At 39.6% G+C, this 62,486-nt stretch overlaps 2 protein-coding genes across 4 annotated transcripts; one reads left to right on the top strand and one right to left on the bottom strand.

The window, feature by feature from the left end:
• Positions 1 to 16,272: 16,272 nt before the first annotated feature.
• RAD51AP1 (RAD51 associated protein 1) lies at positions 16,273 to 25,155 on the bottom strand (the record flags this gene model as incomplete). The annotated part of the gene is made up of 9 exons (XM_080627241.1): positions 16,273 to 16,400; positions 17,239 to 17,385; positions 18,268 to 18,420; positions 19,673 to 19,825; positions 20,483 to 20,560; positions 20,885 to 20,991; positions 23,333 to 23,471; positions 24,338 to 24,387; positions 25,136 to 25,155. The coding sequence occupies 9 exons, from the start codon at positions 25,153 to 25,155 to the stop codon at positions 16,273 to 16,275; spliced, it is 975 nt and encodes a 324-aa protein (XP_080483367.1).
• Positions 25,156 to 27,069: 1,914 nt separating this feature from the next.
• FERRY3 (FERRY endosomal RAB5 effector complex subunit 3) lies at positions 27,070 to 47,002 on the top strand (the record flags this gene model as incomplete). Of its 3 annotated transcripts, none has more annotated exons than XM_080624300.1 (13): positions 27,070 to 27,247; positions 27,512 to 27,657; positions 29,064 to 29,245; positions 31,092 to 31,191; positions 31,289 to 31,410; positions 32,147 to 32,253; positions 32,943 to 33,140; positions 36,230 to 36,358; positions 37,455 to 37,523; positions 38,997 to 39,199; positions 44,597 to 44,654; positions 45,858 to 45,925; positions 46,910 to 47,002. In XM_080624300.1, 13 exons carry the CDS (start codon positions 27,070 to 27,072, stop codon positions 47,000 to 47,002), a joined length of 1,653 nt encoding a protein of 550 aa, XP_080480426.1. The 3 variants fall into 3 exon arrangements, with proteins under 3 accessions (XP_080480426.1, XP_080480425.1, XP_080480427.1); XM_080624299.1 differs by having other exon boundaries at positions 36,230 to 36,362; positions 37,453 to 37,523; XM_080624301.1 differs by lacking the exons at positions 27,070 to 27,247; positions 27,512 to 27,657; positions 29,064 to 29,245; positions 36,230 to 36,358 and having other exon boundaries at positions 30,841 to 31,191; positions 32,943 to 33,159; positions 37,468 to 37,523.
• Between the last annotated feature and the right edge of the window lie 15,484 nt (positions 47,003 to 62,486).

Below are 62,486 nucleotides of genomic sequence, written 5' to 3'. Positions count from 1 at the left end.
AGGCTCAGCATGATTGCAGAACTGTCCCTCGAGGCACCACAAGGTGCATAATTTGCTTTCCTTTTCTTTCTTCCTTTTTTTTTTTTTTTCCAAAGACAGGACCATAGCTTTAGCTCTATCGCTATAAACTGTCTCATTAATTAATTCAAAAGTAATTTAGAGTTTCACAGAGAATCCAAGGGGTGCCCCCAAGCATTTCACTCGAAGCTTCCTCTTAGCCCTCAAAACTACTTGCAGTCTTAGAATTACTGTTTCTAGGTAGTCCTGTCTCTGCTTAAATTTTAACATTTTATGTGCCCTGACAACCTTTTAGATACTCCTTCAGCAAAACAAATGTTTGCAGATGAAGCAGCCTTAGCGTAGAATGTTAAGGGAATAGTCTTCAGTGATCTTTTATTCAGCACGCTGTAATCTATTCTTGTACTTCTGACAGACTCCATGGGGTATAACTAATACTCAGTCTCAATTCATTATTTTCTTTACTTTTCTTCTGAGAACAAAAAAGCAATTCACGATTCATAAAGAGCAGAAAAATGCAGACACGCTCTTTGCCAAAGAGAAAGACTTAAAAAAAGCAGAACAGCAACACAACCTTTATGAAAAAAAGGCCATAGTGAGTTTGGAATAATAACAAAAAAGAAATTTCCAAATCTGCTTTTTGGAAAAGACTGGAATTAATATACTCTCATTATTTATTTTTTTAATTGCTTTGTAAAATTGAAAAACAAAGGGGAGGGAATAAAAGACAATTGGATGACAGAACATAAATGCCAAAAAGTTGGAACGCAAAACTGTTTTTTTAACTAAGAAAAACCAAAGCCACAACCAATAAAATCTGAGGACCATAACTTTTCTTAGAAAAGAAATAGAATCTCAAAGCTTGAGAAAGAATTTAGAAAACCAGCAATGAGTTTGTCCCATGTGGCATTAGATACAGCAATAAAATAATAAAGGGAAGCACTTGCATGATAAAGTCTATAACAAACAAATTCTGCTTTTGCCTTCATATTCTGCTCCAATTCACAACACTGAAGTGTTCTTCTGAGAGTCAAATTCAGAGCTTGAACAAAGACAAGGAAAGTGATGGAAAACAGAGAAACTGTATAAAGTCAAATAGCTTTGCGTGAAGTCTAGTGGAAAATGGATCATTCCCCAGCTCCTGAACCATAGTCACTATGAACTGAGCAAGTCATCATGAGACATATGAACTTTCATTCAAGCACTGATAAACCTGTCACGACTCCCTCAGTTTTCACAAACACAATACTTATGAACCTGAAAATCAAAAGGTGCCAAATAACTCTGATCATTTTAGAGTAGGTTATGATACATGCCAGATTAATTAGAGGTGCTGGGAGGGGTCAAATGGACTCTGTTTTCAGCTACTTGAAAAAGCTAAGTTTATTTGGGAGGAAAGGAAACGAATCTGCATCAGCTCCTTTGACAGCTCAACAAGTGCCTGTGCGTGGCAGTGCTTTGACATCAGTATACTGTTAGAGCAAGTATTATTGACATTTGGAAAATAACAGATATTAAAAAGTGCCAAGCTTGTGTGTAAATTTAACTTGTTATATCCTGTAAGGGTATAATTTGATCTGCACTTGTGAAAAAATGAATGGGTTTGTACTGCCAATGGGAGTCTAAGCAAAGCATGGCTGAGGGAACTGGGGTTGTTTAGTCTGGAGAAAAGAAGGCTTTATGGGGACCTTATCAGTCTCTACAACTTATTGCTTATTCCAAGCTCAAGAGCTGAGCATCCCGACACATAGGAAGTCAAGGAAGAGGGCCAGGAGACCTGCGTGGCTGAATAAGGAACTGCTGGATATGCTCAAGTGGAAGAGCAGAGTTTATAGGTCATGGAAGGAGGGGCTGGCCACTCGGGAGGAATATAAGGCTGCTGCTAGAGGATGTAGGAAGGCAGCTAGGATGGCTAAGGCCTCCTTAGAATTAAATCTGGCCAGAGGGGTCAAGGACAACAGAAAGAGCTTTTTCAAATACATAGCTGATAAAACTAACACCAGAGGCAAGGTTGGCCCACTGGTGAATGGGATGGGTGCCCTGGTGACAGAAGATACAGAGATGGCAGAGTTATTGAATGCCTTCTTTGTCTCTGTCTACTCTGCCGGAGGCAGTCCTGAAGAGCCCTGTACTCCTGAGACCTCAGATGAAGTCAGGTCACTGGAGCAGTTTGCCTTAGTCGATGAGGAATGGGTTAGAGACCAGTTGAGCAATCTGGACATCCATAAATCCATGGGTCCAGATGGGATGCACCCGCGGGTGCTGAGGGAACTGGCGGAAGTCATTGCTAGACCACTCTCCATCATCTTTACCAAGTCTTGGGAAACGGGTGAGGTGCCTGAGGACTGGAGGAAAGCAAATGTCACTCCGGTCTTCAAAAAGGGCAAGAAGGAGGACCCGGGTAACTATAGACCGGTCAGCCTCACCTCCATCCCTGGGAAAGTGATGGAACACCTTATCCTTGATGCCATCTTAAGGCATGTCAAGGATAAGAGGGTTATGAGGGGCAGTCAACATGGCTTTACCAAGGGGAAGGCATGCTTGACCAACCTCATAGCCTTTTATGAGGAAATAACATTGTGGATGGATGATGGCAGAGCGGTGGATGTGGTCTACCTTGACTTCAGCAAAGCATTTGACACAGTCTCCCACAGCATCCTCATAGCTAAATTGAGGAAGTGTGGCCTGGATGATCAGGTAGTGAGATGGACTGCGAACTGGCTGAAGGACAGAAGCCAGAGAGTTGTAGTCTATGGGGCGGAGTCCAGTTGGAGGCCTGTATCTAGTGGAGTGCCTCAAGGGTCAGTATTGGGACCAGTATTATTTAATATATTCATCAATGATTTAGATGAGGGAATTGAGTGTACTGTCAGCAAGTTTGCTGATGACACTAAGCTGGGAGGAGTGGCTGACACGCCAGAAGGCTGTGCTGCCATCCAGCGAGACCTGGACAGGCTGGAGAGTTGGGCAGGGAGAAACTTGATGAAATATAACAAGGGAAAGTGTAGAGTCCTGCATCTGGGCAGGAACAACCCCAGGTTCCAGTATAGGTTGGGGAACGACCTGTTAGAGAGTAGTGTAGGGGAGAGGGACCTGGGGGTCCTAGTGGATGGCAGGATGACCATGAGCCAACACTGTGCCCTTGTGGCCAAGAAGGCCAATGGCATCCTGGGGTGTATTAGAAGGGGGGTGGTCAGTAGGTCGAGAGAGGTCCTCCTTCCCCTCTACTCTGCCCTGGTGAGACCGCATCTGGAATATTGTGTCCAGTTCTGGGCCCCTCAGTTCAAGAAGGACAGGGACCCGCTGGAGAGAGTCCAGCGCAGGGCGACAAAGATGATTAAGGGAGTGGAGCATCTCCCTTATGAGGAGAGGCTGAGGGAGCTGGGTCTCTATAGTTTGGAGAAGAGGAGACTGCGGGGGGACCTTATTAGTGTATATAAATATATAAAGGGGGAGTGTCGTGAGGATGGAGCCAGGCTCTTCTCAATGGCAAACAATGGTAAGACAAGGGGTAATGGGTATAAACTGGAACACAAGAGGTTCCACTTAAACTTGAGAAGAAACTTCTTCTCAGTGAGGGTGACAGAACACTGGAACAGGCTGCCCAGGGAGGTTGTGGAGTCTCCTTCTCTGGAGACATTCAAAACCCGCCTGGATACATTCCTATGTAACCTTATCTAGGTGTTCCTGCTCCGGCAGGGGGATTGGACTAGATGATCTTTTGAGGTCCCTTCCAATCTCTAACATACTGTGATACTGTGATACTGTAACTACGTGAAAGGAGGATGGAGTGAGGTAGGTGTTGGTCTCCTCTCCTAAGTAACAAGCAGTAGGACAAGAGGAAATGGCCACAAGCTGCACAAGGGGAGGCTTAGACTGGATATTAGGAAACATTTCTTCACCAAAAGGGTTGTCAAATATTGGAACAGGGTGCCCAGGGAAGTGGTTGAGTCACCAGTCCTGGAGGTATTTAAAAGACATGTAGATGTGGTGCTTAGGGATGTAGTTTAGTGGTGGAGTTGGTACTGCAAGGTTAACAGGCTCCATGATCTTAAGGGTCTTTTCTAACCTAAATAATTCTATGACTCCCAGTTTCTTAGCGTGGATCTGCCACCCAGGCACTTGCCAGACCCTTGAGAGCTGAACCACCTTTCTGCAAGTTAAAACTCACAGAGCTCTCTGCCATTGGAGCACCTACTTCAGTGTTTAAATGTTACACAGATATCTGACTCTTTACTAAACAGACCACAGGCCTACTCAAGCAACAATGCTACTGATATTAAGTGTCTTCCCATACTTCTCCCATTTACATTATATTAAAATTTTCATGTTGGTCTTGCACATCATTTACTGTATTTACCTTGAAGTTTCTACGGACCTGCTGCTAATCATAGGCCACATCTCTTCTACAGTCGTCATAGAATCATAGAATCATAGAATAGTTAGGGTTGGAAAGGACCTTAAGATCACCAAGTTCCAACCCCTCTGCCATGAGCAGGGATACCTCACACTAAACCATGTCGCCCAAGACTCCTGGCCTTGAACACTGCCAGGGATGGAGAATTCACAACTTCCCTGGGCAACCCATTCCAGTGCCTCACCACCCTCACAGTAAAGAATTTCTTCCTTATATCTAACCTGAACTTCCCCTTCATTTCTTCATCTAGGGTGCTCAAAGCAAAATAAAATCATTGGTTAATTAAAACCATACATGTAACAGTTCAAGACCCTCCTCTATGCTTGGACATTGCTTCACTACACCTCTTGCAGCTATCTGCATGGAGCAAAACTCTTTGCTATATACAACAAACCTATATGTAAAAATGACAAAAAAACCCCTAATGCATACTAATCAACATAGATGCATGTAATGAATTACATTTGTTTGCTGTCCAGGTTTGGGGTTCCTTGAGGAATTTTTATATAAGGAATCTTCTTGGTTAGTATTTTTGTACATTATTTAACTGGAATTATCAGTCAGGTGTCAGGATAATTTTGTGCTGTTAATGATATAAAGGTAGAGGCTGACCCAGAAAATGTGGTTTCACATAAAGCTGACATCAGTAGTCACAGCAACGAGAAGGTAGAAAAGGAGGGAGAAGAGAAGAGCACTGCAGAACAGTGAATTGTTACACAAAAGAGGCAGTTACAGGTTTTTTGCAGCTAAGCAGCAGAGGTTGATAGTTGGTAACCTGGGAAAAATGTTGGAAGAAGGGAAAATTAAAGAAAAAACATTTCCAAAACTGGACAATCCACTTCTGAATGCAAAATACAAGTAAAGCAGATAACTTTTTTTATTATTATTTTTTTAAAGGCAGCTGTATTGCTGTATATGCAATCATCTGAAAATGTGAAATCTTCTATGACTCCTAAACTAAGAGAAATCAAATCCCAGTCAACAAAACAGATGGCACAGTTTTTCTGGGCAACTGCAGCATGACTGCCAGACATGGCAAATGTAATCTGAATGAGTGGATAAGTACAGGAAGAAACTTCAGTTCTGCAGATGAATAAATTATTATCAGAAAACAGAATCCAGATTAAGAAAAAAACCCCCAAAATCACAAAACCAAACAATAAAACCCAAACAAGAAAAACAGAACAAAACAAACAACAAGCAAAGAGACGTCTGACTTTCCAGCAGTTTGAATTAGGCTGATGAAGGAAATTACCTCTCTTTCCAAGCCTTACTTCACTTGCATCCTTAGTCATCACAATTGCAATTACATGGCTTCTACTAAAACATACAGACAGCTCATTCCGTATATTTTTGATTAGGAATAAAATCAGATCTAATGATTAGGTGGAAGTATATAACGGCAGGATGCAAATTCCAGGCACATCCCTTCAACTACATTTTGCTTTTGATTTGTTCTAAGTGACTCCCTTTGTGTGTTTTGAATGGTTCTCTCTTCCTGAAAGGGCTTTATGTGAAGTCCAGGGACCTTATTTGTGGAGGCTGGATTGTCTGCTTCTGCCTACTTTTAGATACTGCAAGATATCTGCACTTAGCTGCACAGGTTCTAGTGGCCAAAAGCCAATTTTCAGAAACGCTTTAGGCAGTTAAGAATGTCAGAAACACAGGTTCATGATTAGTGCAGTGGTTCACTGCTGTCCACTTCATCTTGTTCTCACCTGGTGCCGTATTTAGGAGTCCATGTTCACCTCCTTCCCCAGACCTGCAGCACCACTGAGCTTCTGTAGAGGCACAGGACTACAGCTGCAGTGAGAGATACAGAGGTGCTATATCATGAGGAGGAACGGGCAACAGGTGTGAGAAGGGTCCAAACTGCTTCACATACTAGCAGCACTCCCATCCCCACTGCAGCCTCCTTGGGGAGTTAACAGCTCATGGCAGCAGTGTGTTTGGCAAAGGGGTCAAGTAAGCAAGCCTGGCAGACATCCTTGCTTCACCTCCGCTGTTGATCTGTGGCAACCACTGGCCTAGCGAGGTATTTCTCAGTGCCTAGACACCATGGGAAACCCCTGGGATCCAGCCTGCAGTCTGCATTTCACCTATTGTTACTGAACTGAGCAGTCAACTATGCCTTGAATAACGTGGTTAAGGTAACACCTCTGTGGGGGACACGAGTTGAATAGCAATCTGAGGCACTGATTCAGTAAGGTATTTCAGCGGTTCTATGTACTTCAAAGGTGAGTGCTTACAGTATTTGCGAGATCCAGGCACTTAACACATTCTCAGTACACATGCTGAATTTTAATACATTAATCTCAATGTATTGAAGATAGATGTACCAAAAAGTCCATACCTGTCACATGCGTATTGCTACTGTTCATTCAAATAAAAGATTTTAAATATATATTTTGCCTCACTTCCTCCTTGGAGAGGAGGAATGTATTAGAAATCATGCCCCAGTGGCATTTCAGGAGAAACGTATTTATTAAAGGAGCTTTATTATTTAGGGAAAATATTTTTAATAATACTCTCTTCATGGGCATTATAAATACACAGAATATTAGGGAGATTTCAAAGGAGAACTATTTCCTTAACCATTGCATATTATTGTACAAAGAATAATTGTGTTTGAAGTAGCTTATCTCAAGAGGAGTCTTCCAACCTAAACAGTTCTGTGAGTGTAATAGTGCAGTATCACTGCCTTCCACACATATTAAGGTTGTGCTGAGCTTTCTTTTTACTGGTGTTACTGCAGTCTTGTCTCACACTTTGGACAGTAACACTCATTTTCTTAGCCTGTGTCAGACATCCCTGCATATTCATCTACAGCATGTAAAATAATAATGTCATAACCAGAACAGTAATACACCATATCACATTAACAAAACACAAATTTGCTCATAAATCCCTTCTCACTTACAGGAAGAAGCTCAGAAAGCATATAGAGTGTACAGAGGAGCTACTGCAGTATGTGCTGTGTAACATGTCTCAGGAATGATACGGATCAAAATTTAGCTAGGCACAATTCCCACTTAGGAACAGGCTGGCTGTGATGTGTGGAGGACAGAATGCTTCACATCACTTCAATACGTACTTCCCCACTCTTGCAGGAGCAGCTGGAAAAAATCTGCCTCCAAATTTCTTTGGCAAGAAAGATGAATCAAAGCAAATGAAAAAGGGGAAGCAGGAGCTGATCTCGGTGCAGACAAATTCACTCACGTTCCAAAGTGCACGCAGTTCAGCAGAGAATATACACTCTATTGTCACTATTACAGACTCACTGGGGCTAATAAAGATACAGTGCACAAAGTTGATAAATGAGGAGAACCACACTTGCTATACATAACTGCATAAATTAGAGGTGGAAAACATATCCCATACAGACCATGTTTTTCTTTAAATGCTGATTTCAGAACTATTCAGTGCGGTATCTCTATCTTGCTGATTTAAATGTTCCCAGGAACTTTGGCAGCTCTCCACATTGACAGTTCTTTTGCAGGTAGCCTAAATTCAACCAGCTCTTGGTAAATACATCTCATCTGCCTTTGCTTTATGAGCAGACTTGAGCCTTCCTAGAAAAGGCTTTGGGCCATCGTGTCTGCCCAGTGCTGGCTGCAGGAATCTGTCAGAAGAGCTGATGGAAAGGGTGGGGGGAGCCATACAAGGCACAAATGAATTACGGCCCATCCATGTGGCAGGCAAATGAGCTCAGAAGTGTTCACTTAGGGATCTTTCTCTTAAGTGTAGCAGCTGGCCTGCCTTTCCAAAACCTGCGGGCTGGCAGTGGCTTCACGCTTGCTTCTTCACAGCAGTGTGAACACAGACAGAGGGAACATCTTTTACATGGGAATTCGGTTCTACCCAAAACCACTACAGAACTACCAGCTATTAGTGTGTCCTCTTGCCCTAACCTGATTAAACAAAGATATAGCCAATGCTCAGCCAAAATCTTCTACATTGAAGACAACATGGCTGAGCCACGCTAAAAGGCAACTCTCAGTATCTTGGTTCTCTCCAGTGCCAGGAGAAATTATCCATCCTGTTAAAAAAAAAAAAAAAGGACCAAGTGCAAAAGATCCATGATAAAATTAAGTCCGTTTGTGAAGCAGTCAGCCTACAATGATGCCTTGCTTCAAGTTCTTCCTACAGTACCCATCATAGGTTGACTCAGAATTGCTCTGTTCAGTGAATTGTTTATTAATTTTTTAAAAAAGAAAATAAAAAAAATTTACAATCTTCATTATTACTGGGCATTATTTTCAAAATACCTGACCAAAAGCTTTCTGACAACAAGACTGATCACAACTTCAGATGGCTTTGAAGCAAACGTCAAAGTTCTTGACCTGGACCTGGCCTAAATCGTGTTGCTGTTGTTAAGACTGAAATTCCCAAATTGAGTTGGTTGATACTCAGTGTCACATTCTGCAAGGATAAAATATAGGTAATTGGCAGATATCCCCCACATACCACTTCTTTTCCTACTGGGACATGTTATCACAGTTAAAATGCCATACACAGAAGAAACTATATAGCCAACATTGCCATTGTCTGCTTTCCCCACCACCACGGGTTTAATTAACACACATTTTAAAAGGCTCTTTCATATACCAGACTAATATTTAGAATTAATAACAGTAGTCTGGATGAGTCCAAACTGAGAACAAGGAGATATCCAAGATTTATCTTCTCACCTATGAAACAGATCACAGCAGGACAGAGAACAACATGATAGCTTCATGAGCATTTTAAACCAGCACTGTTGCTAAAAGGGGACTGGGGAGGTGGGAGGAGAAGTCTGCTTCTCCTTTTGCTATTTATTCTTAATCCTCAGGTGTCCCCTTGTTCATGCCAGCACAAATGTTCATGAAATCCTACAATAAATTGGATCAAAAAATAACTCAGGTTAAAATTAAACCAGCAAAGAAAACTCAGCTCAGTTTTAACCTCATCAGTCCTCTTCCACTTCACCCTGCAGTGGCAGAAACGATCCCTGCTGTTAAGGACAAGTGATCCAAGGTCAGGGAGGTACATGGCATGCCTTTCCATGCTGACAGAATCACCCTGTTGGTAGCATCTCTGCTGTGTTTTGACACTGCCATTACTGTCTGACATTTAAAACAGCACAGAAATACCTCAGCAAGCTGTGGCCTCTTTTGCTGGGATTTTTAAAAGTAGAATAATTAATATTTCTTTACTTGTAAGAGCTCATATTCTCAAAGGTAGCTAGATCAGGTAAGAAAGACAGGAGGGAAAAAGAGATACTTTCTTACAGCTTCTGAATAATTCTTAGCCATGAATTCTGTGTCAACCGAAAAACTTGGACCACTGTATTACTTTAAAATGGACTTATATTAAATATTGAAGTGCTATTCTTCTTCTGATTATGTTTGGAAGAAAGTAAAGGTGTGTGTCCCTGTTCTGTAGAGCTGTAAAACATTAGCTGAGGCAGTGTTAACAATCTTCATTCTTACTTGATTTTGAAGTTACTGCACAGCATGTTATATATAGCAGGAACTTGTTTGGCTTCTTGTTTCTTATGTTTTGTTTCTTTCATATTCTGTAACGTGTAGCTATTCAATAGGAAGGTCCACACAAACATTAATATTTCCAACAGTCAGTTCTTTGGATCACTGATTTTCCCTGGTAGCACCAAAATATCAGATTGAAATCTATGCTGAAACATTGATTACAGTTAAAAAAATAATTGTCAACACTCAAGCATAGATTATTTCTATGATGAAAATAATCAGAATTTGAGTAATTAATCAGGACATGACTAATTCAGCAAAAGTGAAAATCACAAGTAGCACCCAACAGAAAGCACAGTATCATGAAATCAGCTATGAATTATTAATGACTTAATACTGAGACTGAATTGACAGCATCACAAGTACTGTGATTACTTGGGTTCATGTAAGAGCAAGGCAGCTATTCTGCAGTCTGAGCATTTTAGACACCTGTGAAACTACTCATGTACAGAAGTCATCCCTTCTGCAAAATTTGATTGGAACAAACATGCAATACAAAGATATCATTTTGAATTTTTTTCTCATTTTTACTCTCTTGCTACCTCCACAAATCTCTCAAGTGACTGATTCTCTCACTTTCATTGTCATTTAAAAATTTTAAAAAGACTACTTTCCACATATTGCATATGCAACATGACTCTGCTCATGATTCTCCAGCAAAACACCATCTTTTCAATCCCCTTTATAATAATCCCAGATGTGTAACACATAGCACGACATGGTTCGTTACTAGCATAGGTTAAAATACATAAATTATAGCGTAGAGCAACAACTTTATTTTTCTGTTATTTCTGCAATCCAGAGTTAGAAAAATCTATCAATTTTGGAAAAGAGAATTATTTGAGAGTCTTGTATTATTACTACTATCAATGTTTTCACCCCAGGAAACCACAGCTAGCAGTTGCCCCAGTCAATGGAGCTCTGGGTCTCCTTCAGTCATGTAGTCATTAATAGATTTTTGACAATTTTGGGCAACAAGGGTGGAAGGTGGTCAAGAATGCATCAGCTGTGTCAGAGAGGAAGCTGGAAGGCGCAATGCACTGAAGAACACAAGGTGCCAGGCTGCAAAGATTCCTGCTATGCTCTTCTGAACATCCTACAGAGGCAAAACAGGAGAGAAGTGCCTTCTTGAGATAGCAATCAAACGCAAAAGGGGAAGGCAGCAAGCCAAGCTAAGATACGGTCTACCCTGCCACCACAGGGGCCTTGGTTCTCTCCAACTCCTTAGAGGAAGGTTTGTCTTAAGGCACAAGACAAGATTTCTCTGCACTGCTTCAAGTGCATAATTGCAACTGGCCTCTGTGAGAGGAGCACAGAGGATGAAGGAGGATTTCAATGACTACATACCATCTGGACCTGGGCAATAACTGCCAACTGTTACTGAATTTCAATTCAGGGAAGCAGACATTCTGAATTTACTCGTAATTTAAATACATGCCTCCAACTTCTGAGATCTGTGCAGTTTTCCTCCTCCTGGTTGTGCTGAATGCATCCCTTTTCCCAACTTAGCTCTACTGTGGAAGATGACAGTCCTGTTTTCTGACTTGTAGGTAACTTTGTTCCTATGAAATGGTGACAAAGAAACTGAACTAGCTCACAAATTATATCCAAATTATTTTTTTACCCAAACAGGGGTTGACTTACTATGCTTTAGAAAAATTACAGCAAACATCCAGATAAGAACTAAATTTTTTAGATTAGAACTGAATGAAATAATGCAGGAAATACCTACTAGCATTACTCATCTATGAAAATGTATTAGATTAAAACTCTGTTGTTGATAAATTTTGACTAAAGTAAGAGGTTAGTACTTATTAAATTTCTATTTCTGTTTTTCTATTCTAGATATTTTGGATTCACAAGAAATAGCTGGGAAATAGATAGTTGGAATACCTTCTGGTTATTTTTTCCCTGTTTGGCAGATCATACTATGTGTCTCAAGCTGCAAGGTACATTAGGACTGTAATATTTTATTTACTAAGTCTTATCTGAATTTTTTATAAAACACTTGTGTTCAAAGAATCATAAACATCAAATATGGAAAAGACTTGTAAGTTAATCCTCATGTCAGTGTGTATCTGTTTTCTGTAGGAATTCGAGTAGAATCTCACTTTTCTAATCAAAAGATAATCAAATGCAGGGCTGCTAATACCTGAAAAGTTACTAATGCAAGCACAGTACAGATATCTGAATACCTTCATTCTTATTTTGCCTTCTGCCAAATACCACATATATTTAAAAAAAAATCTACAGCAGACCTGAGGAACAGCCAACTGCACTGGCAACTACCACCTAACAGTCTCATTGTCCATTTTTAGCTTTTTTTCCTTAATTCTACTCATTATTTCTATTTACATCCTTTGGTGCTCACATATGTCATCCAAGTCTCTGATATGTGTACGCTTTGCAAGTACAAATGTCAAGCATATAGCTCTACTGTATAGGAATAAGTTAATGTACTGGCCTCTACTCTTGATTTCCTACATAGTTACAAACTTCTGTTTGCATTCTGGAAGGTATGCACCTATCTTCCAATTTTTCTGCTGAGATGGGGTTCATAAGGTATTTCTAGAAGAACTACTTGATAACAACTCTTTAGAATCCTTCACTTTAATGAATCCTGCAAAATTAACAAAATGAAAGCAAGATTTACACAGATTGTGAGTTCTCTCATCTGTTTAAGGAGGGACACAGAAAGATAATCTGTCATCTTTGGCTCTACTTCACAAGATGATCTATCTCCAAGCAGAGAGTCTTTCATGTTTGATCAGTTCTATTGTCTCATGTATCAAATGATTTCTTTGTTCATCAGTGTCTTACAATTTTTAATGACATCATAAATATGATTGCCTTGGCCCAAGGACTGTAATTACTAAAAGGAATTTGGTGAGAGGAATTGTGGTGCCTGAGCATTAAACAAAGAGAAGCTTAAATGTATTAAGGAACATGTAGATTCTGTCTTTTACACACAATGCCAATTAGTCAAGCTTTAAGCCTTTTTGTGTTCTTATTCAGTCAAGATTAGGGAAAACTATCTTTAACTTCTAAGAAATTAGAATTATATTCAAAAGCAATTAAATAAAAAATACCAAAACAAAACCAAACAAACCAGAAACAGAAAACCAATAAATGGAGGGGAAGACAGAGGCACACACAAAAAAAACAAACCCAGAAGAAAATGAAATTTCAGATTTTACATATCCCAAATGTATGGGAATAACGCATGCTCAAAGTCTTTGTTTAAAATGTACACAAGCAGTGTGAATATTTGGTGTGAAGACTGAAAGATTCAGCACAGCAGAAATAGTCTCAATACAAGTAAGATGTTTTTCTCAAAGTTTTTTTTGGCTTCTTCTCAAGAGAACGATGCCACACATGAGTGAAGACAGACCAGTTATTCTTTGAAGTAGCAAGACTTAAGTGTAAACACTTCAGCAGTGTTTTAAAATGCAAAGAGCAGGTTTCTGCCCAGAGGAACACAGGAAGTGGTAACATAGGGTTTTAACCTTTGTGGTTTACACTGGTACATTACTAGTCTGTTGTGTAAAAGAAAGTTGAGTTCTTTTACTCAAGTGATCAAACATGGAAGACAGCTCACATTTATCTGCTTAGAGACAGTGCATCTTGTAAATGTGACTATGTGACTTTTCTATGGACTATGAATGCAGACTATACATTGGAGCTTGAGCTTGGATACGAGTCAGTGAATGTAAATGAGGAAACTGGGTCCAAGAGCTTGGTTTTCATTCTCTTGAATTCAACAAGAGGCCTTGCAGAAGGATCAGAATACATTGGAGCACTGGGCAGTCATCAATGGTGTGAAATTTAACAAGAACAAATGCTGGATTCAGTACCTGGGCTGGAGTAATGCTGGGCACAAGTATAAACTGGGAGAGGTGTGGCTGGAGAGCAGCCCTGCGGAGAGGGACCTGGGTGTGCTGGCTGACAGTAGGGTCAAGAGCTGCATTGTACTGAGTCAGTGTTGCCTCACCTCCAGTATTGTGGGCAGTTCTGTGACAATGGTTTAAGAAGGATGCGAAGGTCCTTGAATGTATCCAGAGAAGGGCAACAAAGCTGGTGGAAGGGCTGGAAGGCATGTGCTGTGAAGAATGGCTAAAGGACTCTCGGTCTAGTTCGGAGAAAAGGAGGCTGAGGGAGGACCTCATTGCTCTCTGTGGCTTCCTGAGGACAGAAAGTGGTGAGGGAAGTGCTGGTCTCTTCTCACTGGTATTCAGTGACAGAACTCATGGGAATGGTTCAAATTTTCACTCAGAAAAAAAAAAAAAATAGCAGAGAAATACTGGAAAATCCTCATGAATGGGAAATCCACACAAGGAGGGGCTTAAGGACAGGTGGCAGGCTGAAAATTATGTCAGTTTTGAAAGATGCCAAGCTGGAAACCAGAGGAACACAAATCTCAAACGTATGTTTTGTGGAGAGAAAAAAAGAAAAAAGGATGAAAGTAAGAGTGGGGGAAAAATACGGTTAATAAAACTTCCAGCTGTAGAAGTATTTTCCTGAAGTTGAGAAAATACTTTGCACCATTAGATATATTTCCCTGTAGCAAGAAAATGTGCAACCACATGAAAACTATCTTTATCCCTGAAAAAAACCATAAAAGCAAAACAATTCATGACCATTTACTTTCAACAGAAGGAGACCTGATGCAGTGAAGGAGCTGTTCTTTTGCATGACGATTCCTGTGGAAAGAAAAGGACTGGCTCATGAATGGGGGCCATGGATGAAGTGCTGCAAAAAACCATCCTGGGCCCAAGGCTCCCATTGTGTAGCAGCTACTTATCCATTGTACATCACAGAAAAGTGCTGTGCATGTAAGCACATAGAAAAGGTATGGAGAGGAATAAAGTAACATACATACAACATACTGGTTGTCACAAGCATTGGTTTTGGATACCTACCTTTCCTCCTGTGGGTACTCATGCATCACTCTTGTTTGGAATCAGCTTCAAGCTCATCTGATGGCAACCTGCTATCAACTTCTAGTCTACCAACATGTCATTTTAGCAAGCCAGGACAACTTGTGATAGAGTCAGACAAGCACTAGAGACACCAGGGCTATGCCTCCCCTCCTTAACTCACTTAGCCCAGCTCACGAGATCACACTTCAGTGGGCTATGTGATTCCATGCCAGGAATCCAAAATGTGGAGATTTTATGTCACAATGCCTACGTTTCCTTTTTTTCTGAGAAACAGGTTATCATCCACCGATTTCTTCTCATTCCTTCTATAAGGCAATTCGCACATTGCTCTTAATAAATATCATAAATATGCACGTATCTTATTTTAATAAGTACTATACTGTTAAAAATTTATTTGTCATACCATAATTTTACTGTAGGCAACACCATGCTTTTGTCTGTGTAATTACTCTGAATACAGCTATATATTCCTTTGTTAATGCAATTCACTAAGTCATAACCAGATCCCTTTAGCAATACAGGGGAAATGCATCTGCTATGTCATCTGACACAATCATTATGCTTAGGTGGGAAATCATTTACATTGTGAACAACAAGTTTGAAAGCTCAGTTTCATTATTCAATGCTTTACAAAATCTAACTATGCACAGTATCATGGTCTTCAATGAAAACCAAGGAGCTCAAAGCAAAAGTCTCACTGTCTGAGCCTGGCTAATGCTGTTGACTTCCAGTAACAGTATGCACAGGCAAGAATATCTGCCAGACTGCAGCAAAAATTTAGAAGTGATAAGTGATTTTCAAAATTAATAAAGTCAATTAATATGATTAATTTGGTTATATAATTTTATTTTATTAAAAAATACAACATTCTAAGAAACCTTCCATTTATATCTATAATACATTCAAAATAATTAACATCCACATATAAGATATGCAAACATTAACAGATTTTGAGAGTGGTGATATATTTCCCAAGAAGGGGGTGGAAAGTGGCAACTCTTCCAAGAAATATTTTTTAAACTGTGACTTTCACTGTGTTAAGATATCACATTCTATAACTGACATAGTGCTGTGTAGACTATTTTAATGCCAAGAGTTTAGATATCAGAGAATTAAAATTACCACAAACCCACATCTCAGAATATAATACATGAAAGAGCTGGTGACACAGATGTCACCTTGATTAAATAGTATTATTATTCAGTAGCACTTAAGGATGCCTAGCATTTTGCAGAATAAAAAATCCTTATAAGACACATACATAAATAACAGTCCTCCAGCACAGATGATGCCATGAAGCTTCTGCTTATTTATAAGCAAAACACTTTCCAAAGTCTTTTCTTTCACATGCTACCTTGTCACTGACCACTTAACTGCTGGCAGCACTGGGATGCAGTGGTTTGACTCTTGCTAGTCTGGAGAGGCCGAGTCTAAGACACTGAGTAGGTGACTTAAGAGAAACACATCTCATAGAGTTATTACTGCTTCCTGATGCAGCTGAAAAAAAAACCACAACAAAACAAACCAAAAAGAAAGCTTAAGAGATTTGAGGAGGGGGGGAGGAGGGATATTATATGACTGCTGTCTTTTTATAGTTGTCACAGTAGAACAAAAACAGTATTCTAAAGATACTGCAAAAAGGTCTGGGAATCAATCTGTTTGGGAGCCAACGCAGCAGGCACGGTGTACAATTTAATTAACCAGCAACACACTGGAGCAACACTGGACAAGTGAATACTGTTTCCAGAGTACTATGCATTTTCAGGTGCTCCACAGAGAATCACACAACTGAACACCAGTCCAAGTGGGAAAAAAAGACTTGAGAGAAAGGAGCCAAACAGAAATAAACATGTACAGGAAAGAAGAGCAAATATGAAGGAAAATCAAAGTAAGAGGCAGGAGTCAGCAGAAGCATGCTCAAACACCTTAAGAAAATAAAGCATTCGCTTTACTACAGCAGTTAAAACACTCCAACATTTTGGTAGTATTATTTATTTAGAATAGATAAGAATGTAGCACATACCAGAGATAAAGAAAGCTCTTATTAAGAGAGAAATGGCCACAAAACAATCCTGGATTAAGATTTGATCCACACTTTGGATAACATTTAATTAACCTCCCCACATAAAGGAGTTACGAATAACGCTGTAAGAGGAAAAAGAAGCACAGAGAAAGCCTTTTTTTCCCTTTTCTTTTAAATATAAGTTCAAAAGAATAACTTTCATAGTAAGAGGTCAGTAATTTTTCTGAAATATTGTTTGCTTGCTTTCAGGAGAGATTGCTAAAAACTTAAGTCAACTAACCTATCTGTTTATAATTACAATCTTAAAAGTACCTGGTGGTATCCATTTAGGCTTCTTATCTGTTACAGGACTCGATGTATGTAGAGGCCTTCCAACTGGGCCTGAAGAACTGGACATCATCTTTTGTGTTGGCTCAGATTTTTGTTCTGTTCTCCCAAAAAGAGAAACTACAGATGATACTTCATTGGAAATAAAAACAAAACAACCTTAGAAGAATACTCTTTAGCAGAGAAATCACCACACTGCATAAGATGATTGATCATTGTGCAGCATGAGCTCTGTATTAAGTGAAATAATGTTACTACATTGTCACATCTTTATCAGTATATATTTATAAAGTCAGTCTTGTTATACTCCAGAATTTCAAACCTGGTTTGAAAATAAGCAGTACAACAACTTCTTCTTGAAGACCTGCCAAATGTTGGATTTCTAAGAGGAAAGATTCTTCCATCAACTACACAAAGCAAACCATTCCTTCTAATAGCTAAAACTAATTTTAAACTAAATTACATGTTTTAAATTTAGGCCTGAAACTAAAACACATTACCAAGTCAGACACAAAATTAACACCATGATAAGTATTTTCTTAAGCTACTTAAAATAAATTGTATTAGTGACACAGTGAACAATTAACTCTGAAGAGCATGACTATTTACTAGTTTTTGCCAAGTGGATAGTAGGACTAGCTTTGTTGAGCTATCCTTGAATTAAACATTTATAAATGCAACTGCAATAGGAAGATCTGAGATTATAATTTAAAAAAAAAAACAATCCTCAGATCACTCACGCCTTTTCTTAAAAGCTAGATATAGTTACAAAAATAGAAATGAATTGCCTATTCACTTTTGCCTACTTTTCTTTGTAAGAAGCATTAGTTTACTATAGAATGCTCTTTCTTTCAGGATTTTTTTCTACTCTCCTCTTACCCTGCATATAGTCCTTCATTTTCATCATAACCCTGCACAGTCAGGCTGTCACCCAAATCTATCTACTTCTCCAGTGAACATAAAAGGGACATTCTTTATAAAAAAGTCTATTTCAAATTCATCTTTCAAACTTACCTGTAGTATTAATCTTGGATTTGGGAGTTCTCTTCTCTCTCTCTGCTGGCAGCTTTTGTCTGGTTTTATTTCCTTTGGCTTTTTTCTTTTTCATAGCAAAATCTTCATCATCATCTTCACTATAATCTGAATCTTCTTCTGACTCCTCCTCACCTACAGCAAGAAAAAGGGATGTCATCTCTCTACATGAAATATAATCTATTATATTACGCCAGGGCCTTCTAATCACACTCTGGACATAAAAACCCAGGTTACCTTAAAGATACAATAAACCAAATTTGAACATATTTATATGCTGAACTCAGAAAGAAATAACCTCCATAAAACATTATGTATTTACAGAGTTCTTGCTCTGAACTTTAATAATGGAACACCCTGGTATAAACTGCATACAGTAATAATTGAACAGCAGAATTATCAATATTCCATGTGTGCAAGATGAAAATGTTAAAGTCATTTGGCAGGGCTTCTGATTTTTACATATTCTTAGTCATGACTGAAGTGGAAAAACACTGCCTAATTTCAGCTGCAAGAAAGATTTTATAGATTCACTATTAAAAAAAAAACAACCCAAAACCATTAGCAAATCCTAAAAATAGTTCTCTATCTACAGGAGTATCTGGATGATTTCCCTGATCTATCTTTTCCACTGGCAATTCTGGAAATACTTTGCAATAATCCTTGAAGTAAGGAATAAAAGAATGGATAGACATGTTAACCATCGGGGAATGAGGTGACTGTCATACTCTGCAGGTATTCAATACTAAACTGCTACCAGAAGCAGAGCATACAGCTACCCTGATCTCCAATCGGATGCAGCATTGTCTTCTGAGAGTTGAGAACTGAAGCAAGGAAAGAAGGAAGGCTACTTACTTTTTTTTCAATAAGCTTAAACAAAGCAAATACTAGGAGCACTAATACCACATACTACTCCAGAGTCAATGTTTCGATGCAAACCCCAGACAACAATAGGAAAAATTAACAGAGGCTCTCTAAAGAGATGAAACCTTCCTGGACAAAGATGGTTGAAGAAATTTGTTCTGACATACTTCAGCAAATGCAGAGAATTAGGATAACTTCTGCCAGTTTGGCAAATGTGTAGGAACAAGCTCCAATCATAGAATAGCTAGGGTTGGAAAGGACCTTAAGATCATCTAGTTTCAAGCCCCCTGCCATGGGCAGGGACACCTCTCACTAAACCATTCGGCCCGAATGTTTAGATTTAGTGCAAAGTGCAACTGAGATGTCACTAGTAGTAAAAGATAAGGCTTCAGTAAGGGGTCAAGGGGGAATATACAATAGAAGCAGTATGCATTTCACTGAAAATATTAATCACATTTAAGGCACCACATTCAAGGCACCACATTCAAAACACATCCAAGGGTTTTTATAGAGGAGACCTTACTGGGTACACACTCTGGCTCAGAGTCAGTAGCATGCTCTCTGTCATCACTGTCAACAGTCAGTAGCTTCTTCGGATGTGCAGGAACGTTAGATGCTGTTGTCCTTTGCATACCATTAGCCCTAGGTACATCATCATCCATAACTTGATTGAGACCTAGAAAGCAGATCTTGGTCTAATTCAAATTCACAGTAAAACTATTATTCTTCTCAAAAAATAAGCAGGTATTTCAGCCCCCAGAATTTTTTTTTGTGATTTTGAAGTATACTATACAGGAGTGTATCATTGGCACTTGTTTTCATGTGATTCTCATTTTACTCTCTTAAGTGACCAAATTGTAAATTCTGGTTGTAAAAGTTATCAATATTTATTTGTAATGTAGCTAACAAAAGGACAGCAGACCAAAAACAGAACTGGAAAAATTAAAAATTTTCCAACAGTACAGTGAATGTTTTGGTTATGTTTATCTGACGCTTAGCTACTATGGACCCATTCCAGAGCTGAGGGCAAGTGCAGCTTCTTGAAGAAGTAAATCAACTCAGCATCTAAAACCATCACACGTCTGTTTCTTTTTCCAACAAACGTTTAGTGATCTGTAACAATCTCATTCAGCAATCCACGTCTTCCCATTTTAAGATTGGGACCAAATTTTTCATTAAAAAGTTGCTGCATCCTTCAGTCTTTGTTTAAGATAAAGACTCTTTTTTCCATGTAAGTGAAAACCAGAAACCAATGGAAACAAGAAGACATTAAAATACTTAAATATATCTTAAAATTCTGTATCTGAAAAGACAGAGTATGAGAACAGCTTACCTAAAAGTTCACTGTCTACACTGCAGTTGGAAAAAAGGGGTCTCCCTTGTACATTTTCCGATTCAAAATCCTTACCTGCTTTAGCATCCAGAAAACAAACAAAAAACGAATATAAAACATAAGCACACAACACATTGTAAAAGGTTAAGATATTAAGAAAACTATGTTTGGAAGTTCTTACAGAAAAGTTATTCTTCCACACAGAAAAAAACCTCAACCAAACCAAATCCAAAAAAACCCCCAAACCCCAAAATATAAGAAGAGAGACTACCTAGAAATTCTCATTTCCTAATCATGACATCTTGAAGAAAAACATGACTTTCAACCTATTTCACTGTAAAATAAATTGTCATGTTCAAATTCACTACATATAAATAGTGTTGCAATGAAATGGAAAATAACCTTGTTCTGAATTTTGCACCTCAGGGATATTTGCAGACTTTTGTTTGACGGATAAGGCTAAGGCAACTTCCAAATCTCTTTGATAAAGTTTGTCATCCAAAGATATCCTGAAAAAAACACCAAACCAAACATGCTAAATAATAAAACAATGGCATGAGTATTAGAGATCTATTTCTGATTCACTGAACTTTGTAAAATTCAAATACTTGCAAAGATATTAATATTTCAGCATGTACAGCATATTATGAATATTACTTCTTTAAATAATTTAGACAAAGTACACACTAATATTTAAAGCACACTATATATACAGGTATTATAATCATAAAACATTTTATGTATAGATATATATATAAACTAATAACTGGTATTATCAGAGAAAATGTTATTTTGCTTGAAATACCACACTGAAATGTAATATTTACATACAACTTTACTACCAAAATAATCAGATTTCTTTTTTCATAGACACTGACTTTTTTATATATATCAAGCTTTAAGTATGTTCTCTTTTAAAGAGTAAATTTTTAAGTGACTTTATATTTCGCAGTTTTAGGAGTCCTTAGTTAACTCAGAATTGTTACAGTTATCATGCACTGTAGAAATATCAAAACAAGATCCGCGGGTGCTGAGGGAACTGGCAGAAGTCATTGCTAGACCACTCTCCATCATCTTTACCAAGTCTTGGGAAACAGGAGAGGTGCCTGAGGACTGGAGGAAAGCAAATGTCACTCCAGTCTTCAAAAAGGGCAAGAAGGAGGACCCGGGTAACTATAGACCGGTCAGCCTCACCTCCATCCCTGGGAAAGTGATGGAACACCTTATCCTTGATGCCATCTTAAGGCATGTCAAGGATAAGAGGGTTATGAGGGGCAGTCAACATGGCTTTACCAAGGGGAAGGCATGCTTGACCAACCTCATAGCCTTTTATGAGGAAATAACACGGTGGATGGATGATGGCAGAGCGGTGGACGTGGTCTACCTTGACTTCAGCAAAGCATTTGACACAGTCTCCCACAGCATCCTCATAGCTAAATTGAGGAAGTGTGGCCTGGATGATCAGGTAGTGAGGTGAATTGCGAACTGGCTGAAGGAGAGAAGCCAGAGAGTTGTAGTCTATGGGGCGGAGTCTAGTTGGAGGCCTGTATCTAGTGGAGTGCCTCAAGGGTCAGTATTGGGACCAGTATTATTTAATATATTCATCAATGATTTAGATGAGGGAATTGAGTGTACTGTCAGCAAGTTTGCTGATGACACTAAGCTGGGAGGAGTGGCTGACACGCCAGAAGGCTGTGCTGCCATCCAGCGAGACCTGGATAGGCTGGAGAGTTGGGCAGGGAATAACTTGATGAAATATAACAAGGGAAAGTGTAGAGTCCTGCATCTGGGCAGGAACAACCCCAGGTTCCAATATAGGTTGGGGAACGACCTGTTGGAGAGTAGTGTAGGGGAGAGGGACCTGGGGGTCCTAGTGGACGGCAGGATGACCATGAGCCAACACTGTGCCCTTGTGGCCAAGAAGGCCAATGGCATCCTGGGGTGTATTAGAAGGGGGGTGGTCAGTAGGTCGAGAGAGGTCCTCCTTCCCCTCTACTCTGCCCTGGTGAGACCGCATCTGGAATATTGTGTCCAGTTCTGGGCCCCTCAGTTCAAGAAGGACAGGGACCTGCTGGAGAGAGTCCAGCGCAGGGCGACTAGGATGATTAAGGGAGTGGAGCATCTCCCTTATGAGGAAAGGCTGAGGGAGCTGGGTCTCTATAGTTTGGAGAAGAGGAGACTGTGGGGGGACCTTATTAGTGTATATAAATATATAAAGGGGGAGTGTCATGAGGATGGAGCCAGGCTCTTCTCAGTGGCAAACAATGATAGGACAAGGGGTAATGGGTATAAACTGGAACACAAGAGGTTCCACTTAAACTTGAGAAGAAACTTCTTCTCAGTGAGGGTGACAGAACACTGGAACAGGCTGCCCAGGGAGGTTGTGGAGTCTCCTTCTCTGGAGACATTCAAAACCCGCCTGGACACATTCCTATGTAACCTTATCTAGGTGTTCCTGCTCTGGCAGGGGGATTGGACTAGATGATCTTTTGAGGTCTCTTCCAATCTCTAACATACTGTGATACTGTGATACTCTGTGATACATGCAAACCTGTTTCTGCACCTATGCAGGCTGCTTGCTGGAACTTTTAGAGCTGTAACAGAACAGACACAGCTCACTACTGAACTCAGGCAACTTTTCCCAACTCTATGCATAATTACATTTTCGCTGATTTGCAACTGTATCAATAAAGCTGAAAATCTTTTATTATGCTAATATGCTATTGTGTATTTTCAGCTGCTTAAAAACGAAGGGGGTTGCAGGGGTAGGGGAGTGGGATGCGACATGACACCAAACTATTACTGAAATCCAGCTTTACACAGAGTTGACCATATTTCAGTGTTTCTTACCTTTTACTAGGTGTCTTCTTTGGCGGTGGAGTCAATTCTTTCTGTGGCTTTTTTTGCTTCTCTTTTTTCTCCTTTGGTTCCTTGAGCTGTGTTCTGGATTTTTTGCTTGAAGGTGCACCTATACATGCGAAGTCTTCATCTGTTTGGGAAACAGCAACAAGCTTTAATGAGTTTTCTTATATTCTTCTGTATGGCCAGAAGAAGCCATTCAACTTAATTTCATCGCAGACTGAAAATATACCAAAGGTGACCTTTTTGAAATTAATTCTATTTTTAAAGGATACAACTGGAACTGTAGTATTCTTACTTAAATGAATTTTAAATGAAAACTTAACAAGACCTCTTTTGCACATGCTTGTATTCAAGAGGTAATGATTCCAATTTTTATTACCAATAAGGCAATAAAGCTTAAATATCCAACATGTTACCAGATTTTCAGTAACTAGAAGTTCACCTTTTGATACGCTGAACAGTTATCAATTCTAATAGTAATCACTGTCATTAAACAGTTTTGTATGTAGATCTAAGCTGCAGCTCTGTCTTGGTGGGTTTAGGGTAAGGACATAGCAGTCAAATTTTGAGTTACATTGATAAGAAAAATAGATTATTTGTTTTCAAGACTCCTTTGCTTCTAAGCCCTAATAGGTATCACACTTTTTTTTTTTTTTTAACAGAATTTGTTTGTGTTCATTTAAACCCCTTCGAACTGGTAATCAGGATATGCAGTAACCAATTACCACTGAAAACTGAGGCAGGGAGAGAAATTGATTTTCCTGCAGTAAGACATAGTGTATTCACCAGTTTCCTGACATACTGTTGTTATACTCTGGCTTACAGTTCATACTCTTGTTGAATTAGGATATTCAGCAGCATGCCCAGATCACTTTCAATGAAAACAGTCACAGCCTTCTCAATGAACTAATTCATTAAAGACATTCTCATGACATTTTGGGTGGTTGCATTAGTGTTTGGTATTTTTGTTACATACAAGAATATGTTACTTACCGTCATCTTCTAAATCCCCAAACTGAGAATAATCAACAGTTTTCTTGCTCCTGTGGCAAAAAACCCATACACTATTAAACCTTTCAGACTGAGCATCTTGACTTGCTAACACTTTATTTTTGGGTAGATCACGTTTTACATGAAAAAAAGCAACACACGTTTAAATGTAAGTATTTACCACCAACCACTGCTAGCATATACAATATGGTTATTGGGAATAGCTTCTAGATTTTTAACAGATCTTAAATAACAGTGCTTCTCGTTCGTGTTGTAGGAGCATTACATTCTGCTTACGTACACACCATCTCAGAGCTGCTACTGTGCAATTACTTCTCTCCCAGGTCACTTTTAGGCATTTGAAATGTGTTTTCTGCACACCTTCCAGCCCTTTTCCCGAGTGGCACTGCCGTCGCTGCAGTGAGGCGCTATCCTCTCCAGCGGGAAGCACAAACGGCGCTCCCAAGCCCACCCCTCAGCCCGGGGTTCGCTGCTCTTCGCGAGACAGACGCTCCCGCTGCCCGTCCCAGGGAGAAGCCCCGCGCTTCCCTCCATCTGGAAGGGAAAACGGCGCAGGCCTGACTTTAAGCCCCAACCCTAGAAGGGGCCATGAAGGGGCTCGGTGTGGAGACACAGGGCTGTCGGTAGGGCTGAGGCGACCCGAAACGCCCCCTCAGCGAGAAACGGCTGCCACCGGTGGCGCGCGCGCGCCTCACGCTTTCGAGGAAACGTCACTCAGGGCCCCGCGCGCTTCGTGGCCGGTCGCCCCTCGGTGCCCCCCCGCTCCGCCGCCACCCTCACCTCCTCACCGGCCGCGCCATCCCCGCTCCGGGCCGCGGGACACACCCGCCGCTAAGAACGGTACTGTCCCGCCCCCTCCGTCTCTCCCTTGGCGCCGGCAACGCACTCAACTGTGTGGGAGCGGGCGGTCGCTCGGCACATTCGCTACAAAGCGGGAGGGCAGGCGGCGAATCTGTGGCTCCGGATGCGAAGGGTCCATGGGGAGGCGGGAGCTTGCCCGCCACCGCCTTCCTCAACAGCGGAAGCTTTTCGCTGCACTCCCCGCCCCGGCGCCGCTGTCCGCCGTGCTCCCTGAGCTGCCCGCCAGGCACCCAAGTGAGCGCACAAGGAGGAGGACATCGGCCCCGCCTTCGGCGGCGGGGGAATCGGCTGCAGTCCCCGCGGGCGCTTCCCCATCCGAGCTGTGGGGCTGTGCTTACTCTGGAGTGTCGGAGCCTTCCAGGCCGGGTAAAAGTGGATGGGGTCCTGCAGGCGTTGCCTTTCCGCCGCTGGCTTTGCTTATGTGTTTTCAGCGGTGGGGAGCTGATGTCGTTTCCCTTGGCATGAGCAGCAGATCTGGCGCCTCAGAGCCCGTGGTGTGGCTGGGGGCACAAGCGCCGGGTTTGGGCCTCTCTGCTGGGGCACATCGGCTGCTCAGCTGCACTTTTCTTCCCCAGTACGCCTTGTTTTATTGGGAAGTTGCAGAAAAAAATTCGTAAGTTTTGCATTTCTAAGTGGTGCCGTTTAAATCCCTCTCTCATGGGCCAGGAGACCGTTTTGGGTTACTTTGGGTTCGGAGATTTTGGTATTATAGTGAAGCAATTTGTAACTCATTTGTTTAATCCCCTTTTCAATATATAGTTTTGTTCACACACACGTACAAACCCCAGACAAACAAAAAACCCCAATACAAACGAAAAATGTGAACTGGCGCCATTAATCTTGCCGTGGAAAATACGGTGGAAAATAGGCTTTTTTCTTTTGTATTTTGCTTGGAGCATAGTTTTTAGCATAGGTTTCAGCTGCAGTGATGTGTCTTGCTTTGCTCGTGATGTTCAAGAGGGAGTAAATGAGTAGAGGAAAGAATTAGTGACATAGTTATGTGATCCCATCTGGTATTTTCATTCTGTAAGCAGTTATCTTTCTTTTCTCCTGGCTTATTTTCAATGGTATTATTTAGAAATAATGACTATCCTAAAGTAGGTGAAAAAAATAAGCTTTTTCTAAAACTGATTGCAAATTTCCACAGCCTGCCCCCTGCCAATTCAAACCTACCAGCTGCAGAAAGGAGGAAATAAAATCCTAATGTACAGTGAGGGATTTCAGATTTTGAGATGTGCATGACAGCAGTTACAGTGTCTCAGTTAAAGTCTGCTATTTATTCCTTTTGTCCTGGTTCTGCCTTTAAGTCGGGATGTTTATGCTGTAATTTGTAAGAGTAAGTGCCCAAATTATAGAATCACAGAACCATAGAATGGTGAGGGTTGGAAAGGACCTTAAGATCATCTAGTTCCAATGCGCCTGCCATGGGCAGGGATGCCTCACCTTGGACCATGTCGCCCAGGGTTCTCCACAACATGGCCTTGAACACTGCCAGGGATGGAGCGTTCACCACTTCTTTGGGCAACCTGTTCCGGTGCCTGATCACCCTCACAGGGAAGAACTTCTTCCTTTTATCTAAGTTACATCTTCTGTTATATCTAATTCATAAAATGATGCACTCAGTTACAGTTTAGAAGCATTCAATGTTTTGTAAACTGCTATTTATGTTACAGTTCCAACCCATGTATTTGGAAGTCGAGATGAGCATTAAAAATTTGGGGGTTTATGTTTTCTTGCCAGAAGCTGTTAATAGTTAACAAAGCCATGGTTTTAGTTAGCATTTTTACGTATATTTTTACAAGAATTTAGGTCATGTTATTTTTGTTTCTAACGCAGGAAATCAGCTCAAGAAGATGAAGCCTAATAAAGGAAAGATCTGCAGTAGAGAGAGAGACTATATGTACAAATTCAATGCTGGAAATCAACATTTAGTGCTTACCGTGCCTCTCAAATTCCCTGTGCAAGAGAATATTAGTCATTTGCATGGACGTCTAATGCTTCTGCACAATCTGCCATGCTTTATAGAAAATGGTAAGAATTGATTTCTTAAATTAATGTCATATGTCCATGTCCACAAGTGTCTTACAACATACTTTAAGAAACCCAAAGAAGGGTGTTTGCTAGAACAGTCTTAAAAAAATTGTTTTTAAGACAACAAAACATTAAACTACTGTCAGTAGTAGCAAGTAAGGCGCCTAAGTAAAAGGTTTTCAGAAAAACTTTGTTTCCCGGATGATTACTGATACTTCTACTGGCATGTTTTGTTGATGGAACATTCTTTTCTTGTTATAATAGACCTGAAGCAATCTCTTAGTAAGTTTGTAGAAGAGGAAACTATAAAAGACTATGATAGAGAAGCTGAAATGGCTCTGGAAGCAGTGAAATCAGGAAAAGTAGACATAAACCAGCTGGCAGATACTTGGGCTAAAGCTTATAAAGAGGTAAGATTAAGGCCGAAAAGTTAATATTCAGGACTTGCTTTGTGAGAGTGTGTGTGCATGTACAGACAATCACATCTGTGAAGATGCAAAATTACACTGAAATTTACTGATCAATTCTTATAATTTTCTTTTTTATCTGAAAGTGATCATTAAGTCTTCATTCTGTTAGTCATCAATTAGGTTTTTCTTGAATTTAGTAGATACGGAAAATTGAGAGGTAAATAGCTAGTGATAGTCAAACAAAAATAGGCGTAATGGCTATAATGCATTAGAATCTAAGCAAGAGATAGTAAATTAGTACTCCTGTTCTGGATCTTAGTAATGCCAATCAAGTCTCCAAAGAAATAGTATATGCTTGGGAGAGACTCTTCAGCTCATTTTCTGTGTTCATGTAACTATTTTACATTTTAGCTGGAGTAATGCATCCAGTTTTGCATGTGATCTTCAAAATAGAAGAATGCAAAAGAACTGGGGGAGTTCTAGCAAAGAGGAAAAAAAACCAAAAAAATGACAAACTGCAGCATTTGAGGAAAAGTTTATGGGAATTGAATTTGCTTATCATGCAGTGTTGTGAAAAATTCCAAAAAATTCTTCTGTTACAAAGGTATTTGGAAGCAAATCATCTGCCTTTAAAGAATGTCAACAAAACTAAATTAGCTTAACAAAACTCTGTATTGGGTGAGCATAGGAATGTGATAGAACATTGAAAGAGTTTACAGTCTTCTGTACTAGTGGTCTGTATGAATAGGTTGGCCTGAGTGTGAGGGTTAGGATTAGATCATTCGTTGACATTTCTAGCCTACACATCAATGATATAATCTCAATTTGTCATCTGAATCTGGTGGAAATGATTACAAATTTAAGGAGTTTTCCAGTAAAAAGGAGCTCGAAAAACTGGAATCTTTGGGCCGTTCTTTGTGCAATAAAACCCAGCTTTTCTTAAATCAGTGTTGCTGATCAAATTCTAGTGATGTCAGAGGTTAGTCAGCCTTTCTAGAAAAACATTTTTGTTTGCACAGCTGGTGTTTTGGACCCTATCTGAAATTCATCAACTGCAAATATTTTTGTAGATATTGTTCTTTCCAAGTTGGGGATGACTGAAAATTGGCCATTCCTCATTGTAGTCAAAACCTTAATGTTTCCGTTGTTAGTTGCTTTGAAAGAGAGAGGCTATGGGAAGGGAAAAAACGTTAAAACATTTTTTAAATTTGAGCTTTCTATATTCTAAAACAGAATATTAAAATATAATATCAAAACAAAAATTATCTTTTTTGATAAGATAATTTTTGTATGTTTAAGGTTGAGCAACAGTGTGAATGCCCAGTTGGTTTTGCCCCAACATTGTGAGGGATCCTTATATGTCCTAAAAGGTACATATGCTTTAAAATGCCTTTTATCATTTTTAGACAACCTTAGAATATGCAAAACCTGAAGAAACCAGCTGGGATGAAGATTTTGCAGATGTTTATCATGATCTAATACATTCTCCAGCTTCTGAAATGCTGTTAAACCTGGAACACAATTACTTTGTTAGCATCTCAGAATTAATAAGTGAAAGAGATGTGGAACTGAAAAAACTTCGGGAAAGGTATTCCTTTTTTTTTTTTTTCTTTTTTTTTTTTTCCTCTCTTAATAAATAGGGGTGCGTGCCACTGGGTGTATATAACTTGTAGGACAACGTGTGTTAACTTGTATTTGTCTGTGTAAGCCCTATTTAGTTTTAGATTTCCCTCTTTAAAGTTGTATAATACTTAGCCTTATACTGTTAGGGTCTGCTTTATTATGTTCTTCTCAGACACTGAAAATAATAAAAGCTAAGGCCATCAAAGTCATAGAAAGTTTGATGTACGTTGTTCCATTGAGGTTTAAGTGGTATAGCAACATAAAGTGCTTAGGATATCTAGAAAATCAAGGCCAGGTTGGACAGGGCCTTGGGTGACATGGTCTAATGTGAGGTGGCCTATGGCAGGGGGGTTGATACTAGATCAGAATCAGAATTACCAGGTTGGAAGGGACCTTCAAGATCATTGAGTCCAACCCATGCCCTACACCTCGACTAAACCATGTCACCAAGTGCCACATCCAATCTCTTTTTAAACACATCCAGGGATGGTGACTCCACCACCACCCTGGGCAGACCGTTCCAATATTTTATTATTCTTTCTGTGAAAAATGATGGTCTTAGAGTCCTTTCCAACAATAATCACTCTATGATTTGTGAAAATACAGGATATGGAAAGATGAGCAAAGACTTGGACCAACCTTAAATCAGAAAGTTTTGAATTTGAAATTTAGGGAAGCCCTCTGTGGGATCCCGCATTTCCAAATAAGCTTGCATAACTGCATGTGGCTGCTTTGTCCACAAGAGGGAACACGTACAATACTATAGATACTAAATACTGTAGATGCTTGTGAAGTCCCAGGATATTCTAAGTAGGTCTGTTTTAGCATTCACAGTGGCAGTATGACTCTTGAATTGTGTGTGTTTAAGCTCACATTATACAATGCATATCTGTTTATGTAGTTTCTTATAGACTGAATTGTACATATTTTTAATTCAGGTATAAATGTTGCCGATAACATGTTAGCAAACCATTTTAACTCTTCTCAAGTAGTATGTAGAAGAAAGAGCAGTTAATCCTAAAAGCAGTAATGTTACAGAGCTCTGGTGTGATATAGCTGTGCGTTGATTCTGGTGGAATTTGTCATATCTATTTGTCATAATCAAGGAACTCCATATGTTGGTGGCAGCTGAGACTATCCCAGATAAGTGTAGGTGTGTTGTTTACACAGGAGCTGACTTGGAATCCCTGACCCTCAACTCAAATTTATTTTGGGGATATTCATTACTAAATCAGTGCTAGGGTAATTCAATTCCTTGCTGAAGACAGCTGAATGTGAAAGATTAAGTGAAGCCAGGGATTAAGAAGACTAAGGAGGGACGAGGTATTGGATGAATTGATGATAGCAGGACAGCCCTTTAACTCCAGGTCCTCCTCATGTTGAATGTAGTTTCAGCTGGAAGCTCATCTGACTGTTAAAAATGGTTATGTTTAACCTACTTCCTGGTGTTTACCTGTCTGGATCAACTGTGGTGTGGTTGGGCAGGAGGAAGGCAAGGGACTGAGTAGGTCCATTTCAAAACCTCTTCTAATGATAAGGATAGTGGGTTAGATGCTGTATTAGAGTATTTGTAGTAGAACATCTGTGAGGGCAGACTTTAAATACAGGAATTCCAATTCCAAAATGAGCAGATGAACAAAGTACTGTATGACATAGCTTTCAGCTGTGCATTCAGTTGTATCTCTGCTTGTGATGAGCATTGACCAGCTGACTGATACAACTGATCATTGTGTCAGTGACTTTACAATAGGTGTTGTTTTGCCCTTTTTTTTTTGTTTTTAGTTGTGAATCTATTTTTGCTTCTATTTCAGACAAGGAGCTGAAATGGATAAGGTGATGCAGGAGCTAGGGAAATCGCTAACAGACCAAGATGTAAATTCATTAGCAGCTCAGCATTTTGAATCTCAGCAGGTAAACTGACTTCAGTGAAGTAGAATATGCATGTCAAGCAAATACTAGTTTAAAAAGACAACACAAACTACTCAAATTATCACTGTCGTCTTCTTAGGATTTGGAAAACAAGTGGACCAATGAATTAAAACAGTCTACTGCCATCCAGAAGCAGGAATATCAGGAATGGGTGATAAAGCTTCATGAGGACCTAAAGAATCCCAACAACAGCACAGTCAGGTATTTAATTCCTCTGTGATGCTTACTTCCATCTGTAATAGTTCAAAGTACTTGCTTTTACATAATCTTTATTTCAGGTTAGCCATTTAAGTAGAACAGTTGAAGCAAAAGGACTGCTAACGGTCCAGAGGCAAGGACCTCTAAGAGGGAGTGAGGATGTGAGGCTGTTTTGGTGTCATAATCTTGGATGCTCATAATAGATGTGAAGTGATAGTGTTTTAATCATTGTGCCTGGTATTTGAAATATTTCCAGCTAGTTTGAATACAATGGAGTGTTTGATTTGGCTTGGTTTGATTTTTTTATCTTTTTTTTAGCATCCTATTTTGTATATCAGTCAAAAAAGAAATGTTTTGTGTTGTAACTTCATAAATAAGGTTTTGGCTATGATAAATAAGCTGAGAAGAATGTTTTGTTGTGGGGTTTGGTTTTTTTTTTTTACTTCCTGTGTTATTATCTTATAACTGGGTATAGTGATTTATTTTTATTTCTCAATCTCAGAATGCTTTGTAATTATTTAGGTAAATCTAATGGTGGAGTTAGCTCTTTCTGCTGGTATGCACCTAGAATATTGCATGCTAGAAAGGCAAAAGCTCAGATAAGTGGGGTTCATGCCGATAGGTTTAGTCTGTTGGCTTCTACCGGCTAGCCAAGAAAACTTTGGATAGCTTTCACAAAATATTGTTGGGTTGAACAAAAATTAGGGCAAACTTTTCAGTACATTTTTCATTATTTTAGTGAAGAAATTAATATTCAGCCCAGCCAACTGAGAGAATCTGTAGAAGGAAATGGAAGAATTTATGAAGAGCAGAGGCTGTTAGAAGAAAGTTTTACTATTCACTTGGGTAAGTAAACTGACACCAAAATGAAACATCATAACAAATGCTAATAAATAATGTATCTAAACCATGTATTATTTACAATGAATGTGCATAATATATACAAACTAAACTGTATTTGTTCTTGACGTAAGTAAGATGAGGACTGTATGGTGTAAGCTGTATCAAACAGTATCTAGCTACCTGAAATACGCTTAATGGCAAACGTTCTAGAAGCAAGCTTTTATCCACCCTTGCAAGGTATGCTAACATCAAAACATATAGTGGTTAAAAATTGTATTTTAAATATTCTTATGTTTGGTAAGCAAATGTCGGTATTAGGTTCAGTTCCCATGATCAATTAACAGAAAAATAGATACTTAAAGTTTTTGCTTTTTGTTTATGCAGCAGAGACTTCTTATGCTGTCTGTTTTGACTGCATTAGTATTTCATCCATAGCCTTATAATAGCGAACAAGGCCTTGCTTTGTGACAGCGTGTGAAAATACTGCATTTTTACTTTTACTTTGTAAATTGCTGGTATGTATGTAAAACCGAATATATGGTTGAAAACTTTCTTTGAGTATTATTGATTATATTTCGTTTATAGATCTTTATCAGAAAACTTATGGAAGCATTTTAATCCCTTGCATTTTAATAACAATCCCAATTTTCCTCTTTCACTGTATGTGTTCAAATCATTGATATTCCCTACAGGAGCTCAGTTGAAGACGATGCATAACTTGAGATTACTGAGAGCTGATATGCTAGATTTCTGTAAACATAAGCGCAATCATCGAAGTGGAGTAAAACTTCACAGACTTCAAACTGCAATGTCTCTCTATTCAACTTCTCTCTGTGGCCTGGTTTTGTTGGTAGATAACCGTATCAGTTCATACAGTGGCATCAAAAGAGGTGAGTCCTCTAATGGAGTGTATCGTGTCAGTGAAAACAAATGTCGCTCAAACTTGCTGTCACAAAAAATATTTCCTGCAGAATTAAAATTTAATGGAGATTCGAATGTTTTGGATATGGTATTGCGAAAGAGTGATAAATGCGAAAAGAGATAACGGATAAGGATGGGGACAGAATTGTGCTCTGATATGCTGATATCTCTCTCATCTCTTTCCTAGGGTTTGTGTTTGAGTAAGGAACATGTTGGAATGAACACTTCAGGGTTGATTTCGTTGCCTTAGACTGACTTATTGTAGGGGCTTCTAGCTCTCTAATGTCAGACTAGCATGCTGAAACCTGTTTGCAAAGATGAAACTGAAATATGCAAAGATTTTACATTGATAATTAAATGTATAAAAATAATGTGTTCTTCAGGTGTCTGCAGCACTATGAAAAACGAACAATAGGAATATTACTTGCCTACTCCTGGAAAGCTTGATTAGGAGCCATTTTAAGTGTATGTGTGTCTTTCGAGTAACTGGACATTATGTTCATTCCTGTTCTAATTTTGGTCACTGAGGCTTTCTCTGAGCCACGTTATTGTCTTTCCCATCTTCTTGAATACCAAAATATTTGACTGAAGCTGCTATTACTTGTCATTATTTTAGTGTGCCATAGAAATCCCAGACTTGGTATTCTCTGAAAACAGTGTGGTATCACTTGTAGCAAGAAAGAAAGGGAAGTATACCAGTAAAAATTGCAGTTGTGTTTTTGCTGTTTATGGTTTCCAAGTTGCTTAATTCTGACAGTATTCTTGTACTCTTTTTCAGTTACTTTTCTCTGTTTTGGTTTTTTGTTTGTTTGTTTGTTTGTTTAAATTAGTAACAAATAGAGAAGATCTGGGTTTATGATTAATCTTTTAGGTGGGAAGAGAAGATTGACATATAAGTAATATCATTAAACACAAAATTGCATCTTCTAGCTGCCAATTACATCTTGCAGCCACAGCAGAGGGGGAAATAAGGGACTTTATCACAATATGTAAAATATAATTCTCAGTAAGTTTTTATTTCTTTGAGTTCTGAAGGCACATTGAGAAACATAACTGTAGGCACATTCCACAGCTGTGTGCACCACCATTCCTCTTAAAATGTTGTGTCTCATACCTCAGCTCCTCTGACCTAGCTGAATATATTACTTTAAACCATCAGTGAGCATCTGGTTGTACTGAGACCCCAGATAACTATTGGTGGCAATTGAGGTTTGGGCACATGTCGTTAAACCCACTCTGTGGTGATAGTGGTAGCTTCTGGCAGGACAGCAGTATTAAACTTACCTTTGAGAGGAGGCTTTGCTCTGAAACTGTTAAAGCTGTTTGTTGCAAGAGCACTAGCCAGAAACAGTTCCCCTTCCTAAAAGGCTCTTTAAGAAATAAATACATTAGGGGTCTCAAAGGTTAATAAAATTGCTATATAGAAGACTTTTAAATAATGCATTAATGCTGTTGTTTAAATAGAGATGCCGTGGCTTGTGCAGTCTAAATTTCTGGATTGCAAAAGCGTAGAAACAATTTTCTGCTTCTGTTTCAAATCTGGGGAAAAATAAAAACTTAATAGCCTTTATTTTATGATGGGCTAGAAGCTCCCTCAAATCTTGATGAGATTTTCAAAGGTCTGGCAAACATTTTGATGCTGCATCTTAGGTAAATCTTTTATCCAAAAATTGTTCCATTTGTATACCATGTGAGGCAAGACTGAAAACCGTGACTGCAATGTTTTCTGTATGTCTTACAATGTGTAAATGGCAACTAGCAAAATATACCTTTGATACCTTTGTGTCTCTAGAAAACAGCCTTGAACAGAAAGTTGAACTTAGGTGTGAACTTTCAACATGCTGATTTCATTCAGACTATTTTTTCTAAGCTACATGAAGAGTTTCTTCATAGACTTCATGCGTTGCCTCACTCAAGTCTCATATTAGGTCTTTGTAGGGCTACTGTTGCTTGGGTTTTGAGTAGGTGTAGCACACTCAGACAAACAACAAACTAAAATGAAAGTTAATTTAAATGCAAGAGAGATTTCTTTGTTTCAAATAAAATGTCTTGTGACCTTGTTTTATCTCGATAAACACTGAAGACACAATCTTTTGGAATATGAGCTTCTTTCTCCCTTGGTTTTGAACACCAGAATTTAATAAATCTATTTTGAAAATAGATTTTGAGGTGGAGATTTAATGTAAAAAGAGAAAATACATTAAGAACTTTAAGGAGGATTAGAACAGGTACCTCAAAACAGGAAGCAGCAATTACTTAGTATAGTCTAGCTCCTTGCTAATAGCTTATTTTGGCTTCATTGACTTGCTTGCAGAGAAGGCTGGGCATTAGGGTAAGGAGCTTAGAATACTAGTTACAGAGGCAGTATTTTATGATCCTCATTATCAGTATAATATTTCCAAGTCTGACATAATGCTCATTTATCAGGAAAACAAACTTGCAGTTCTTTTTGGCTGATGACACTTTTCTTCAGCTTTCAGATCAGTGTTTTGAGAACTAAAATGAAAGAATTGTAATTTCAGCTTTCCAAATACACTGTTTATGAACTTCATTAATAGCTCTCACTTTTCAAAAGGCGCTTGGAATGCTGTTGTTGCTGTTGGAAGTATCTGTTATGTATCTTTTAATAAACTACCACAGATTGAAGGACTCCTAGTAATAAAGCATCATTTTTAGAGCACAGTTACATTTAATGTGCATAATAAGTGCATATTATTGCTGGTATTTTGGGGTTGGGTTTTTTTTTGTCTGGGTGATTTTGTTTGAATAGCAACAACACTCATGCAGCTGTTCTTGGGATTTTGTTGTGTGTGTTTGGTTTGGAGTTGTTTTGCTTGACTGGTTTTGTTTGTTCATTTCCCAAAGCAATTAATTTCTTTCAAAAAATGTTTTGTCTCTGACATATTTTTTTAGAATTTAAAGAGGAGTATAGCAGGGCTGCATCTGGTTTTGGGGGGGTTGTCTTTCTAACTGGCCTTGCTTGAACAGGAGAGCAGGATTATGTAATATTACTAAGCACAGCTTTACAGTGTGAATTTTAATCTTACTTTTTTCCTAGATTTTGCGACTGTTTGCCAAGAATGCACGGATTTCCATTTTCCTGGAATTCAAGAACAGCTTGAAATTGTCCAGAAGGTTGTACTTAAGGCCAGAGCACAGCGTAGCAGTAAGTCAAAGAGACATCATGGTCAGTAACAACCAAAATTACTTTCCTTGAAATAGAATAGTGCTCAGCTGAGTGTTTATGTTCTGGGCAAGCTGATTTTCCTGTTTTTCAGTTACCTTATCTATAAAATGGAATGTTCAAGTTTATTGATAAACTCTGAGAAGTCTGCATGAAATTGTCTTCACAGACACCATGTTCACATGGTGTCTTTTGCTGCCATAACAGAAATACCCTACCAAAAAAACAAGTGTAAGTCCTTTAGCTTCTGATCGTGCTCTAGCAGCATGGGAAGTGATAGGGACAGGACGTTGTGCTGTCATCTGCTGTTTAAACTGCCTGCAGCAACAGAGACTTTATCTGACTTTACCTGACTTTACATGTAAATAGAAATAAAATTACAGAAGAGATCTGACTTCCTCCCTTCCTTAAAAGTGAGTGCTAAAAACTGAATAATAATTTGACTAAATGTGTATATTTTTTTAGTTCTGACCAAATCCTTGTGAACAGGTTAATTTGCAGTTACATTTACAGATGGCTGTGAAATTTTCTGACCATGATCAGTACTTGTACATCATGAAACTTTGTTTTTTCTTGCAGAGAACTAGTTATTTGATTTATATACATTAGTAACGTGAACAGATTTGTAAGAGTACCTAGAGAAAAACAAGTTTTCTTTGGGACCTGCATATAGTCTTGAGCAAAATACTGAAAGGTGGTTTTATATTGCTAATTTATGTAAATGTATTTAAATTTATTTCTTGTAATACTAGGAACAAATTTGCTTTAAATAGTTATTTCAAAAGCAATAGCAAGGTACTATGCAGTTGTGGGACAATTTGGAAAGTTTTGTTTTACGTCTGAGGATACTGTGTTTTCCTTTGTCCAAATGAAGAGGTATTGTAGGATGATTAAGAAAGCTTATGATTTGAGATAAGATACAATTCAGTGTCTACTGAAGACAGCAAAAACACTTCCTGTCCTTCTCCCTGCTTTGGGGGACTTTATGGCAACTTTATAGTAAAAATTCAAGCCAGATATCATCTTAGTACATCAAACTTTCATGCCAAAGCGTAATTAATAGATATGTTTAATATTTGTGCTATATATTTATATACAGAGAACAAAAGTAGTGGAAGTGAAGATAAATTAAAGAATATAGAACGAAACCAGTCAAACATTTTGCCGGGTGAGTTCTGTTGCATTTCCCCCCTCTTCTTAAAGCAAATCATGTTTTATAGATGCACATTTTTAGCTCTAAAGTCAGAACATAAATTATAAACTAAACCCAAGTTGACCTCAATTAGAGGAGAAGGATGTTCTTGTGGCTAAGGCAGAGGACTGGGTGTCAGGACATCTGGTTTCTATTCCCAGCTTTGCCACTGCATCATGTGACTTGGGGCAAAACTTCTGTATGGGAAAAGGTAAAACTTAAATACTATCAACTAATTTTATTTTTTTAAATAATTATATATATGTCACTGTTGTGATAGAGCAAAACATTTTAGAATGTATTTTTTGAACCTTGAGAAGTATGAATCCATTCCTCTCAGACAAAGTGTCTTCTGCATATACTGTAATTTTTATTAAGGAAAGTTTCTGTGGCATTTGAAGATGAATACACAGTTGGGAGGGGGGAAGGAGTTAAATCCATACAACTCAAGGCTGAGTAAGAGGGCTTAAAATTGCCTTCATGATTGTTTTGGATCTTCTTGGTATAAGTGGATTATAAATCAACTTGGGTCCTTAACAGATAAACTAGGGTGAATATTGCTGCAGTGGCTTGTGTATTTCTACTTTTAGGTGGGTCATTGCTGGGGGTTACTACCTTCTTAGCTGTTGTCAAAAAGGAGTACATAGCTGTTCTTCAGTTGTCCCAATACAAAGGTAGTATCTTAAATGACCAGTGAGAATAGCTTTGAAGAAAGATGTTTATCTGTTGCCTGAAACAGTAGGGGTATTGTATACCTACTTTTTCGATCTCTAGCAGACGGGTAAGATGGAGACCTGCATTTCATTGCCCCTTACTCTTTCTCTACCTGTGGTAAATGAATACCAAGTGTAAAAATACCCCAGTGAGATGTCTTGGTAACTTTTTCGAAACAACTCTAACTGATCTTCCCATTCCAATGAGTTATTTTAAATTCTAATGATCAGTGATACCTTTGTCTTCTAGGACATATCTCAGATGTTATATAACCTGCTATCTTTTTTTGCAGAGTTTTTGCATCCTTTATTTTAACCCATCCTTTTTTGGTGTTTCCGCCTCCCACATCTGTCTGCAATTCAGTACTTACATTATATATTTTGAGTATTACACCTCCTCTGTGTTTGTTTTTCTGTTTCATACTATATATAGATCATATCCGCCTGTACTGGCACTGTTACATCTTATTACACCAGGTGTCCATGATGCCAGTGAAATCCATCGAAGCAGGAAAGTGAGTGTAGGATATGTTATAGAACAATGATATTCCAGGAGGTTTTTAGATCAGTTGGTTTCTAACTTTTTTAATCTCCTTATTTGTGTGTTATGATCTCTGTTGTGTATTTGTATTTGCCTTTGTCTTAACTGACCATATCCTTACATTGTCTAACAATTGTATTTCAGTATAGATCACTACCATATCATCTTGCTTTCTTGGTTTATATTATTTTGCAGGAGAATTCTACATCACACGCCATTCAAACCTTTCTGAAATTCATGTTGCTTTTCACCTCTGTGTGGATGATAATGTAAGATCCGGTAATGTAACTGCTCGGGATCCTGCAATCATGGGACTCAGAAACATTCTCAAAGTCTGCTGCACACACGACATTACTACCATTAGTATTCCTCTCCTATTGGTGCATGATATGTCAGAAGTAAGTAAATATAAGGATTTAACTTGGCTTTATCTTGTAGGATGCAACAGAAGTGTTTTTTGAAAAGGGTGTGTTTTGTGCCACTTTAAGCCACATGGGACAGTTTACGCCAGTCACGTGCTCCTGCCACATCATTGCACTGGCTCCTGCCACATCATTATGTTGACACGCATTTATATGGTGACCCAGATTAAGTACTGAACCAGTTACAAGCACTTCAGCCAGCTGAATGACTTTGGCTTTTTATTCCCACCCCTCATTTTGGACACTTTGCTTTCTTGATCCAGCTCATCGCACACTTATACTAGTACTATTGAAGGATGGGACTACTAGAAGTCTTCTGGCAACATCTCTTGCGTAGAAACTGTACTTCCAGAGTCATTGATGCAGTAGTGATACCACGTCCCCAGTTTTAATTGTTGCTAGCTAGAAACCCTTAAAACTAAGTTTTAAGAGCAGCAGAACTAGCAAAGCTGGGCTTAGAGTTCTGTATCCCTAAATAGCACTCTTTACCATCTCAGCCTTACACAGCAGCAGTTGGATTTCAGCTTTGCTCTGAACTGTGGTCTTCACTGCGAAATCACTTGCATCCTTAATTTCTGGCCGTATTTTCTCTTTTAAGTCCCCTAAATATCAGCTGGGCAAGAAGCAGCATATTGCTAATGCTCTTTGTGGATATGTCGTAGTTTAAGCCCAGGCCGTAAATCAGAACCACGCAGTCTACTTCCCCCCCCACCTTTCTTCCGTCCGCTTCTGGAGGGACGGGGAGGAGAATCAAAAGAATGCAACTCCCATGGGTTGAGATAAGAACTGTTTAATAACTAAGGTATAACACAAATCACTACTGCTACCACTAATAGTAATAATGATAAAGGAAATAACAAGGAAGAGAATACAACCGCTCACCAACCGGTACCTCGCCCCCACCCTGTAGTGATCCAGCCCTTCCGGGCACTCCCTGTTCTACCTCCTGGGCATGATGTGCTGTGGTATGGAATACCTCTTTGGCTAGTTTGGGTCAGGTGTCCTGTTCCCGCTCCCTCCCGGCCCCTCCTCCTCCCTGGCAGAGCATGAGACTCACAAAGTCTTTGGTCAGTCTAAACATCTGTGTTATCAGCTTTGTTCCCAGGCCGAAAGTCAAAAACACAGTGCTGCAACAGCTACTAGGAAGGAGAAAAACTGACTGCTACTGCTGAACCCAGGACAGGATACAAGTGTGCTTCCTTGTTGTGCTGACCTTTTGTATTCACTTCTTCATTGGACACTAATGTACAACATAGGTGTCTCTTACTTAACTGTAGCTTTGAACAGTGCATATTACTTTAATACTATTGACAGTCTCTGCACTGTCACACATGGCTCACAAGATACTAGCAGAGATGAAAAGGGGATGGAGAGACAGGGTGAGAAGCAGCAGACAAACACTGCAGCCATATGCCTCACCTCCTCAGGAGGTGAGAAGTCTATAAACTTAAAAAAATGAGAAAAATAAGATAATACTGCCATTACTATAGCCTTATACGTGTAATTATAGTCTGTTGTGGGTTTTTCTTAAGTAACCCTTTGATTTCTTTCAGTTATAAATTTCAGTACTGCCTTTCCTTCTTTGAAAGGGCCTGGCTAACAGCAAAGTAAAGGATCACCATAAAGGATTACTGTTAACACTGACTTTTTTTATAGAGGAATTTGATCTAGCACAGTGTACAAGTGGCCCCCTTTTGCAAGATCAGGATCTATTAATGTGACAGTACAAACAGTGCAGAAGTTAAAAATGTCCAATTACGAAGCTTCTGAAGGATATACTTCCATACATAAAAGGACTTCTAGGAACTGATGATACTATTTCTGAAATTTTTCATCTCTGAAGTCATATCAAGACTTTTTGAGGGGGCACAAATGCAAATAATCAACTTGCAGGACAGCAGCCTGGGTCACTCATGGGACCCAGTTACTGTGTTTCATAAATTTATTCGCCTTTTTTCTTAATTGTGTTGCCATTTGAGTATTATTTTCTTTTTTTTTCTTTCAACCTGGTTAGTTTTAGCTTTCATTTGCATGGCTGTCTTTTAATGTGCAAATAAAGCACACCACCACCTGTTCAGTGTACTTTGGGAGTGTTTTGTTGCTTGGATGTATGAAACTGAGGAATTACCTTCATGTGTAGTGCTGGATTCTTAAAGGGTCTTGGTAAAACGATTTATCTTTTATATTAAGTTGTAAGTCTTTGCAGAGTAAGCGGAAAGTGATCTGTATTGTAAGTGTATGTTTAGCCAAACTGTACTGTGTGAAATGTATTAGCAGAATTGCTTATTACAGTGCTTTGCAGCTGGCTGACCTAATTTGAAACACACATATGTAACATGTTGTTGAGGGAAAAGTGAATAATAACAGATTTGTGAAAGTTAACCTGAACTTGATGCCTTCAGCAGCCCTGGTTTTGAATCTGTGTTTACCACCTACATAAAAACATTTTTGTAAAGTGGTTAACCAGGAGCGCAGCTGCAGAGATGTTTGCATGCTTTGCTGTGACGGGCATTCATCATGAGTTTTCTTTGTGCTTTTCCCAGAGGTTTTCTTCTTTTATGGATGGAACCATAGTGTTTATAACCTCACAGAAGTAATGAAGTAATGAAGATTTCATTATTATTTCTATGAAAAAAAAAAAAGGAAATCCATTTTCCTTAGTTTTTCTTATGATGAGAACAACAAAACCAAATTCATCTGTTCTGATTATTAAGTTAAATGAAGGAAAGAAACTGGGTTTGATACTTGACAAAGGCAAAAGCAGACAAGTTCAAATTCAGGCAAATGAGATGTTACTGTCTGATCACTGTTCTGAACCCGATATAAACTGATACATAAACTGGGAATAAAATGGCTCTCATAGCATTTTTAGCAATGCCATGCTAGAGCTGGCACACTTTGGTAGTTTCAACATAGGAGCTGTTGCTGCTGTCCTCACAGCAGCACTGTGAGAAACATGTTTCTATTACTATAACAAAAATGTTTGGGGGAAAAAAAAAACTACAAATGAAGGAAGTATAACTGTTAAATATTTATGAACATGGTTTATGTATATAAAGAGATTATTGATGGGTGTATTAACCTCAAATACTTCTTGTCCGAGTTTCCTGCCTTTAACTGTATAGCTGCTTATATAGGATTTGCATGGATGTACTTTGAATAAACATCTTACTAATTCTTAAGTTATTAAATTAAACATTGAAATTTGGTTTGAATTCTTCATCCCACATGGCATTTATGGGCTTCAGCATTTTCATTACCTGGTTGTGATGTGATCCACAAAGGCATGAAACCCTTAACTTAGTAAAAATGGCAACGCTACGTAGTAAGCCTGTCACAAATTTGTTTGAATCAGAAGGTTTGCAGCACATCTTCCTAGTTGGTGAAGCTTTCCCTCTTCCTCCTCCTTTTTTTTTTTTTTTAGTAAGTAGAAGAAATCTGGTAGCAAATCATTGCGTGCTAAGGAGTGATGTGGTTTCTGCTAGTGAACAAACCCAGGAGTCCCAGGTGTTCTTGGTTTTTTTACTCACTTGAATGTTATTAATCAAAACTCACTGTAGGAGATGGGGTGTTTGCTCCCCCTCCCCTTTCCCCCCATCTCCTGCATTGTATGTTGAATTGGTACATAACTGACCCTTTATCATTTCCACAATTGTTACTTAGTTTGCATCTAGAGAAAAATCCTGACAGTGTGGCAAACCCCTGAGAACTTGGGTTTTTCAAGATGGATTAGAATTGAATCACTACTGTGTCATTTTCAGTTCTTGTGGCTTGCATGGAGTGGCATTCTGTATTCAACCTGTTATTTCCATAAGTGCCCACAAGACTTATGTTCCTCTGAAATAGTCCAAGGGATAATGTCATATCCTGCTGTTTCAATCAGTCCTTTAAAGGCTTAGTTCCCTTTACTGATTACGCAAGGTACTTCTGAGTTGCCTTCAGAGCAACAGGACCTTTCTTTTTAGACACTGTTTTTTTGTCTAAGCCAAAACAGTGATAAGAACTAACAACGAATGCCTACATTACTTGTGAAACATAGGCACATAAGTTATAGCAAAGACCAAGGATCAAGTATTTCTTCAGAAAGCTTAGAAATGAAGGGGAAAAAAAATGTTGTCCAACAACATTTGTATGATTACTGTATTGTATACCCTAAAAACAGCATCTACTGATGCAGTGATTTACATAGTAAAAGCAAGATTTCTGGGAAGATATTTCTAGTTTATGCTGGTTTTAACTTAGGTAGTGCAGGAGGCTCTCCCATCTAAGTAGGAACTTTGTCTTTCAGAGTTTGGTACAGCCATGTTCAATGTACTGTTTTGGGGTCATTGGTTGGCATTCTTGGATAATCTTGCTTCTCAAATAACTTTTTTTAATCCTGAAATTAACCTCTTTGATAATGACAGTTTGCAAAATAAAGGCTGGCTGTACTGAGTGGAAAATTATGTAAGGCTTAAATTTCAAAAGGTGCCTAGAATCATACTTTTGTTTCCATGTCTATATTCCTGTACTCAGACTAGCAAGTGCTCCTTTTCATGTTGAAGAGTGCATCAGAACAAACAGAAGCATTCTTTCATTGTGAAGCATTTACACTGACTCTCTCTGGTTAGGAATATTCATCTTAATATAATTGCCTTTGTAACATTCAGACAAAGAATGTTTTAATAAACTAAAGCATTTAAATTATTACTTAAATTGTTTAGACCAGTGCTTGTACCCATATCTTAAACCACTGTGGTTTTCATATCCTATCTTGGTATTTAACTTAGGTAAGGATTTGCTGTCTATATCTGAAACTCCACCATGAGATGAAGATGAATTCTGTTTGGTTTAAGTCTTCACATAAATGTATCTTTAGGCGAGAAGGGCTTCTTCCAGTTCTGCTATTAGAGAGGAGGTTTTTGCTGAAGTTGGCAGGTATGCCAGTAAACCTTAAACAATCATCAAGAAGAGCTAGGAATTATCAGTTACTTCTGCTAAGGTGTGGTCAGGAATCTATCTTTTGACTGGCTCACGTATAAATCTGACAGTTATCCATTGGATGTTACACAGTTTTCTGAAGCTCCATAAGGGAATTAAATAACCTTATTTCCGATCATGTTAATAGTATTATCAACAGTATTTTTCTTCAACATCTCAGCTTAAAAAACATATAGGTTGTTCTGACACTGGGCTCTCCTACCAGTAGGCAGTGGCAAGGCTTTTATGGTCACCTATAAGATATATAGGCCTCTTCTTGGCTTGTAATGATGCTTGAATACCTGCCGGAAAAATGAGGTTCTATGGCAAAAATGTGTCATTTTATTGTCTTCTCTGCTACTCATGTTGGTTAGAACCATTGAGCATTGAGGCTTTTCATTTATTAATTTTTAGGAAATGACTATTCCATGGTGCTTGAAGAGGGCAGAGCTTGTGTTCAAGTGCGTAAAAGGTATGTTAGTGAATGCTTCACGCTGTTTTGGTTTTTTTTTGGTCTATGCTGCATTGGGTGACATCCAGCCTTAGCTGAGGCTGTGTATTTTCATTAAAAAAGTGATTTTTAATAATTACTGATTGTTAAAACAATAAATAATTTTCTCCTAAAATTATTAACTGTCATACTCGGAAGCAGTCTCAGACACTTAGACTAGAGACTGAAAATGTTGTGAAAATATCTTTGCAACTTAAACGTAGACAGTAGAAGAAAAAGCTTTTACTGTTGCTTTGGGCAGTCTCTAAAGGAGGGCAAAAGCTGGTGGTTCTCTGCAGTATAATTTCTAGTGGCTTTTGTATTTTGATTGCCTCTAGCAATGAGGACTCCCTGCATTTTTCCAAGACTAGTCTATAGGCTAATTCATCTCAGTGCTGAAAAGTCCTCATGACTCAACTTGGTTTTCTGCCTTTCCAGGTGGTCTTACTACTTGCTGCATTCTGTGTGCTGCACTTAAATACTTGAGTCATTTGGAGTATTTAAAATCTTAATAGTGTTAATGTTCTTTCTACACCTACTTGAGGAACCTCTTCCTATTGTGACCTTTAGTAATTCACAATGGAATATCATCCATATAACTATTTTGATTAATCAAGTATTTTTCTAAGTATATTTATTTGCCATGAGTTTGTTCCTTTGGACTTTGTAATTCATTTGTAAGGACATACTAACACAAAAATGCCATATTGTAACTTGATCAGTAAATGAGTGCTGAGCTTTTTCCATATAAGTAAGTCCAGATAGTTTCTGTTGCTGCCAGATTGCCAGTGTACTTTTGGCAACAGGCTTGTATTTATTAATGTAGATATGGTCACATCAGAGCTAAAGGAAAGTGCTATTTCTCAATGAAAGCAAATCATTGAAAGAACTCATAACACATGTATTTGGAGAAACCTCACACTTCTTCTGGCTAGTACTGTGCTATACGTAGGACTGGTTATTCTGGTCTTCAAGGGTATATTGATTTTCTCCATAACTCCTCATTAGATTTTCCATTTAAAGCAGATTTCAGTCAGGAGACTGGCCAAGTCTGATTTAAGTGCAGTTAATGACATCCCCAGTTAAGGTAGTAAAAATCCTAATTATATGTGAAAAATCCCTCATGGCTTGATAATGGTGTAATTGATGGGGAAGCCTGCACATAGTATGAATGCTGTTTCATAGGTTTCATGATGGAAATGGCCTCATGGGATGGAGGAATTTCTCGGACTGTACAGTTCTTGGTACCACAGGTAGGTTAAACCAAGTTCGCATCTGACCTAGGAGACTGTTGGCAGAAGTTGTTAAATTTCAGCAGATCTAGTTTTGATTTCTTTGCTATCCCCTGCCCCTTTTGTGTGAGCTTATGTTAACCACTATGGGTTTGGTTCCTTGCCAGTAAAACAAGAATAAGAGGGATTTATATTTTTGGATATCTTGTAGTATCTTCTAAGGATGCTAAATTTTCAAACTGAGAAGTTCACCTTTATCGATTGTGAATATATCACCTTTGAAAGAGTTACCTTTTTTGCTATTATTTACTCTGAAGAGATGGCTAACCTAACTTGCATTAGGTAAGTTTAGGTGTTTGTTAGTCTTATTGCCTAACAACTTGGAAAGCTGCAATGCACTGAGTTCACTCAAGCTTCCCTGAAGTCATTATTAACTCCAGGTTTTTGAAAGCAGTTGAAATTAAGATTCTGAATTGATTTAATTTGATGTTCTGGCTGATCTTCAGAAACAGGAAGTTTTCCAAAGGTGGCCAGCACCGACTTGTATTTATTCTAGAAAGTAGTACTGCAATATAAAAATCAGTTATACTAGGAAAGAAATAGCATGTATTTCTTGATTAAGTAGTAAACTGTTGAGCAGGGAGGAGGCCAAGAATAAATTTAAGTACTGAAGTTGAATCTTATCCTGGAATTCAGAGAGCAGGAGTCCTGTAGATAGTAAACAGCACTGTCCTGCTTATGCTGGGCAGAAATAATCAATTACTGGAACAAGAAATCTACTGGAAACAGGTATGTCCCAGAAATACATAAACAGTGTATGTGGGTCAGTGTTTTCCTTTTGATTGAATTAAATAGAATTATAACACATAGCTTCAAAACAGTCTTTATAGTCTTCTGAAAAACAGCAAATCTCCTAAATGTCAAAAACCAAAGAGACTTAATTCTTCCAAACTACAGCAAAAATGCCAAAGCTTACTGATGTGTTTTTTTAATATTGTTTTCCAGACAATTTCTGAGGAGATGTTTTACCAGCTGAGTAATATGCTTCCACAAATCTTCAGAGTATCCTCTACATTGACTCTGACCTCTAAGCACTGAATGTTGTGCAGCAGTAAGACGTATCATGTTGCCAAAGGATGAGATTGCAGAGATTCTGGACTAGAATGTCTCTCGTTTGAGGGATGATGACCCTGAAGTGGTATTTGTTGCAACTTCAAAAATCATGACGTCGTAATAAAAGATAAATACTGTCTGTACTTGGATGATAGCAGTTGATTTTTGCCTCTTGCTTTGTTACAGCACAGTGTTAATGCTGAATTCCTCACCTTTATCTGAAAGAATTCAATGTAACTTCTTGTATGTAAACAACAGAAATACATAGGTGATGCTCGTACTTAAGTGGTAGGAACGAAGAGCTTATGGTAGGAACAGGATCTTTTGGATGGGCTTCAGGCGGCTGAGTTTTGAAAACATTTTCTGAATTTGCTCAGTGACATTTAAGAAAATATGAATGATGTCAGGTGTCTCCTTAGAATAACTTTGACAATTTGTCACCATTGTCTTTCCAGCATCAGTGACCATAAAATAAAATCTATTACAGCCTCATTTCACTGTTACAAAATGAAAGACATGAAACGAGTATTTAACCTGTGTTTTGTAAATCACGGAAGTGTTCTTTTGAAAAAAGTAATTCAAAATAATACACCTGTGACAATAATTAAATTTTTAAATTGTTTCTTCCCTTTTTTAGTATGTTAACTTTTTGCTTCATTTCAAGATTTCACATTGACAAGCCTGTCTCATCAACAATTTAATAGGAACACTACTGTGTTCTGGACTCTTGTGCTGGGAGGCTGGAAGCAATCCTGCAGTGCAGGGGCTGGGCACCCAGAAAGCCCTGTCTGAAACTGAATCAGGCTCACAGTTAAGCAAGTGGGGTGTGAAGGTCCCAGGTAGCTTTCTGAAGTCCATAGTTCTGTTAGACAGGAAGCACAGGGATCCTGTCAGAGCTGGCTTTGAATCTGAAATCTCTTTCCATGTATTGCTGAAATTCACTTGAAAACCGGAGATCAGGGAAGCCAACTAAAAAGCTAATTAATTTCTTGGGCCACAACACCCCCATGCAATGCTCCAGGCTTGGGGAAGAGTGGCTAGAAAGTTGCTCGGTGGAAAAGGACCTGGGGTGCTGATGGACAGAGCTGAACATGAGCCAGCTTGTGCCCAGGCGGCCAAGAAGGCCAACGGCATTCTGGCCTGTGTCAGCACTAGTGTGGCAGCAGGGCCAGTGCAGTGCATGGCTCTGTACTCAGCACTGCTGAGGCCACACTTTGAATCCTGAGTTTAGTTCTGAGCCCCTCACTGCAAGAGAGACATTGAGGTGCTGGAGTGGGTCCAGAAAAGGGCAATGAAACTGGTGAAGGGTCTGGAGCACAAGTCTGATGAGGAACAGCTGAGGGAACTGGGGTTGTTTTGTCTAGAGAAGAGAAGACTCGGGGGGGACCTTACCGCTCTCTGCAACTGCCTGAAAGGAGGCTGTAGTGAGGTGGGGGCAGTCTCTTCTTCCAGGTTACAAGTGATAGGACAAGAGGTAATGGCCTCAAGCTGTGCCAGGGAAGTTAGGTTGGATATTAGGAACAGTTTCTTCACCAAAAGGGTCATCAGACATTGGAGCAGGTTGCCCAGAGGAGTGGTGGAATCACCATCCCTGGAAGTGTTCAAAAACCATGTAGATGAGGCCCTCAGTGATACGATTTCGTGGTGGACTTGGCAGTCCTGGGGTAATGCTGGACTTGATGATCTTAAAGTTCTTTTCCAACCTAGCTGATTCTATGGTTCTATGATTCTATTATATCTTAATTGTGACACCACCACCACCACCCCCCACCCAATTCTCATTATAATTTAGTTTGATAAATGTGAAGATGGCAAAGTTCTATTCTGGTGAAGCTGTATGACTTAACATTCTCACAGAGAATCAAAGGAATATAAATCAGTTTATGGTGTTTATAAAGTCACTGTATAATGAGCAAACTCTGAGTATTTTTATGAAGTCCTGCATGCTGTACAGAAGCCATGTAAGTGACCCAGCAAACATCCATTGCTGGACTGTCACATGCTTTTTTTTTCTTCTGCCAGCAACTTCTAAAGAAGAACCATGCAAGTAATGTGGTCTAATTTGGTGTTCTAGAAAAGAAGGATGTAAATTCATCTAGAAGGAGCTTGATTAATCCTGCTAGAGCTCATTTTACATTGATTGCCTTAAACTAAAATCGAACTCTGTTACGAGAAAAGTAAGTTCTCTAACCACTATTCTGTTTGTGAAAGGTGTGGTAGCAGAAGTGTTCCTTTTTATAAGTTGTAAGACTTATCTGTGTTAGGGAAAATGTCTGTGTTACATATTTAGTACTTTTATTCCTTCAGTCAGTCCATCTACCAACAAGTAGCCTGTGGAACACCAAAGTTCTTGAACAGATCATCTTGCTTATACAGGTTCTTTGTTGATAAATACTATGACCACATTCTCTTATTTTGCCAAAACAAAGACTCCATGTAATTTAGTACCACTTCTGTAAAACTGACACTAAGTTCTAAGAAAGTAACTAAACTTTTTACTTTTCATTTTTTGAATCTGTATGTCTTCAGTGGATTACATATGAACTTTTCAGCGTAATAACCAATTGGTCTTTGATTCTAAAAAGAACAAGCAAGCTCTAGTGGTGAGGTTTTGGGAAATCAGTGGCAGGAATGGTACAGGAAAACTATTAGTTCTACTTAAAATTGTAATGAAGCCTGACCCTTGTAAATGCTGAATTGGCCAGCCAAAGTGAATCTTTGCCTAAAGGGTTCTTGATGCAACTTCTTTTATTTCCATTTTTCTTATCTATTCCCAAGGAAGTAGTGCTAACAGCAGATTTTTAGCTGTCTGTGTATAAAAACAGACTATGGAGATGGGATGACCTAAACTGTACTTTCTGTTTGATCTCTACCTGGCAACCATACAGAACAGTAGCATGCAGACTGCAATTTATGGGGTAAAGCCACATGAGAAATCCTGTTTGGGTCATGAGAAGCTATTTGAGATTTAAGAGGAAAATGACTCAAGAGGCATGAGGTTTTCTATTTGTATACGCAGTGTAGCATTCCTTGGAAGGATGACAATATTTAATGCCTTGAAAATGTTGCATAAAATTGTATAAATGGCTCTTGCCCCCAAGAGAGATGAGGAGCAAATAACATTGTTTAACTTCTTTAACCTTCTCATGGTGACCAGTATAAACTGCAGTTGCCCTTTACAGAATCCAAACTGAGGTTATTACAAAAAAAAAAATAATTTTGGAGAGTCTGAATTTGTCAAGGCCATCAGGAAGTGACCTTCAAGCTTCAGCTATAGGATCTGTGTCCATTTGCTTACATGGTGACGGATGACAAGCAGGAGAAGAAGAATGCAGACAGCTACAGACCTTGTCCTGACCAGACTGCTTTTACCCTGTTACAATTCCAGAAATTTCTCTTTTAGTAGATGGCACTGCCTGGAGAAGAAAGAATTGCATCTGAGCTCTTTCCTTTGCAATAGGTCAGTCTGGATTCTAAGTTAATGAAGCACAGCTAAAAGATGTTATTTTATAATTTCCCATTCTAAGAGATAAGTGAAGCTATGGAAGGTGATTATGAAGAGGGGATAATTTAAAGGAGGAAATCATGAATAAGATTGTGTTCTAACCCAGTTCTGTTATTTCTGTGAGCTTAAAAGTTGAGCTTTTTTTTCATCTGTACTTCATTTTCACCTCATTCATTTATGCTTGTGTAATATTTTGAGCATTAATCTTACATGCCACATTTACTCTTATTTCTTGCCTGTACTATATCCAAAAGTACAATACTGTTCCCTGGTATTCACACCAGGTCAGAAGGATAGAGAGATGCTTATGCTCTATTTGTATCTTTGCCTTGTTGAGGTATCAGGTCAGACCACAAGTGCTGCATAAAAATAAATTTATTACTTCATACTTGTATACTGGATGTGGTAGAAGCCAGTAGTAACCACGGAATTATGGGACCACAGAATTAGAATAATGTATTATTATGCACAAGTATAAACAACATTATTTCTGGTTGTGTAAGTTGAAGGGCTTGACTTTATGCTATAATCACATTTAAACACTAAGTTGTAATCTTACCCCAACATTTAGAAGCAAGTGGAACAAAGCAAGCATGCATCACAAGGAGCAGATCTCGAAGAGCAGCCAAAGGAGTCATCTGAAGCAAGATGGCAGTGAACTGGGGTAAAAATCATTATGCTCGAGAGAAAGCCAACTTTCTCTGGGCTGCACCAAAAGGAGCATGACCAGCAGGTCGAAGGAGGTGATCCTGCCCCTCTACTCTGCTCTCGTGAGACCTCACTTGGAGTATTGTGTGCAGTTCTGGTGTCCTCAACATAAAAAGGACATGGAACTGTTGGAACAAGTCCAGAGGAGGGCCACGAGGATGATCAGGGGACTGGAGCACCTCCCGTATGGAGACAGGCTGAGAAAGTTGGGGCTGTTCAGCCTGGAGAAGAGAAGGCTGCGGGGAGACCTCATAGCAACCTTCCAGTATCTGAAGGGGGCCTACAAGGATGCTGGGGAGGGACTATTCATCAGGGACTGTAGTGCTAGGACAAGGGGTAACGGGTTCAAACTTAAACAGGGGAAGTTTAGATTGGATCTAAGGAAGAAATTCTTTACTGAGAGGGTGGTGAGGCACTGGAATGGGTTGCCCAGGGAGGCTGTGAATGCTCCATCCTTGGCAGTGTTCAAGGCCAGGTTGGACAGAGCCTTGGGTGACATGGTTTAGTGTGGGGTGTCCCTGCCCATGGCAGGGGGTTGGAACTAGATGATCTTAAGGTCCTTTCCAACCCTAACTATTCTATGATTCTATGATTAAAGAAGGGGCTGCCTCCAGCAACAGGGTGGTATTCTGTACATGATACAGGCTGTTGTGGTGATTTTAGTCTATAAAGGAACCCATAAGAAACTTTTAAACCTTTTTTAAGATTTTTTTGGAGATCAGGCCAGATTCTGGTTAAAGAAAGGTGGTTCATAATTCATTTCCTTTCCCACATCTGTCAGAATAACCTGCAAAGGGAGAAAAACAGTGTTCACCCTTTTTAATAAGAGGTCCAAAAGGTAAAAGTAATTGAAAATGGGCAATGTAATATTGCAGTAAGTCTTGAAAGCTTTGCCTTGCTATGTAAGCTGCCCCATACAAAGTGTCATGTCCAAAGTGCATTGCTTGGGAGGACCTATCAAGAGTGTTGTTACAGAGGAGTAGAAGAGTACAGCAGAAGTGACCCACCCATCAGCTCAGACAGATATATTGGTGTACCCTGGTAAGGAAAAAGATACTGAGTGTGTTGCCTGTGTCCCACTGAATAAGTATGAGGAAGGTGGCTGCTCTCTGTGGAGGAGGAGAGAACATCTACCAGCCTCCTGGGAGGCAGTCCCTGTCACTAGGCCCATAGGAAGGCTGGGAAAGTGGATAACCTGCAGAGGTAATGGCAATTCATACAGTGACAGGCATCATACCTGAAATAGCTGAGCTGAGTGGACAAAAAATGGAGAGCACCCACAAATCCTATCTGTTAGTGGTATTAAGAAGCAAAGCATAAGGAAATGGAAGAGTGCAGTGTAAAACAGCCCAGAGAAACTTGTCAATGAACAGCCAGCTCTTCTTTTGCTAAGTTAAATAATGCCTTTCAACAAGGAAAAACATTGACTGCATTAACAGTCTTTAATGTGGCTGTGACAGAAAAGTGATAGGACAAGGAAGTCAGCTGGAACAGCAGCAATTTAGACAAGGCCAAAGGACATGGCTGGGAAATAACTAATGTAATTTTGAAGACAGTGAAACATTCATTAGATGTCCAGTAGCATGTGGCAGAATGGACTGAGCAGGCCACAGAAAGACTGCAGAGGTGGAGTAAAGTTGGGTGGCAAGCGCAGCTTGGGGAAAATAGCTTTGATAAGCAAAGCTTTTTTGGGGCTCTTTCTTCCCACATGAAGTTTTTTCATTGGAAAATGCACTATGGACTTAAGCACGTGGTACATAGCTCTTGTCTCACTGACCAGTTTCTCTGTTTTCAGAACTGACATGAGACAGTGCTTTCAACCAGCTCTACTCAGGGCCAAGAAGAGACAGAGACATTTTCTCAGGCAGAGTCACGGAACAAAACAATGTTCTTGTGTCATGTTTTTAACAGACATATAAATACAAAGTATGTAGTAGCAAATATTATATGTAGCACATTAAAAAAACCCCGAAAGCTAGCAGTGTTAAATCATAAAAGAACTCACTGTGAGGGTGGTGAGGCACTGGAATGGGTTGCCCAGGGAGGTTGTGAGTGCTCCATCCTTGGCGGTGTTCAAGGCCAGGTTGGATGAGGCCTTGGGTGGCATGGTTTAGTGTGGGGTGTCCCTGCCCATGGCAGGGGGGTTGGAACTAGATGTACTAGTTCTTTCCAACCCTAACTATTCTATGATTCTATAACTATATAACCCTTTTTCTTCAGATGTACTGGTTCTTTCCAACCCTAACTATTCTATGATTCTATGATTCTACCTGCATTTCTCAGAAGAGCCATGGTAGATACTGATATCTTTCAGGTGGCTGTTGCGGTTCACAATGTCCTGTAAATTTTCAGTCACTGTGAATGCAGCAAAAGATACCCTAATAGAAAATCCACCAACCTTGCGCAGTCCAGGGCCTGCAGGACGTGATGTTAGTTTTGATTGTCTTCCTAGTTTTATTTGGCATTCACCTCTATTTAAGAGTTACCTTTTGATCTACATTTTGCTGGTGTAAATTCAAGTCTACTAAAATTCACTGACTTACTCCAGAATTACACAGATGTAACTGAGAGCATAATTTGGCCTCGTATGCCCTTTCAAGGGTGCTAAGTTTGAAGACATACACAGCAACACTGGCTAAATGACAACTGAAGGAGAATATGAAAACCATCTGTAAATATTTAAAGAGTGCAAAGACTGAAGAGGAGGCGGGTTTGTATTGAATGTTCCAAGAAGGGTTTCAACTTAACTAACAGGGATAAAGTTAAGCGAAGAAAAATATGTGAGAATTAGAGAAGCAGTATTTCTAAAAACTTAGAAATCCTATCATAATGTGCAAAAATTTCTCTGAGAATGGAGAGATATCCACTGCATAACTTACAAAATGACAGGAGGATACAGCTATGCCTGTGTGTTATAAAGTACTCTTAAGCTGCCTGGGAGATGGTAAGACAGGGCTTACCTTGGGAAGTGTCTGCCTTCCTAATTGCTCAGCTGAAACGAATTGATTTCTGCCTCCTGTTCCACCTTTGGGAAGCACATGCATGACCATCTGGGGCCAGACAGACACGGTTTGTCCCAGGTTGACTTAATATGTTGATCAGTTTTAAATCTGTACACAGCTTTTCTCTCTGCTTTTCTCTGCACAGAGCTTTTCTCTCTGCTCCTTCAAGACATACTTTCTGTGAAAGACAAAAGGGGAAGAAATACTTAAGTTGAATTAATTCAGGTTTGGATATGGGGTATAAGATAGTCATATGCTGCATGGCACTGCCAGTGCTTTCCTAATGGGTTTTGGTTCATTCACAACAGTGCCAAATGTCAGAGCATCTTTGAGACCTAGTGGTTTCAGTAACAGTTCAAAGCCCTTGGCCCTGTGTAGTAAGAAACCCTGTCCATACAAATTTAGGAGCGTCTTGAACTGGGAAGTTACCAGAGTTGAAGCTGGTTTGATTGTGTCCCCAAAGTCTTATTTTAAGCTGCTTTAAGCTGAACCATAACAGCTCCTGCCCGGCATAAATTATAATCCTCCAAAATGCTCTGTACTCACTCATGCAAGTCATTTATAGTCACTTTTCAACTTTGTTCCAAACAACCCTTTTAAATCCCAGCAGAAATAGCAACGCTCCACAAACAGGGGCCTGCTTCCTTCCGCCACTCCTTGTGTGCAGCATCCACGTTATCAGTCTTGTGTGTGCCTATTTCTGCAGCGGAAATCCAACCAGCACAAGGCAGCCAGGCCTCCTTTTTTGAGAAATGAACCTTTGCTTGCTCGCCAATAAAAGGTGGAAATTGCAGTGGGCCCATGACAGGAGCTTGGCCTCAAGCTTGACCAGCTACACAAGAGGATGTGAGTGCTTCTGTTGAGTAGTTGTTTGGAAACCGCGGCCTGACCACCAGTTGTTATCTTGGATATGTTTTTAGCCATTTTGGAAAATTCTTCCTGCCCATGGAAGTGGTTCTTTCTTTCAAGCAGGACACAAATTATGGGCAAGTCTTACAAGCTGATGTTACTACATGCAAAATGGTACACACCACCCTTGTGTCGATAGCTAGTGCCTCTCAGCTCTTTTTATGGAGTCTTCCTGTTAAGAAATATGAACTGCAGATAAAAATACATCATTGGCATCTTTCTGAGGTTTGCTTGATTTCTAAACCTACAGAATAATTCAGGGAACCTGCCTGACTGTGAAGGATATTGTGCTTTCCTTGGTGCAGATGCTGTTACTAGCACCAGTTTCTGCCATTTCAGTAGATGGAATTTGTTGTGCAGATTCACTGCTTCTTCAGTTCTGCCTTTGTTAATGGATGGCTCTGCAGTCCTCAAGGAAGGCAGAGTTTTCCCATAACACATTTTCTACTTGTGTTTCTGAATCACATGGTAACTGATAGTTCTCATGGAACCCAATGGAGGTGACTATGTACAGGCAAAGCTAAGTGATGGACGTAGCATTCAACATGAGTAGCATAAAAACTCTGGACATCCAGTCCATGGCATGCCGACCATGGCAAAGCTGTACATTCTGGTTATCATAGCCTGAATGGGAATTAGCTGCCTCACTATGAAGTACCCAATACCCAGCAAAGTCAAACTCTGTGTGTTTCACATTATGTAGTCCTTTTAAACTGCCTGCCATTGCATCAGACAATTTATTCTACTAAGTTGGATTAAAAATGGAAAGACTCAAATGGTTGAATGATATATAGCTGACAGCTGCACAGAAGATAGGTGGCAGACTTGAAGAATTTTTGTTGTTAGCACCGAAGAGAGACCTTATTGCTCTCTACAGCTACCTGAAAGGAGGTTGTAGCGTTGTCGGTGTCAATCTCTTCTCCCAAGTAACAAGGGAAAGGGCAAGAAGAAATGGCCTCAAGCTGCGCCAGGGGAGATTTAGACTGGATATTGGGAAAAATTTTTTCACCAAAAGAGCTGTCAAGCATCGGAATAAGGTGCCCAGGGAAATGGTGGAGTCACCATAGAATCATAGAATCATGGAATAGTTAAGGCTGGAAAGGACCTTAGGATCATGTAGTTCCAAACACCTGCCATGAGCAGGGATGCTTCACGCTACACCATGTTGCCCAAGGCTCTGTCCAGCCTGGCCTTGAACACTGCCAGGGACCCTAGAAGGTCTTTAAAAGAAATGTAGATGTAGTGCCTAGGGACATTGTTTAGTGGTGGACTTGGCCGTGCTAGTTTAACAGTTGGACTGAATGATCTTAGAAGTCTCTTCTAATCTAAATGATTCTATGATTCTCCGTTCTATGATTCTATGAAGCTACAAACTGGGCCAGATAATGGTAGGATAAAATATGAAGCAGTAAAATGTAGTATATCAAGAAAACTTTACTGACTGGGAACATTATCAGGCTATAGGAAAGTTAAAGCAACTTTAAATCACCTGGGCATTAGAAATCACCTGGACGATGGACAGGATGTTCTATCATGCAGAGATGGGAGCAGCTTTCCTCTGTGAAATGCAGAGGCCACTCCTCATTCCCATAGCTTTCTCTCCAGCCTTAGGTTCATGTCAACCCCACCACAGGCACTCTGAGCAGAAAGGAAGCTTGCTTGTTGCTTTTGTGTTTGTTGGTTAGTTGTTTTTAACATTTAATTCACTATTTGTAGGACACAAAGTTCTGTGAGATCAGAGTCCTTTACGTACTTCATGAAGTCCTAACTCAAAGGCTACTGGAACTAGTGAAAATAAAAAACCAGTGACTCAAGAGCACTGGAGATCTCCAGATCAAATCCAAAGAGATTCGATCGCTTTATTGTTAAAGTCTGGCCAGACTTTCCTCACACCCTTGGCTTTTTATGCCTCTGTAGCCAAACACTCCAGCAACCATAGGTGTTCGGAGCATTGTTGTCTGCAGTGAGGTAAGTAACATGCCTAAACTCTGATAATGCCTCAGAGGAAAATGCCAACATCCACAGGTCAATTGAAGCTAATTACTTATAACTGCATTCCCGTACCAGAAAAAAGACCATTAAGAGGATCATAGAGCCAAACCAATGTCCTTCAACAGCTATGTTCTCTCACCTTGAAAACAGCAGGATGAGAACTGTAATGGCTCAGTTGTTCTTCCATGGCTGTTATCTCTTCATTATCAGATTAACTACAGTTCAGGTCATGAGCCTGTCTTAATTCTCACATACATAAAATACTAGCTAGGAGAGCTGAGCAGGATTTTTCACGTCAAAAATATAGAAAAATATAGTGAAAACAAGAAAATTCTCAGCTGATCAACTGAATAATGCAGATAAAAACAAAAGAGGATGATTCCAACTGACACTAAAAGAAGGCTTTCAAGTAACTTTCAAGTATTTAATATGATGTGAGTGAGGAAGCCAGAGGTGATCTTTCCAAACATTTCCTATAAAATCTCTGCCCATCTGTTTAAACTTCTTTGCTCTTTGAAGGGCAGCATCAAGGCTCTTTACACTGAAACTACATAATTTGATAAGCTAGAGCCCAAAACCTTCATGTGATGAATCTTTGCTGGATACTGTTATATTGGCTGACTTTATAGTCAGTCTTCTCCATTCAATTACATGCCTAAACCAAATTCAGGGCTTTTTACAGGAAAGCAATGTTTACTATTGGCCCTTCTGAACTTTGTGTGAGTTTTGCTATTGACTGCAGTGGGCCCAAGATTTCAATTCTCAGTTTATTTCTAGCAGCATGTAATGGTTAAATAAGAAGATGAATGTGTTCTAAACATCAAATCTTTGCAGCTCTTCTAAATGAAAGATAATTTGGCAGCCAGATCTAAAGGCTCAAAATCCATACTGCGTGTCGAGAACAAGACTCACTTCCTTGGTGTCACCAAAGCCTTACGGCATCTTTAGCCAACATAACCCCTTTCAACTTCTTCATTTGAAAACCATTGGTTATGAGACTCACCCTTGCAAATCTGAGATACAGAGTACAAGAGGGCTGGATAAGTGTCATAATGTGCATAAACCACAAGTGAGCGGACAGTTTTCCGGTAATAATATATGCAGCTCCTCACCATTCAAATATACAAAGCCTCCTTGTTAGCAGTGTATCAGTGTAGGTCGTGTGTATCTCAGGAAAAAGGAAACAAATTAATAGACCCTCACATGTTTAATTCATATCAGTAATGTTATTCAAGTGCTTATGTTTCCAAAAGATCTGGTCCCTTGCAGTGAAAGAGAAAGCTCTGAACATTTAACTTGCACTTAAAAAAGAGAAAATCCATTGCAAAAGGTCTATGCAATAAATGGGATTAGATACCATCCAGTGTATTCAAAAGATCACCCTAGTCAGAAAATTATTCTTAGCTCTATAGTAATCATCATATGTTAAGTTAGATGGCTATGTCTCTACGTCTGGAAATACGGCATGAAGGTCAGCCATGGCTTGATCTTTTCTAGAGCTGGCAAGAGTCCCACTTCAAGTGGGAGGTTAGACTAGATGACTTCCAGGGGTCCCTTCCAACCGACATTTCTATGACAGCATGATCTCACACCCATATTGTAATTAAAGGGGCAATGTCCATATTTTAAAATTCTTTGGGATGTGCAGAGCTCATCCATGGTATTCGTACACAAAGAGTTTAAAGGAAGGGATGTTCAGTCCTGTTGATTCTTTGTCTGTGTGCACCACACTGCAGACAACAGTTTATATCTTACTTTTGTTTACAGTGGCAACTAATTTGCTGAAAGCAGGTAACATTTCACAGTTTTTCTTCTCTCCACGTTTATTTTACAGTCAATAAAGGTATTTCTTGATGATGACGATCGGTCCCCTTATCTGGGTATGAGACTCACCAGGCTCTCTCCATGTCCCTTTACAGGCTGAGGTGGGTTACTGCCTATAGGGGTGTGGGACTCAGTGGGGCATGCTGGGGAAACAGCATTTTGGGATAGCACCCAAATGGGATGTTTAGGGAAAGGACCAGAGGTGGGGAGGGAGGGATCAAGGTAGACTAGGGAGGATCAAGCATAGAAAAACAGAGGGATAAGGGGTGAAAAACGCACAGTTGCACATAACAGGTTGCTGGTCAGCACACCTGTCTGGCCTTGCCTTGCTGCTGGTCACAACAGTCTCTTCTTACTAAGCTCTTGTTCCTAACCATTGTTGCTGGGTGAGGGGCCCTCTGTTCTGGGTGCACGTGTGTGTATGGAGGTCTGAATGCCAGCCACTGGCAAGGGGCCCATGAGTCAAAAAGAGTCAGTGAGACTAAGAAGCCAGCAACTGGGGAGACTGGAGACCATGCCTATTGTGTCGGTGTGGGTGTCGGTGTGGGTGTCAGTGTGTGTACTTGCTAGTGAATATCACGCTGAACTACTCACAAGTAGGATAAGAGGCCTGTAAACTTAGTTTCCTGCTTCGAAGAGATCAATCATAGTCTTATGTACTAGAAAAAATATATACAAAGGAGAGCATCCCTGCCATGGCAGAAAAGAGCAGGTTGACTGTCTTTCGTCTTTAGTGCCTAACCTCAAAAAAGGGTTTGGGGCTAAAAATACAGACCTCAGAGGAGGACCTGAATCCAGTGGCCTTTGCAGACACCTGTTAGTATTCCCTTATGATCACAGTAGATGGTGCTTCCATAGTCCGCTGGCTGTTGTCATTCAGGGTAACTAGTGTTCTCTGCTGCTAATTAGCCTGAGGGGGCTCTGAATTCAGCATGCAGCAAGCAAAGTGCTACAGTGCTAAGCATGTTTGTGGGAGTGAACACACCAGGACTGGGAAGGGAGCTTTACCAAGGGAAGCTGGAAAACCGCTGGAGCTCTGAACCCTACTTGTTTTCTGACTGCAGCTCTGCCCATGGAGAGGGTGACTGTCTGCAACTGGTCACCCCAGCTGCCTTCCTCACTGCTGAAGGGTGCCATAGGGTGAAACACTCCCCCAGATGCCTCCTGAGCCACTGCAGGCAAAATGAGGTGGGTCAGAAGAGCTCCTCTGCTGCCCTGTATAAACCGACCCACCATTGTTCGACTGAAAGGCAGCAGCAATGAGCAGCAGTAGGTGATAATCTTTCAGCTGATGTCATGGCACTGAGAAGAAAGCTCGATCAAGGCTAGAATATTTATTTGATCAGGGCGTGGAGATATCACCATAATTGCTATGAAAGGATTAAGAAAAAACAAAAAAAAGAGAGTCTTTGGATCTCTCCTGACTTCCCTTCCCATTCACCAGGTCTTTTCAGCTTCCACACCCAAAAAAGGCATCAAGAATGTGACAGTGCAGGCTGTACACAGTACACACTAGATCCATGTCATTGTGTATTTTCTGCCTTTTTATGGGAAAAGATGCAACCATTTATGACTTTTGAGAAGCATTTCCGCGCACATAAAGGAAAGCTCTCTCCTGTCTGTCCAGACTCCAAGCCATGTCTTCATATTTGAGAAACCAAACTAAGGCAGCCTAAGCATGTTGGCTTTCAGATGGGGCATGCTCAGTGCTTTCTGAAACCCAGGCCCACATGTCTGAAGTTGAATGCATCTCATAAATAGGGGTACTTGGAATCACAAGCCATCGGGGAAAGCCTTGGACTGTGTGCAATGTGATGCCACTGAAGGGGCGCAATCTGGCTTTTGCCCTGTGATCTCACACTGAGGGTCGAGCTTGCAGTCAGGAATAGCTCTGTAAAGAACCATTCTGCCCAGTAAGAACTGCCTGCTAGATCACCTACTTGTTGCATAAACCATCTTAATTTTTACAATGGAGTCATAACGGTCCAGACCTGCCAGACACTTAGTAAAACAAAACTAGAACAAAGGTGGCAAACACAAAGCAACCAAAGAGAGGAAAGGATAGGTTAAACTGGTGATAGCAACAAGATTCAGCAGCAGATGGTGAAGAGGCTTTAACCTCCTGTGTTTACGTCAACCAGACAGTAATAAAGTACAACAATCTAGGGCCTATTAACGTGCACTCCTGTGGTCAGTTCTTAAACTGGTTTCTTAAGGTGGATTTTATTGTGCCATGAGCACAATTAATTTTCACAACATTATTTTCATGATAGGTTATTGCACATTACATTACAGCATTCCCATGCCTCAGGCTTTTTGTAACAGCAAGAGAAATGGTGGGCTGGAGAAGACAGCTGGGCTTGCACGTGGTATATGTCAGTTTACTTAAGCAGAACCATTTTACTGCTGCTGGAGGAATGCAGCAAAAGGTCAGTGCTGAAACTCCACTAAAGTAAGTTGAGCACGCATTCCAGCTGCGAACATATGCTCAATACTTGCTTGATCAAAAAGGAAATTTCAGAGCTCTGCTACATGCTTGCCTTGACCCTGCTCCATACCGCCTGTCTAGTGTGCATCAGACAAACTATTCTTTAATCCTGCATAGAATACGCATTCTGGTTAAAGGATGCTTGGAATAGTTGCATATCATCATTAGCAGCGTAATCTTGCACTGGGCCTGTGCATATGGAAAAGTGCACGATAGCATGGAAAGGGATGTCAAGAGGAGAAGTGTCACATGAATGCATGAAATGTGTGGGTTTATTTCTTAGTCCGGTGCGTCTGTCACAACCTGACCCTGTCCAAATGAGAGTCATCTTCGCAGGGAAAAAATAAACTCAACATCGTTATTATGCTCTTGCATTTCTCTTGCCTGTGTCTTCTTCAAATGTTTAATCTTCTAGAGTCTGCCTGATCTGCTCAGTGTCAGGGGAAGAATTCCGTGCTATCAAAATGCACAGAGAAGCCACACTGACTTAATTAGGCTGTTAAAAACTGCAGGAGTGAAGCTGTTATAGCTACAAGAGCTTTTGGCTGATTTAGAACATGCCCTCATAACATCATTTGATAAAAATAAGACTCAGACTTTTTAATAGCACAAATTGCTTAGGTTTCATATTTAACTACAGTCACTGTTAAAGCTATAACTGGTTTTAAGAATATTTTAGGAATCTGATCTTGATCTTCCATATGTTAAAAGCCATCACAACAAATACCTTACACTGTGATTTGTGATGAAGAAATAACAAGGTAGCTGCAGCCTTAAACACAAAGCATTTATTCTGTGTTCAGATTTGCTACTGTCATAGCAGAGTAGGTACCAGAAATTATCATTTCAAGGCAAGGAAGGAAGCAGTCATGAAACCTGCATGATATTTGGTGAAAGGGCACTGATGTTCCAGTTACTTAAAGCCAGCTTTTCAACAGCTCCCAGACTCCAGTGTGAAAAATGGCACTAGTATTGAGGAGCCCATGGTACACTGGGAACAGAGGATGTTTTGACACATAGAGGTAGGTTCCTTTCTGAAAA

Source organism: Psittacula echo (genome assembly GCF_963264785.1).
Source record: "Psittacula echo genome assembly, chromosome: 1".
Lineage (NCBI taxonomy): Eukaryota > Metazoa > Chordata > Aves > Psittaciformes > Psittacidae > Psittacula > Psittacula echo.
This window is presented reverse-complemented; position numbering and strand designations above follow the sequence as displayed.